At 38.9% G+C, this 72089-nt stretch overlaps 1 protein-coding gene across 1 annotated transcript; it reads right to left on the reverse strand.

Annotated features, from left to right (window-relative positions):
• Positions 1-15267: 15267 nt before the first annotated feature.
• On the reverse strand, positions 15268-54314 carry EFNB2 (ephrin B2). Its single transcript, XM_075199986.1, has 5 exons — positions 53571-54314; positions 35214-35494; positions 22566-22658; positions 20350-20463; positions 15268-18900 (listed from the first exon to the last, which is right to left on the reverse strand). Exons 1-5 carry the CDS (start codon positions 53690-53692, stop codon positions 18518-18520), a joined length of 993 nt encoding a protein of 330 aa, XP_075056087.1. The 5' UTR covers positions 53693-54314; the 3' UTR covers positions 15268-18517.
• Between the last annotated feature and the right edge of the window lie 17775 nt (positions 54315-72089).

A 72089-nucleotide genomic window follows, 5' to 3' on the forward strand; every position in this document is an offset into this window, starting at 1 on the left:
GGCAGTTACCACATAGCTTTACAACTCTAAGGGCTAGAATTACTAAGCTGCAGGTTTGAAAAAGTGGGGATGTTGCCTATAGCAACCAATCAGATTCTAGCTGTCATTTTGTAGAAGGTACTAAATAAATGAAAGCTAGAATCTGATTGGTTGCTATAGGCAACATCCCCACTTTTTCAAACCCGCAGCTTAGTAAATCTAGCCCTAAATCTTTAGGTATGTCATTAGTAACCATCAATGGACACAACATTCAATTGGAAACACAAGAGAGATAGATAGATAGATAGATAGATAGATAGATAGATAGATAGATAGATAGATAGATAGATAGATAGATATCTCTACAGACCACCTTTTCTACTTTTTATGTAACATTTTCCTAAGATACACTTTAAAATATTGAGAACCCCATTTATATGCTGGGCTCATGAAAAATGATTTTGCAATTAAATCCCACAAAGTTCAATTCCTGAGAAAGTTGGTGGAGGGAGAAGTAGGAGGAAAAAGCTGTGTTCAGAGACAGCCAAATGTGTGGAAAAGAGTGAAAATAACATGTTTGCAATGTACTGAGAGTGGTTCTCAGGATATGCATAATTGTGGGCAGATGGATATCATTTTGACAAGGGATGTCTCTACAAAGACCTCTTCATTCAGTTTTAATGCATTACTTAGCATGAAAGAAAGTCATAGGAAGCTGTAGTGATAGACTATATTTTAGGGGCAAATCCCACGTAGCTTTGAAATAAAAACAACAACCAGATGGTAAATATCTGAGTAATTTTATTGTTAACTGAACGTTTGTATAAATAAAACCACTTTGAAGCACACAATAACTAATGGCTATAAGCCACTAATATCTCATTTATAAATGTTAGTTGAGGACAAGGAACCTGATACAATTTATTTATACTCTTTTTCTTCTTTCATTATATTTTAGAAACTTAGTTTCATGGGAAAATCCTTTTGCTGTTGATGGTTATATTTGTTTTATAAATAGATTAGATTTTGAAGACTGCCGTAAACAAACAATTCCTAGGTGTCTTGAATGATTATGAGCTCGTCTTCCAAACAAGAGCATTATCTGTACCATCCCTCTGTGCAAAGGTGGCATAAACTTTTGTTAACCAATGACAGTTACTGCTGAAAAAGAGATGTTCACCAATGACCAACCAACTATAAGGACTTATGCTGTCAGAATTGTATTATTCTCAATTACCTTTTTATTGTAATACTACTGCTATGTGCCAATTGAACTGGGATGTGCAGTTTGTACTGTAATGACATTATATGTTATTAATTTGGATGATTATATTGCATATTTATGGCTTGTTGTTAGATTATTGCAAATAACACTGTACCCATGCAGTGTATAAGTATCCGAGGTCTGAAAGACTAATTTTGGGGTTATGCAACAAATATATATTTTTTACAGTACATATATACATAGTGGTTATGTTACTATGCATCTCAAATGATGATTGCAATTTATAATTATTAACATATTTACATGTTCTTTAACATATATGTTCAGACAAGCTTTGGCTATCATAACAGACATATATAATGTACAGAGTACAACTCATTTATTTAGATGTCGTAGGAAAAAATTTGTCGCGCCATATCAGTACTTTTGCCCAAATTTACTTCAATTTTCCTTGTCAGGCAGCAAACATTCAGGAAGATTGAGGTTCAGTAGGCCAGTAATCCTATGCATCTCTCCCAGGGTGTTGTAAGACCCTAAAAGATTCAGGATATAGGCTTATAACCAGGTAGAACACACTCCTGTTTATGTCATTTTCTGCTCTTCTTTTCTATATCCCTTCTTTTGACAATTGTCTGGTGCAGTGGATTCCAAACTTTTTCAGTTCAAGGCACCCTAAGGGTCTTCAAAATTCTTTCAAGGCACCCCTAAGCCAAAATTATGACCAATTCATCCTCTGCCTTGCTTACCACTGGTCCTGGCCGAGGCACCCCTGTGAGATCGCCGAGGCACCCCAGGGAGCCTAAGTGCACAGTTTGGGAACCACTGGTCTGGTGTATGATCCATCCTCTTCTCGTTTGCCCCTTTTCCTCTTTATGTCTTTATGACTTGTTTGTTCTCATTTCATATCTAATATATATAAGCCTAGCGGCGTGTGTTAGTGTGTGTGTGTGTGTGTGTGTGTGTGTGTGTGTGTGTAAAAAACTATTTTCTCAGAAAGGGCTCATCCAATTGACCTGAAATTTTGTATACTGACATTATTTGACAAAAAAATTATAATAGTGAAGTCAGTTAACTTCCATCATCCCCCTTTTCCCCCGTGAGAGGGGTAGTAAAGGTTAAATTTACGAGTTGAGGGCTCAAACTCTTGACTCCTTCCGGAATGCCAAGGCACAGATTAAGATTGAAAGTTGGAAGCATTATTATGCTATTGAGAAATCTGAATGTTAAGAGAGGACTGTGCAATGGCACTCGATTAGTAGTGACAGCACTGAAAACGAATGTGATACAAGCAGAAGTTTTGACTGGCTCTGCTGAAGGAGAGAAGATGATGATATCTCGGATTGACTTATGTCCATCCGAAACAGGACTGCCGTTTAAGCTAAGACAGCGGCAGTTCCCTTTGAAGGCGGCATTTGCTATGACCATTAACAAGTCACAGGGTCAAACACTTGACCGTGTGGGTATTTATTTACCAGAGCCTGTCTTTGGTCATGGACAATTGTATGTCGCATTTTCACGAGTACGGAGAAGCAGTGATGTGAAAGTGCAGGTTATGAATACTGCCCTTCAAGGAAGACTGATTGAGCACAGCGATAAGGTGTTTAGCAGAAACGTTGTGTATCGAGAAGTTTTAGAACAGTAAGACGATGGAGATAAGGATGTGGCGATGAAGATGAAGAATGAGGTGATGGAGAAGAATGATGAGGTGGTGACATGTGGACAAAACCATGTTAAAAAAGGGCGCTTACGTCGGGAAGTAATGCTCTTCCCCTGAGGAGGCCTGGCCTAGCCCCAAATGCATGACAAGAACCTTTTTAACACCTTAAGTAGCTTGATTTGACTAGAATGCATGAGTATCATGCACGGGTTATCTTAATCTCCCTGTCACCACTGAGGCTTTCCTATACCCCCTCCATTGTTTATGTTTTTTCTCTCTCCCTCTTCCTGTGGTTTGCCTGCAGTTTCCTCTCTTGATCTGTCTCGACTATAGTCCCTGGCTTTCTCTCCATGTGTCTTACCTGTGGTCCCATCTTCCACCCTGTGGCTTGCCTGTCAAACCATCTACCCCTTGCTGTGCCTTACCTGTGGTCCTTTCTCTCTCTCTACTTGGTTCCGGTCCCATTTTCCATTCCCTGTGTCTTTTCTGTGACCTCTTCCCTCCTTCTCAATTTTTTGCTTGTGGTCCCATCGCTCCCTTCAACTGCCTTTTGCCTATGGTCCCTCTCTCCCTCTACTTGGTTCTGGTCCCATTTTCCATTCCCTGTATCTTCCGTGTGTCCTTTCTCTACCTCTCAGTGTTTTGCTTGTGGTCCCATCTCTCCCTCCTCCATTGTTTTGTCTATGGTCCCCTCCCACCCTCTTACTGTCTTGCTTGTTTACCCAACTCCCCTTCCCTTAGTCTTTTCTGTGGTCCTCACTCTTCCCCTCCCTGTGTTTTGCCTGTGGTCCTCACTCCAGCTCTTCTTCTGTCTATCCAAAGGTTCTCTCTTGTGTCTTGTGTGTGGTCCTCTGTCTGCCTCTGTATATATACACCAAGCCAAAACATAATACTTGCATTATCTAATCCAAGCAAGTATTCCTAAATACTATACCAATCATTTGAGAAGCTTAGTAAGTGTATTGCTGTAAAATAACCTTTACATATTGAATAAGAAAGCTAAATATATTTATATGCATCTCTATATTTTCTTGACCTAAAAATACATAATACAATGTGAAATGTAAAGTGATAAATATATATATAAACTGCAATAAAACATGAAACAACCATATTCCTGTGTAATGCTAATGTATATCTCACAATGTTCAAATAGAGCACAATTGCTAGCACTAGCAGCATCACTTGGTAACGGTCACTGTTTGGATAACTGTTTCATGTGTCTGACATACTGAGCCTCTTAAGGAGAGATGTGCAGCACATTGATATTCCTTTCTTTGTGTATTTCATTTAACAGCTCCTATCGGCTCTTACAGATGACGTTCTATTCATAAATGTGGCAGTAAATTTACAGTTTGTTCATGTTAGATAATTAATAGTGTCATGTTAATAGCAATGACAAACATTCTAGTGCCTATTCTGCCTAAGATAGGCGTGGCTATAGCTATGATAAATTGCTTTATTTCAAGTGTTCTATCACTATGTATTTGAAACCTAATATTAACTTTTGACCCCTATGTCATATTTGGGACTTTCAACATATTTTACAATTAGGAGTTTAGACACCTACAGTCACATAGCGGGTGGGAAATGGTTTTAAAGTGGATATCAAGTTATGTCTGGCCTTTCGTGTCTACTCTGTATATTGCTGGCAATAGTTGCTTGGTTACAATGTCAACAAGACACATTTCAGCCATTTGACAGACTAAAAGCACCCAAAGTCAAGTTTTCAATAAAACAGTGATTTACTTATACATCCGTGCTTTAGAGGCATTATCTTGTCAATTACAAGTCACTAAAAGTTTAGTAATTTTGCGTTTGCAATCATAACACAATGTCAATCAGTAATTTACAATGTTAAAGAATACAAATGTGTCACATTGTTTGAAATCAATTATAACTCTTTAAGTATTGGGGATATAATCATATAGACTCCATATAAATGGATAAAGGCTTACATATTGCAAATATATACTAATCTTTTCAGAATTCTTCACGGCCAACACAGGAAAATGTGAAGTGACAGTTCAGTTTATGCCCTTTGCATAACAGTCATTGCCCTTTAACATAAGATAATAGGTATATATTAGAGATGCTCACTGACCCCAGTGAACTGGTTTTGGTTTTGGATCTGTAGTTTTTAGAAAAATTGCCTAAATATGCTAAAATCACATAATAATTTTGCTCCCTCAGCTACCTCCCTTCTCTCATCTAGATCCCAGCACCTGCAATGTACACCCCCAACACCTTCATCATCAATATCCTCACAAGTGATCGGAGTTAGTCCTCCATCCAAGTTGCTAATGTGAGATGACTCCTCCCCTATCCAGGACTCCTCAGAAGAATCCTTGTGCGTTAGGCCCACTGCTGCTGCTCCTGCTGCTGAGGGTGGATCTTCAACCCAGAAGCAGACCAAGAAGAAGACTACTAGTAGTTTACAACAATTGACTACTAAACAATCCTTAGCAAGATTGAAAGTTGTCACCCAGTCGCAAAGCGGATCACAGACGCCCCGTTACCAAATTCCATCACGACACCATTTTACTAGAAAAGCTATTCCTCACCTCTACAAGAAGGTTTGTAAAAATGTAATTATTGGGCTACAAAATGCCATACTACCTACTGTACACTTAACCACAGATATGTGGACAAGCGGAAATAGGCAAACTAAAGATTATATGACTGTGACAGCCCACTGGGTTGGCGATTTGCCTTCACCAGCAGGAACAGCAGCAGCATGTACCCAAGTATGTCACATTTTTCTGAGGCAGGCTACTCTGTGTATCATCTGCTTCACTAAGATGTATATTATTATTATTAGTAGTAGTAGTAGTAGTAGTATTATTATTATTATTATTATTATCGTAGATTTATAAGGCACCACAGTAGGGAAGACCGTACAGTAGGGAAGACAAGGACATACATAAAACAAGACATATGTAAAACAAGCACAGACAAGGCAGATAAAATGAATGAAGACATGAAAACAAAGGGTATGGAGTAACGTGCTCATTAGAGAGCTTACATTTTAAAGGGAAGAAGGCACAGCTGAAACAAGAGAAGCAAGTGTGGCTCAGAGTGGATATTGGGACAGGTGTGAGGGTGCAACCCATCTCTAAAAAAGAGATGGGTTTTCAAAGAGCATCTAAAGATTTGAAGGCTGTGGGGTAAGTCTGATTGAGCATGGTAGGGAATTCCATAAGTGGGGAGCAGCACGGGAGAAGTCTTAAAGGCGGGACTGAGAGATGGTTATCAGAGGCGAGTGTAACGCTCCGGTCCCACAGATAGTACCTGTCTCGTTTCCTGCAGTCCATTCATCAGACATTCTCCAGTTCATTCATTCAGCTATATTCAGATCTGTGCAGGTGCCAGCCTATTGCACTTCAGGACCTCCTCCCTCTTTTTCATTGGCTAAGCACTTCTGGAGCACTATTTAAACCTCCTGGATTTACCTGTCTGATGCCTATTCTTCAAGCTCACTTTCTGCAGCTTGTGGTTCTGGTTCCTGTTCTCCTTGTGGTTTGCCTGTGTTCCAGACTGCTCTTAGTTCATGGTCTGTGCTAAACATCGCTGTTCCAGTACCTCTCTTACCATCTCCAGTGTACTTCCTTGTGACAGCTCCAGCTCTCTCATCGCTACCACTCAGAGCCGCTATTACACCTGTGACTCCTCAGCTGCTATCACGAGTTACCTCCGCTACTCCAGCCTGCTATCAGTCTCTGGCCATGTTGAACCTTCGCTGCTCCAGTACCTCTATTACCATCTCCAGTGTACATCATCGTGACAGCTTCAGTTCTCTCATCACTACCACTCAGAGCCGCTACTACATCTGTGACTCATCAGCTGTTACCACGGGTTACCTCCGCTACTCCAGTGTGCTCTCAGTCTCTGGCCGTGTTGAACTATCGCTGTTCCAGTACCTCTATTACCATCTCCAGTGTACTTCATCGTGACAGCTTCAGTTATCACATCACTACCACTCAGAGCCGCTACTACATCTGTGACTCATCAGCTGTTACTACGAGTTACCTCCACAGCTCCAGTTTGCTCTCAGCCTGCAGCCATGTTGAACTATTGCTGTTCCAGTACCTCTATTACCATCTCCAGTGTCAGGGCCTGATTAAGGGTTGCAGCCGCACTAGGCTAATGCACCAGTTGCCCCCCCCCCCCCCAACTCACCACCAATTCATATATACAGTGGTCAAAGTGGAAATTTAGAATAGTTTTACAATGAAAACAGTAGAAGTGGCGTCATGACATACCACCATCTACCGGCCCACTTCCACCACTGTATATATATTATTATTATTTACATAAACACAAATCCTTCACTGCTGGTGTTCAGAGAATCCTAGCATACTTCTTAATGAGACAACTTAGTGTGACAATTAAATATATAGTTTATTAATTTATAACACACTTACACATACTTTAAAAGTACCTTCTTCTATGCGGCGCTGTAGCTTGTCTGCACTGGATCCTGCTTCCATCACACATACAGTAAGCGGAGGAGAGATGGGCGGCACACACAGCGGTGGAGGGAGAGAGATCAGAAGCCACCTTCTGTAATGGAAGAAAGTATGCTGTTCACGGGGCTTGGCTCCTCGAGCACCCTATTCAAGGGCTGGGAGGAGGGTTTTCGGGGAATGGAAACTTCCCCTCCAAAATGCGCATCTGATTTTAACTACTACACAAAGGGCTGTTAACATTCTCCTACTTATTTTCCAGGACTGATTACTGCAATTTGAAAATAATGATAAAAAATGGGAGGATAATACAAGAAAATTTATTGTTGTAATATCAGGGTATATTTTATTGTAATGTTTAATGTCATATTGGTTAAATCATCCCTCCTATCCCCTAAGTTCAACATGGATGTTCTGCTGAATTACAGGGTATTTATGCTAATGAATCCTTCCTTGCAATGCTAGATAATTCTAAAGTTAAGCATCACCTCACATTGTTTCCCTGGGGCTGGAGGGCAGGAGATCAGTGCTCCGATTCTCTGTGGCAAATAACTGTCATCTGGTCACTGTGGTGAGTACACAGTGTTCGTCGGCACTTTCAGGTATGGGTATGGGAGCTGCAATGGACCAAAATAAAAAAGCAAATCTCAGATCCACAGCCAGGCACATTTATCGTTTGTTCAGACAGGGAAGTGAGGACAAAGTGGCTATACTGCCTACACTCCGGTGAGGAGAGGAGGGGAGGGGCGCCCTGATTACTGAGATCACTGACGATCGCCGGCATTTAAAAAAAAAAATATAAACAATATAAAAAAACATGTTTGTTAAAGTGCCGGCGCTGCGCCCCCCCAGGACACAGCGCTCCAGGCTGCAGCCTGATCAGCCTATTGGTTGATCAGGCCCTGTCCAGTGTACTCTATTGTGACAGCTCCATTTCTCTCATCACTACTGTTCAGAGCTGCTATTTCATCTGGGACTCATCAGCTTTTACTACGAGTTACCTCCACCACTCCAGTCAGCCTTCAGCCTCTGGCTGTGTTGAACTATTGCTGCTCTGTCCTCTCGCTGTATATTAACAGAGCACCTATTCTCCTAGTGTCTCATTGGCTGCTGACCATCAGCCTATATTATTGTTGTGCCTGTATTTTTACCACTCATCTGTGGACTCCATTTTCTCCATCCACTTCACCTGGCTCCCCCACATTGTTCTGCTGTACACTCACTCACGGGACAGCGACCTGCAGACTTGGTGCAGCTAAGACCATACCTCCTTGCGGATTCCATCACATTCCCTGTTTTGCTCACACAATCAACTTGATTGTACAGAACTTTTTAAAAAATGACAATGACATGCAGGAGATGCTGTCTGTGTTCCAAAATATTTAGGGTCATTTTCGGGATTGTGCAACAGCATGTAGGAGAATGCAGCAGCTGCAAGAAGAATAGAATTTGAGGGGAAATGTACTTTAGTCCAGCGAAGTAGTCACCTGTAAAGAGAGTGCAGACACTGTTAGTTTGAGTCAAGTGATTGCCCTAATCAGGCCATTTGAGAAGCAGTTATAGAAATTGAAGGAGGAAATGAAACAAAGCAAATCTGCTAACTATATTGTAATTGTAGATTAAGTAGTTAATTTGCTTTGCCAGGATCCAAGAATTATCAACATCTTAAAATTGGATCACTACATTTTACCAACTGTGCTTGATCCTAGGTTTAAGAGCTATGTCTTTATTTCCCACTGTCCCAGATCACAAGAGATGCAATGAGCTCCTGGTCAGCAGGCTGACAGCTCAAGTGGTAAATGACACAACGACGTCTCCTCCTTTAGTTTCTCTGGAAACTGCTTCTAGGAAAAAACTAAGCTTTCCCAAGACACCCAGTGGTGATGCAGATGAATCAGCACAACATTTTGACATTGGGCTAGTCTCAAACATTTGCCCAAAAATTGTGACAGCTCTGCCATAAAATGAACTACAAATTCCATGAGGAAGGCCATTAGCGGCAATTACATCAAAGTACACAGACTTCTGTGATGGTGGATTCCAGCGGGGATGAATTAGTATTGTTTGAGAAACGTGCACAATGATGAGGGTGAATATGATGACAGTGTAGATTGCAGGTGCTGAAATCTAGCTAAGAGAAGGAAGCTACCTGATGCTGGTATGCTTGGTAATATTTTGGGTAGAACGGCATCTTGGCAATTTTATGTTTTTCTACAGTAAACTTTCACCTTTATTAGAGCGTTTTCTTTTTCTTTAAAAAGGTACAAGATTTTTATTTACATTTTTGTTTCCCTGACTTAAAACCAGGTGCGGGCTGGGAGAGGGATGGCCGGGGGGCACACAGGCGGCCGCATCATATTACAGGGGATGCGGCCGCGTCATTGATGATGCGACTGCATCCCCTGTCATGTGATGCGGCCGCCTGTGCGCTGACGCGGCCGCATCTGATGACATCGGATGCGGCCGCGGGGGGAGAAACTGTTTTTTGCATCCGGGGGGGGGGCGGCTGGCTGGCCTACCCCCCGGCCCTAATAGGCGTCTAACCCAGCGGCCCCCCTGCCCCCCGGGCCAGCCTGCCACTGCTTAAAACCCCTATGCACTTGAACATAGGATTTAGCACATGAGGTAGAGGGATTAGTATCATCATGACTGAGACTTGAGAGTGACAACAACAACAATGTCACCCCTCCTGTTTCTGTATGAGCTATGGCACTGAAGACTTTTAAGAACACTGACAAGAACCTATTATTACAATTTCGGTTTCAGCACTGAACCCTGCCATCTCTCCTGTTTCTGAGTGAGCTATGATACAGTAAAATGTAACTGTAGATTTAGACCAAGCCAGCCAATCCTATAATTTCTATTTCAGCAATGACAATTAGCAATGGAGCAATGTAGCACTCCTCTTTGTGTGTAACCTAGATAACACCGTACAATTTGACTGCAAATTCAGAAGAAAAGCCTGCCAGTCCGAGTATTTGTATTTCAGCAATGACATTTAGCAATGGAGCACTCCTCTTTGTGTGTAATCTATATAACACCGTACAATTTTTACTGCAAATTCAGAAGAAAAGCCTGACAGGCATAGTATTTGTATTTCAGCAATGACATTTAGCAATGGAGCACTCCTATTTGTTTGTGTGTAACCTATATAACACCGTACAATTTGACTGCAAATTCAGAAGAAGATCTGCCAGGCCGAGTATTTGTATTTCAGCAATGACACTTAGCAATGGAGCACTCCTCTTTGTGTGTAACCTATATAACACCGTACTCTTTGACTGCAAATTCAGAAGAGTAGCCTGCTAGCACTAGTATTTGTATTTCAGCAATGAGAAATAGCAATAGAGCAATGAAGCTGTCCTCTTTGTGTGTTACCTATATAACACAGTAGAATGTGACTGCAGAATTACATCAAGCCTGCCAGCACTAGGATTCGTATTTCAGCAATGACAATTAGCAATGGAGCTCTCCTCAATGTCACTGTAGACTTTGTTGAACACTGCTACCCCCTCCTCTTTCTATTCTATATATGTTGCTGCCCAACTGCTTTGCAGACTGTGCTACCCCTTCTGTGCCCCTCTGTGAAATTACGCTAGATCGCCGTGGAGGGCGGTACTTATAAATTTCAAAACTCTCGAGATCCGACTACGTAACGATGACGTTTTGGCTCGTTTTCAATTCCAAAAAAAGCGTGAAAGTACCGAGCCGGCTCAGCTCGGCTTGCTACTCGGATATGTTAAGTTCGGGTGTGTTCGATTCTCGGGGGACCGAGCCTGAGCATCTCTAGTATAGATGTTATTTATTTTCAGTTGGATGCATCATTTTTATTTTAGACTGTTAGGGCCCAATACATAGTACTATGCTGCACAAGTTGCAAAGACTTAAGCTTTATTTTATAGGTTGCAAAATCATATATTGATAGAGGATATTAAAAGCATCAATGAATGAAAGCAAAAGTTTCATTTACATTGAAAAGGAAACTCTACGTTCATGGTGTTTTCACTTTTAGGGGTTAACTGTGCAAAATCGGCCCTAAGAGTCTAGTTTGAAAATATAAGTCTTACCCTATCGGTAAGTGCTTGTTATATACACTCCCAAGTAGCGCATGTATATACCACTTAAATCACTCTGTTCCTGCCATCTATGGTGGGCCGGCCATAGTGATTCCCCTGTCTACTGGTCAGCCACCTCCGTTGTATTGTCTGGTTTGAACAGAGTAACACGAATATACATGAATAGTAGTGGACAAACTAGATGCAACATGTGCAGACAAGATGTGCCAGTCAGTCTACATCTGTCGTGAACTTTCAATATGTCTGTGTTTCTATGCTTAAATGTTTCCTTTGCATGGTAAACAAAAGCTTCCTATACTCAGGCATATCTGGTGAGCCAGTTTGGTTGTTTTTCAGAGAGTCCTAAAGCTAGGTACACACTACAAGAAAATTTTAACAATTAACGATTTACCAACGACAGGCAAAAAGAAAAAAGTCCAGATCAGCATGCCGATTGAAGTGTACACACTATTAACGATTTACCGTCAGGTCTGTGCTCTTCATCTGGTCCAAGAGCAGTGCAATCGTTTAGAAAATTGCATGAAACTGAGCCCGAGAGCTATCTGTCAATCGCCATATCATCCCTTTACTCCATTACAAGAACATATAGGAGTTTGTTTAAAAACCCAGCCTCCTATAAAACATTCATCAAACAGGCTGGAATTCCAATATACATGAATATTTTATTAACCCCTCTGTGACCACTCTCACTGCTCCCTCCATTCTCTCCTAACACCCCCCACCCCCGTAACTGTATTTCCATATCCCTCACTCTCACCTATGCCCTTTCTCTCACTGCTCCCTCCGTTCCCCCCCCCCCCCATAACTCCGCTCCAGTAATGCAACAGGTAAAAACAAAAATCAGGATTCCGAAGTTAAACAAAATATGTTTAATGTTTTATTTGCCAAATATACTTCAACGATTTTGAGCACCTGGCTTAACAAAACCAGCATGACCACTAATTCCAATGTATGCACATAGAGGGCAAATATCTGCATCGGAAATGCCCGTCTTTGTATTGCTCAAATATTGTATCCGGTGCGTATATTTGTTCTTTCAATATATTTGTTTATCTTATGCTAAAATGTCAATATTCTCTGCATTCTCATATTTTACATAATGAATATAGTATGTTTTAATCCTACCAAAAAATGGAAAGTGCCAAAAAATAATATAATGAATGCGATGATGACTAATCTACTCATTAGCAGCATGTTTTTATATGACATGATTTCAGTAAGTGAACTATGTATCCAAGACGAGTGTTCACAAGTATTATTCAGCCATATTAGCTCAAAACAAGAAGTTCGTTTCCAAATCACAATCAGAGCAGCAGAGCTTCAGTTTTTTGTAATATACAATGCACTCCTATGAGCCTTCCTAAATATTAGCATGCCTATGTACTGTATCCATACTATTTGCATTTAATAATTCATAAAAATAATAAAGTATGAATCATTCGTTATTATCGCATATAATTTTTTATCCACTTGGAACATATGACAGCCTGGTGAGGTTGGATGCTGAGGTGCCACTTTGTTTTCCTTCTCATATTGGGAATGGAAAATGACAGTCAGCTTTCTGTATGAGAGGACGAATCTGAGCGTCACCAGAGCCCCGTCTGAGTGCAGTGACAGGGCAAGTGCAGATGCTGAATGAATGAATAAAAGGACATGGGTGACGGCTGCTGTCACCCATGATGGCAGCTGGAGTGAGTGGAGAGGTCAGGACGTAACAGCTGCGCCTGCGTCTGAAGGACACACACTGAGATGACAATGGACCCCTGGACACCAGTGACAGGTGAGTGCTACTTCATACTTTTAGCCAAATTGTCGGTCCAATTCTGCGCAGAGTGCATACACACTGCAGAATTAGAATGACATTGTTTCGTCGTTGGACGAGATTTTCAAGCAAGTTTGAAAATCTCGATCAACGATTTCATGTGCTTTGGAACGATAATAGTTCATTGTTCCAGGGTACACACTACTATGATATTGGGAAAATCATTCGTTTATAGTCTGATTGGCCCAATAATCTGCTGAAAACAGTGTAGTGTGTACCCAGCTTAATATGTGATCAAAATCCGATATGACATCACCAGGCAGAAAGAATACAATGACCTCCCCTGGCATGTGTGTGATGTTCTTGGCCAACCAAAGTAATAAACACTAGTGACACATTGTGATCTTGACTTTCAGCTGAAATATCAGGGGCCACAATGAGGACCCAAATGGGGATGAATGATGTTAAACGCTGGGTTTGCATTTTCACTACAGCACTTACCATTAGGAGTTAACCTTTTTCACAGGAGCTTTAAAGTATCCAATAGAATTTTGCGGGGTGGAGTTAGGAAGTCTTTAAAAGCATAGGGTCAAGGAAAAGTTCCCTCTCTTTTTTCCGGATTGCCCTCCCTCCTTAAGTATATTGTAGATTGATTCAATCACCTCATGTGTTCTTTATTAACATGTTTTCTCTCCTAATATAAACGAGGCACAGTTTGCAGGAAATCAGTGCAGCCAGCGGTCTAATACATGGGGGCAAGTGTTATGTTGGCCACAGTAGTCTTCCTCCTTCGCTCCTGTCTCTTCAGGGTCACTTGTGCAGGTATGCCTCTGAGGCCAGAGGGGACGGAGTCTTTCTGACTCTTTAAAGTAGCGCTGGGGTTCCGGGCTGGCAGGCCACCCCAAATTCTTGTTTGGTATTGACTGGTAGCTGTTACTACATCTGCTTTTGTTGCCACCATTTTTGTTTATAGTAATTAAAACTGTGATCTTAGGGTGTTAAAAGTTTGTGTGTGTCATTATTTCAGATCGTCTGGTTTGAGCTGAAAAGAAATAGCTCAGATGAAACAGAGAATTTTGTCTGATGCTAGGGTGGGATGTCAGCAATACCTTGTTTTGCTTCATTTATGTAATATAGTGATCAAATATATTTTTTAGCAACAAACTATATAACCCATTCTGTCATGCAGTATGTGGACTTGTATTTATAGAACATCTTATACATAGGCAAACCGAGGTTTTTTTTTCTAGTGCCTGGAAACCCCCCTCCAAGCCTGGGGCACTATATAATTGAGGTGGTTTGACCCTGCTCCCACTTCTCACGGCTCTGCTTGAAAAGGGAGAGCTATGTGCACCTAACAGTAGTGCACGCAGCATTGCCCATGTATATTATAGGGATAGGAAAAGTTGAAGAGCAGCCAAGCACTGTCAAATATTATAACCATGCCCCCATGCATGCTGGCCACGCCCACTGGTGGCGTGGTGTGGCAACCCCCCTCTACAAATCCTGCGTTTACCCCTGTTATAGAGCATCAGGAGAGATAGAGAACAATCCTACACCAGAGTGACAGTTCACCAAAGTGACAGTTTCAGTGTCCAAATTGGCCAATCACACAGGTGGCCAAATTGGAGGAGATCAACCTGTGTGGCTGCTGCAGATGTGTGCAGGATCACTTGTGGCTTCATTGTTGAAACATACATCACTATCAAAACTAAAATAACAGGCAACAGATGTATCCATGCCAGGTTCTGTCATCATAGTCCAAGGGGTATATTTATTAAACTGTGGGTTTGAAAAAGTGGAGGTGTTGCCTATAGCAACCAATCAGATTCTAGCTGTCATTTTGTAGAATGTACTAAATAAATGATAACTAGAATCTGATTGGTTGCTATAGGCAACATCTCGACTTTTTCAAACCCGCAGTTTCGTAAATATACCTCCAAATCTGTAAATATTATTTTAACATAATACATAATAGGCAGTTGCATTTTTAGCATACCATAGTCGGTCATTATATACTGATATTCCATGTTACAACATGTGTGTCTGATAAATATAGCAACAAAGGAAAAATCTCAGAAAAAAACTCGAATCACAAGTACTTCCATAGGAAAAAATATTTTATTTTTTTAAGAACAAATTCAGTTTGAAACAGACGTGGAATGTGAAATTTCAGAGTTTTCTTGTCTGAGAGGGAACGGACTGAAGGGCTAAATACAATGTGAAACTAAAGCAAAAGTTGTAAACCTAGGAAAGGCTAGTTCGTTTCTTAAAAAAAGGAAACAAATATTTATAAACTCAGGCATAATACTGTGTTACTTACAAAATTGGACAAAAATTATTTTAAATAAATATTCATGGTACACAATTACGGCACATATATGCAGCAATTTGGCAACCTTTTTTACCTTTTCTTTTCTTATTACAGTGCAAAGGGAAATGACACTGCCTTTAAACAAGCGGTAGCTAAATACATAGCAAAAATTCAATTTTATACAAAACATTTTGCTTAGACTTTGTAAAAAAATCCAACATTGCTCTATGTACACAATCTGGTTAAGAAAATCCATTTTCTGTCTTTTTTTTTCCAAGTGTAATTTTTTTTTCTATATTAATATTTAAAAAGGTGAATAAGGCTACGGACACACCCCAAATCCAGATACATTTCTCAACATATTTACAGCATCTTCACTTTGACATATTGGTGCAAATTCCTAAGTCAGGTGAGGATCACATGACCTCACAAGCAAGGCATTTACAGAAAAAAAAATACGTTCCAAACCTGAACCAACTTCTAAACAAAAGGGAACAGTTTGAAGATTGTCATCCGGCGTCAGACACTAAATAGACACAAAAATAAAACGGTTTGACACTGCAGGTTGTTGCATTTGTTACCAAGATTTTCACAGCTTTAATCAGAAGAAGGACACTGCCTAGGATGGTAAAATCAAAACAAATCATTTAAGTCCCTTCCTATAGCACAGAGAATGGCAAAAAAACAAACAAGGTAATTCCAAGGAAAGGGTCCTATAAACTTAGTGCACCCAAGTATGTTACGTTAGGGTGCTAAACAATTACATGCATCACACTGGAGTCGTTAACCCAAAAAATATCATGTGTTGTAAATGCTAAGGAATAATTGCCATCTCTCATTTATTTAACTGAACGCACAACTATTCCTTCATGCCAACATCATTTTCAGGTTCGAGAAAAAAGGGAGAGCACTCAATCCTGTGACAGTTCATCGTTGCAGGTGCTCCACAGAGACTCCAGAACCTTAAAACGCTGTTACTAATTTTTTTTTCTTTCCAATTCAGAGAGCAAAGTGTTACCATAGAAACAGGACTGTGTTGATGATATCTGTTTTGCATAGCACATAAATGTAAGAAGAAGGAAAAAAAAATGACAGAAGGAACCAGGGAAGGAGGGATGGCAAGAAAAACAAAGGTAGGAGGGAAAAAATAGGTATTGCTCTCTGTAACCTGCTAAAGTCTAGTAACATTGTTGAATTAAGGCAAAAGGAAATTCTAACACAGAAAATGACTGACAAAACATCTTCTCATCTTTGTTACACGTATGATGTAGTAAGACTGATTTCCTGCTTTTTGGGCTGGAACTTCCTAGTCTGCTCTTGTGTAAGACGCCTTCAGAGGGCTTTGTTATTTTTCCTTTTTCTCATTATTGTTATTTTTGGAATCTAGTTGCTTTTCTTCCCCCCAGAAGCAGCGTCTGATTCTATTCCGTAATGTCAACAGTTAAGGCTATTTAACTGCTGCAAAATGGATTTCACATCTTCTGGCGGGGCAAGCTGTGCAATATTAAATTATATATTAGTAAAATCTTTTTACTATATATCCCCTGTGTGCTATACACCTATTAAATAAGTCATTTTTTTTTTATTCTTCCCTGCTCCTCATACTAATAATTTATTTTATACCTAAGAAGTGAAACATGTTTGCCATATGTGCTTTACTTTGAAACAGAGCACCGGAGAAATGTCGTGTCAGCTACGATACCGATGCTACGTGGCTCTGGACAGTGTGACCACAAAGAAAACGTGTCCAATGATTTATTTTATAAGGACCAGATAACATGGCTTCATCAAATACATGTCAATGAGAGAAGAGTAACAGTTACTATTTTCGCGAACTCGTGGCATATCTGCTCTTCTATGACCTCTGGTTCTAGATTCACAGGTCACGTGTGGCTTTCTGCTGTTATCTAGAAAGCTTTTCGTAGCTGAGGAATAATATGGTCAGTATAGCACCTGAGTCTGCTTATATATTAAGTCACGACAGACTAGGAGTTTCATACAACATTCTCTTATTGCCTTTATCGCCAACAGTCTTGCCTCATAATGACTTATTATTGTCCTTCTCTACCTGCTTATGAATTGGTCTGAAAATACTTCTTTGTTTTTACTCATAGTGAAGGTTTTCTGGAATTCCACACACTGCTACTAGATAGTGCTACTAGACAGAAAGCCTTCTATTGCGGTCTTACTCCACTGCATGTCATTCGCCGCACAAAACCTAATGTATCAAAGTGCTTTGCTGCCTATGTAGGTCTCTGTCCTAGGCTTGATCTCAGTGGCAGCAGCATTTAAATCAGCTCTTTATCCTATGGGCTCCTGGACTTGCTGACAGTCTAACTTCTGGCTGGAAGGATCTCTATTAGCAAATACAATTTCCATAATATATTACCCATTCGAGTGTGACTGCTGTAGAATGGATGGAGAAAGAGTCCACAAAGGTTAATGTTCCATTAGTGATAAAGGAGGTGGAGTGAGAGGAAATCTTATGTGAAGGATAGAGCCAACCTAGACAACAGACAAATATGAAACAGTGAAGGACTAAAAAAAGCAGGAAATGCAGTTTTGTGTTTTCTTTTCACTCTTAGACGCACACGCTTCTGACAAATCCAGTATGCATTGAAAAATCTAGTTGATATTAAATCAGGACATTGCATTTAAAGATAAATATTCTAAAGCATGTTTAAAATGCCTAAGATGAATAATGTCCTTGAATCTGTCTATATTAAACTGTTTTTTTTATATATGCTTGGATGCCTGGCAAACATGGCTTAGAGGAGGGTGAACATGACCAGGGTATAGCTATCAGAATGGGTACTTTGTTATAAAGTCTTCCAGCTTGCAGTGAACACTTTCAAAGGAACCATCAGATCCCATAAACTGTGCAGCTTAACAAGGCTTTCTCTGAAGGAAGGTTTTCTCTTGTGCCTGTTCCCCTATGCAAGTCCATGTTTATGCATAAGGGATCACCAAAAAACCCCATCAGGAAGCAACAGACCTTAACTTGTCCTTAGTATTGTCAAAAGGTACCACCACATTCCTCAAACCTTGTAGTAAATATTTGCTGGACTCTGTGGTGGCATTTCTTGCACAATGTAAACAGGATGTCCGTAATCTCCGCTGACCTTTTCATAATGGGGGCAGAAAACACTGTCTGCAGTCCTTAGAGGGATGATAATGTCACTTGGCTCTGAACCATTATTATTGCCACCGCGCTTTGGTGTGGCTAATGTACTAAGGGACAAAGTTGTCGTATGCTGAGGTGAATGCTTTCTGTGTCGTCTTCTGTATTTCAACAAAAGCACCACCAGAGTAATTATAATGACGATGAAGATGATGCACCCTGAAGCAATCCCAGCAAATAAGGCCACTTCGGATCCTATGATACTTGAATGTCCAGCATTTTTGCCATCTGTGCTAGAACCTTTAGGGAAGAAAAAAAAAAGCAAAATGTTACAAACCACGACAAAACCATAACACAAGTGTATTATTTTATTTGGCCAAGGTTAATATTCTGAATCCTCAGCAGTATATGTAGTATGAACTGGCTCATAGCTGAACTTTGACAACATAATTACCATCATAGGCAGCTAAATGCAAACCCAAGAGAGTAAATGATCAATATTAAACAAGACTCTGTGTCTCATAATCTTATTTCCATACTAATGTTCAACCACATTGTTTATGCTATGGACATCCATCAATAAAGACAGCTAAGCTTTAGATACGCCTTTTCTTATAGAAATTGCTGGATGTCCTGTGACTAGTGCAGAACAGCGTTTCCCAGAAGAATTCCCACTAACTGTACCAAGCATATCTTATTGTGTTTCTCAAAAAATGCTGATTAACCTTTATAGCGCCTGGGGGAACTGCAGCAACGTTCCCTTATTATGATACGAGTTATATCTTTTACTAGTGCAGATGTCTGCAATGTAATGTCATTTCATGTATGGTTCAGTGCAGAATAAGGATCTATCTACACTCATGAAATCTGAAGTTAATTTGGGCAACACGGTAGAAATATTAATGATTCAGCTTATGTATTACACAATTAACTAAACAAATGACTGCACATCTGGCAAGCAGTAAAACGTGTCACACTGAACAGTCTGATATTTTGTGCTCTCAGCACATTACGAATTAATTAGAATAATAAGCACATATAACATAATGAGCACACAATGGGGAACATTATGGATGAACACATGGCTGACGGCTCCTCCCATTTTCACATGTTATCGGATATGTTACAATTAGTCACAACAGTCTCACACACAAGGCATGCTCCAGAAGTTACAATTTATTACAATTTTCAGACTAGCAAATAGCAATGAGCCAGAAAATGTCATTATATAATAATGGTGCTCTAACGGTTAACCCATAAGGGTTAGCCTGTCTCCACAAATAAAGGTATCATGGATATGAATATTTATGGGGAAACCATTAATAATAATAATAATAATAATAATAATAATAATAATAATATTATTATTATTATTAAATTCATGACCCACAACCAACAAAAGAGGAATCTCTTATATTCCTAATTCAGCTATACAAAAATTCAACAGTTTCAGTGTTATCAAATATAGTAACTGTCACTCTCATTCTGGGGCCGTGTGACATTCCTGTCTCAAAAATTGACATTAAAAGGCTGCCCATCACAAAAGTGACCTCTTGCTGTGCCGATTGTTGAGTGCACAGTCGAGTGGTCCTGTGATATGAACAAGACACAGACATTCAGAATAATCTGACATTGTATCCAGAGTATGCCTCAGATATGTATTATCGATATATTAGTAGCAAACTAAATATCACACGGCCGGCAGACTAAAAAACTGCAGATATTAAAAACAAAGAGAATGATACCTACTTTTAGGGCCATTGACAAATGGACTAGTGGTTGAACTCTTCCCATTGGTACCAGACTCATGATCTGGACGCCTTGTTGGACTTGCATCCCAGTTGGTACCTGGAGAGTCAGGATCTACAAGGAAACATAATTAGCTTCATTATATTGTGTACGTAGAACACATATCAAAGTATGTAAAGGTCTTAAGTAAGACCACTGAGCTATAAGACAGTAACAGACAATCTTTTATGTATGTGCTTAGAGAAGAGTGAAGTTTTCCATTTAAGAAACCACATAAGTTATTTTAGAGATAAAAAATGGTAAGACCATGTGCAGAAACTATAGGGATTCTCGCAGTTGGCAAGCAAAGCTCTGCAGATGACATTTCAATTTAACAGAGTGAGTTGATTGACTACAACTACACGCTCTAATTAGAAATATTATTCATTCTTGACACATAAGTTATCTATATGTGAAAACACAAAGAAACCTGTACAGATTATATGATAGATAATATGTCTTTTAAAACAAGTTAGAGAAATTAATTTACACTGTTTACGCAAAACATTTTTTAAATTGTATCACTTCACGGTATTGTTAAGTATTACATGGAAAAAATGTGCCCTAAACACAACGGGTGAGTCCTGTAGGAGCCTCGCGCAAGGTTCCTCCATGGGATGTTTTGGGGTTAAAATATTTGCTTATTTTTGTTTGCATCTTATGAGAGATAAAAAAAAAAGGTAAAGATTTTTGTGTCATAAATGCCAGTACAGCATGCATTACCCTCTTGTGTTTAATTGAATCAGACCCTTAGGGCCTGAGTCATTAAGGAAAGTAAAGCATAAAATAAAGGAGTAACTTTGCACCTGGGCAAAACCATGGTGCATTGGAGGGGGAGGTAAACTTAAAATGTGGGAACAGATTTATAGTTAGGATAGGGCATGTCCTAGATCAACATTAAATGTTAGTGTAAAAATAAAGTTTTCAAGTATTTGTGTGCTACATGACAAAAAAAACTCAGTATTTTCTTTATGTGCAAAATAATAAACTAATTTGCACCCCTTGCATTGTAACATGTTTTTTTTGCCCAGGATCAAATTTACTCCTTTTTTGCCTTGCTCTCCTTAATCATTTAGGCCCTTCAAGTTTCTATCAATCTATGATTAGAAACCTAGACGGAGAGTAGAGGGTAAAATAGCTACACATACTACATAAATCAAATTTTGTGTCTAAACAGGACAGAGATATATTTTACCAGTTACACTTTTGCTGTGCCATTATTGTAATGTTTTTGCAAATTCACATTTTGTGGAATTTATAGTTTAGGAATTGATCTGGGGCGATGAAGGTCACAGCCCACTGTGTGCTATGGTTGGGTTAGGATTAGCAACACTGAAGGTCAAATTCAACACGTGCAAGATTTCACGTCTACACGCAGAATGAGGCAAGTATTCTGCGGAAGTTTTTAAAATTTAGTTCATCTCTATTGGAGAGATCTGAAAAATCAGTAAATAACATTGTTACCCGTTAGCCTTTTATATTTAGCAAATTAGCAGATACATTTTTGATATTATAAACAGTATATAACGAGAGGTCTTGCATTATAAGGGAACTTTATAAGAGAGGCAACAGTTCTTAAACAACAAAACTATGTATGTATTTTTATTATGTTACTTAATCAACACAACATTCCCACTGAGAAGCCAAAATTGGGCAAAGCTGTAGCAAGGTTTAATTATATCCTAATTAGGCTATTATGGGAGGAGTACACTGGAAATAATCATCATATCTTCTGTGTCAGAGACAAAACCATCTGCTGAGGTAGGTGGAAGATAGTTCACAACTAATGCTTGTATGTGTCATGAAGAATCCAATGGAGTCTACTTTTAAAAACGCTGATATTATTTCCACCACGAGACGCATTATAATTGTTACAGTGCAATTATGCAACATGTGTATTACATATGTGTCCAGTTTTACATGGCCAACATATCAACCAATATACTTTTGAGGTGCCAAAAAGCTCAAAGAACTTATGATGATAGATAGAAATGGTACCATATGGGAAACTTTCGTCCAATCAAAATAAAGGAATTTATTCCAATTGCCATCATTATGAAACAAAGAACACTATCATTTAAAGCTATGCTGCAACATAAATATTATTCAAAATTAATCCAGTATTATTTTTCTGTCATGGAGACAGATTAAGTGAAATTTAGCAGCGGTTTTCTTACCTTGCCCAACTTTCATGAGGATCTTCATGGCTTTAGTTACACAGACTCCTCCTTCTTGGTTATCCACACCCTCTACTGAGCCATTAGACGTAGCTGAGGAACAAGACCAGTCTTTAGAACACACTCTATATTCTATACAATACACAGACATACAGATTTTACAGTCCACTGGTAACTAATTACAATATTTGAGCCCAGAGCCACAAAACGCTCTAAATTTTAATCTGGGGGCTTTGAAGGCTTCCCCCTGGGGCTCTGCTGATTTAAAGTATTTTCCCACATCAATGCCATTTATTATGCTGTATAAATACGACCAGGAAATTACATGGACGGTGTAATGTATCAGTTAATTGTTGTCATTAACAATAGTTAGCTGCTTCTTGTCAAACCAATCTCACATTTCATCATATGATATTGTTTTCAAAATTCCTTATAGGATAGATGAGTATGAATGACAGCATGTGGTGGGTTTCTAAGCCTGCAAAGGAGTTTATTATACTTGAAAGGACTTTTAGAAAATTGAAGACTGTTTGCCAACATCCACATTTTTTTTTTTTTAAACTGAATTCTGTGCCAAGAGATCTTGGTCCAGGAGAAGGCCACCGGGATATTTGGGATATACACGTAAAATGTTTCTTTTTGTACCCATTTAAATATTAGGCTTCAGAAGGATTATGATATTCTATAAACTTGATATCACCACAAATTTATATCTGATAATTGTATTGTCTGTTTAAAAACTGTAACTTGCATTGTGTCTCAAACAATGTCCTAGTTCTGAAGGAAGAACCTATACTGCATCCACTAATTGTCCAGACACTTGGTTAATGTATTGTATGAGTCGAGAACCATGTTACCACCCATCCATCTATTGTACACAACCCACTGCCTCTCACAATACTGATAAATCTCTCTTTAACTTGTCCATATATGTGTAACATAGTATGCATTATAACCAGATTGCATAGGTTTCTCTTTATCCTACTTTATTTCATTTACACCCTGGCATTCCAATGCTCTCCTGCGGTGTTTCTTTGTAAAATCATGTCGCCAAACCTATTTTTATGCTGAAGGAGAAAAAAAATGCGATAGTAATCTAATCTATGAGTACATCTGACAGCGTGACACTAGAACACAAGGCTCACAAAATAATGGAGACATCGTTGTTTTTTTTTAGCGGAAGCAAAAATCAATAGCAAGCAGCAGTACTAGACATAAATCAAATGTGTCTGTGATAAAACTGTTTTTTTTTCCAACCTATTTGTCGACGCACAGGCCAGCAAGATAGAGGAAAAATAGGTACGGAGAAACTAAAAGCTGAGCTGTCGCTAGGCTGAAGCAGGTTTTTTTTTTGTTTTGTTTTTAATTGTAATGAAAGCTGCAGGGTGCCCTGTTCTTTGTCAGCCACAAAATGTATTTACTATTGAATAGATTCTTGCATCTTCTGCCAGTCTGTCACTCACGTCTAATATTTTAACAGCCTGTCAGGCTAAGAAATGTACGGTGGAGGAGGAGTTCATGTAACGCCACATTTTGCAACAAAATGGAACATACCTGTAGAATCGTTGATTATAGAAGCGTCAGGATCTAGTTCAAGCTAGAAGCTTCACATAATAGAATGCCAACATAAATCTGTCTCAAACCAGCTATTCTCTATAATAAGAACTATGGAGCTATAAAAACGTAGTTCACAAAAAACGGTTTCATAATCGTTATGCATAGTATATGCTATTGTTAATGTTATACTAAATTTGGGGGGGGGGGGGGGGGTTAGTTTAATATTACATTAGATGAAGGCCTTTGTGTCATGTAATTTTGCATGTCACAGTCTTTTTGCCTCATCTCTTCGAGGTTCCTAAAATAGCTTTGGGCACCGCAAAGCTCATCTACGAAATGAAGTGTTATCTGGTAGCATAGCAAAAGGCCAAAGCCACATTACATCCTTAATTAAAACTGACTGCTTGTAACAACCTCTATAGGGAAATTCAGAACACCAGCAATTTGGATGAATTCCTTTGCTTCCTATTCAAGGCACAAAAAAAAGGCTTTTTATTAAGCAAACACATGAAATGACTTGCAAGCCTTTCTGATATTGAAGGGGTATTCTCTGTGACCATTTTGTATTCTAAGCAGATGACAATGACATTTAAAGCAGACCCTCTACAACGAATAGCAAAATCACCATAGAAACTACCAAAGAGGACAACTATCATCTTTTAATATCATTAATATAAATTATCAAAAATTAAACAGAAACATTTTACAGGTTTTTTTTTATATGTTTGGGCAATGTGAAATTATAGTGTTTTTTATTGTGTTTATCAAAACTGTATATATATTTCGTATCCATATAAACAAGGTAAACGAAGCAATCACCATAAGGCTTAAGTGAAGGCCAGGTTCAGACTGGCTATTAAAATGACCAGTGTATAAAACAGTGGGGACCTCATTTAGAGTCGGACGCAAAGTCCCACTCTTAATACCCTATCAAGCTGGGACCAGTTCCTGTAGCTAGCTAACGCTTGCGCCACCTAATTCCTGCCGCACAGCTTTAGCCCTGTTTTGACGTGTGTTGCGTCTGCGCCTCACTGCGACTAGGATGTATTTACATGGCCACGCCTTCACAATTCTGTGTTCCTCCCATTCTCTCGTAGTGATCCGCAACCTGTCGCAAGTGTTAATTGCGTCCAAGATGCAGGCGGATTTGGTGCTTTCTGCACATGCGTGGTAGTGTTTTTTTGCTGGATGCGCCTAAAACGGACTTTGCGTCCGACTCTAAATGAGGTTCTAGGTCTCAATAATCAGTCTGGTCTTATAACATGTTTGACGTAAGAAACTCTTGGGAAACAGACCACATATTGTATATGTTGTGTAACTGTGCATTTGGAGTCAGATATTAATGGAACATTTAACGCTTTATCACTTCCATTAGTTCTTGGAAGACCAATGTTGGAGAAGCCTGGTAAATATTATCATATTTTGAAAGACTATAAAAGACAAGTCACATATGGTGATGTGGACGACATAGGGAGGGCCCTGAGGTTTGAAATCTGGTAGCAGTTATAAGTCAGTAGGTTTATTAAGTGTTTCAATTAAGGTAATGAGAGGTAATATGGTTTTGAGGGGTCCATTGAAGGAGTCAGGATATATGATGAGTATGTAGGAGAAAAATCCAATGTTCCCAGTATTTTATTATGCAGTGAGAATCCTTTAGAAGTATTACATGATCCTCTGCTGCAGTTAATGGGTTTTGTTTTCAATTCAGATGTTTGTTAAATGCTTAAAAAAAAATTGTCACAAAGCTCATTTAAAGCTAAAATGAACCAGTCATTTGTGCTACAGCAGATTACCCAGACACACAGCGATGATATACGTCAGAATGAAATGATTCTGGATAGCAACCACATTAATACACCAAAAGCAAATATTTCACAGTATTATTTTTTTTTTTCTCTCATTCAGAAAGGCTTTAATAGCATTGCCTCTTAAAAAGAAATTTGTGTTTAAGTTACAATGGATGGGTTTTTTTTGGCTCCATAATAAAATCACAACATTAATTTCCTGCTATTTAAAAAGGAATTAATATTCCAAATTCTTTGTTTTTACAAATTCTATAGCCAAAAAACGTAAAAAAGCTGAGGCAAAATGCTGGAAATGGAATGTGCAATTTATAACGCCTGGGGCTGAAAGCTGTTCCTACTTTAAGAGCATTTGCTCCAATTATTTTATCATTTGCTCTTGGCTTTTGTTGTCCTAGGAACAAAGTGCTACTGAATTTTTTATTTATAAAGCATGGTGCGAATGTTAACACAATCTCAAATTTGAATCCCTGTACTTTTTAATAAATGTAATATCTCCTAATGTTCTGATACAGATTACATTTTAAAAACCACATGATGACATTAATATGAAATAAGTGTGTTACTTTTGTACAAGATAGAATGTTTTCCGCTTTAGCTCACGGTTTGTGTCTGGATCACTATGTCCTATACAAAACCAGTGGAAAGAAAACCCTTGGCATACCGGCAGTTGCTGATCTTTGATGATGCCTGACCAGTAAAAGGCTTTGAAGTGTAGTTTATTAACAATTTTTACTCATTCCTGACCTACTTGTCCACCTCAGGCCAAAAACAAAAGTTAATCAAATATGCGATTGGACCTGATGTGTGAGCTGCTCATCTGTCTAATTAAATTGTGATTTGATTGGGCAGGACATAAACCTGGTTGGCCTTTGGCCACATCAGCTGACCAAACTGAATGAAGCACTTTTGTAATATTGTTGTTTGGTTCTTTGTTCAAATATGGCCAGATTTGAACTATTTTGTATGTGTCACAGTTCTGATTGTATGTGACATGTCCTGTGTAGATCCAAAACATTAAAATAAAGTAAAACTTGGGGGTATATTTACTAAACTGCGGGTTTGAAAAAGTGGAAAGGTTGCCTATAGCAACCACATTCTAGTTATCATTTATTTAGTACATACTACAAAATGGCAGCTAGAATTTGAAATACCCCTTGGTCATTGTAATAATGAAGTCCCAGGAGTTCTTTCTTTCACCTTTTCTTTCTCCACATTGATGCAAGCCTCTTAACATTTAGTATCCCGAAAGCAAGACAAAATAATCGCCGTCCTCATTCTGTTTAAACTCCACCCATCAATGGATTGATTTGGTTAAAACTCCACCCATTTTATGTTAAGCACCACCCCTTTTTCAGTCCGCAAAATCGGGAGTCTCGTCAAAAAATCAGCACAGTTGGGAGGTATGTTAATGGTTGTAACCACCTAAAAAGCAACCGGTCATTTTATCAGTGTGTATGTATTATGGTTTATTGGTGTCATTATACCTTAAAGCTTAGTTGTTTGGATATCATCTATATGTAGGTATGATAGGGCTGAGCGCTCTCTGTGGTTTAACAATGTGAATGGTCATACTTGGTCAATTATTGATTTATTAGAAATACGTACAAGGGCTCATTGACATAGCTCGAGGACAGGGCTGCAAAAATAGTGCGGCATGAATACCCATTGTTCTCTATGGCACAACACCTTTGCTGTCCACAAGAAAGAAATTGGAGCTGATATTTTCTTGAAGCAAGCACTGAGCATGTGTACAAGCCATAAGTTTCATCTGATATTGTCAGTTTATTTATCTGTCTTTCTTTCTATCTCTTCTGTGTAGTGTTTGAAATGCTAACTCAAAATGAAAAGATACTGAATCAGCAGCTAAAACAGAAGCAGCAGGCGCAATCTGTTTCTGGCTATGATTTTATATAGTCCCCATGGAAGGGAAGTAATATTACATTTTAATATGTCTTCATTTGATCGTTATTATGCTGCCTCCCAGGAGATTAAGCTGCTGCATAGATCTTGGCTGATTTTGGCCCATCAAGACAGTAACATTGCACTAATCATATAGAGCACTGAGCTGGCTGGATTTCTGCTTCTACATATACTTTCATTGATGAAGGTTGGAAAAAAAATAATAACAACTAAAATCCATCTCTTGAACTTGGTCGCTGCATTGTAGACAGTTTCAGATGAAGTATCTGTTTTCTAATTACTGTCTATAATGTAGTCTCTTATATTCTGTTCACGCTATGTGGTGATTTAATCATAATGTGAGATGAATTACCTGGGAGTTTTAAAGCCTAGTTAAACGAATATTCATTTCTCCAGTCATATCCGTTTGGGCTTTGCAAGAGACAAAGGCAGGCGTAATCAACATCCCTAGACTCAGTAAAAAAAAAAAATCTATTCTACTCAGTAAAACAGAAAAAAAGTAAAAGCCTTTAGAGTCAAGCATTAATAAGAAGCAATCCTTATTGCAAGCTGTACTTGATCTAATGTCCGCTTCACAGGATTATCAAGCTCACAGCTCTCTTATCAAAGAAAATCCTTTGGCGGCAAGACCATGCAAGCACGCTCTGGCTGTTTTCATTTGTCTGCCAGTCTCCTAGTGTATACTGCTGGATTTTCTTATTTTTTTTAATTAGTAACCTTTGTGGCTTGTCCAGTGCAGAATACATGCCTGATGTGACAAGCTAGCTTCATGAGTTAATGCAATGTCACTGTGTCATTAACTTGATGATCCACTGATAATCCCAGCTGCTATATTTGTGCACAGTTAACTCCTCTAATACCAAAGACCATGAAAACAAGAGACACGGAACATTGCCCATTGTTAGTAAAATGTTACTCTAAGTGACCGTAGCTAACGTAGAAGTCATGATGGACGAAAGCAATATTAGAATGCAGGTTTTAGACAAAGACATACAGGGCCTCATTTAGAGTCGGACGCAAGGTCCGTTTTAGGAGCATCGACCACAAAACCACTATCATGCATGTGCAGCAAGCACCATATCCACCTGCATCTTGGACGCAATTTACACTTGCGACAGCTTGCAGCTTAGTACGAGGGAAAGGTCGGAACGCGGAATTGTGAAGGCATGAACTTGAATAATATAGACACAGGGGGTGTGACCCCGCAGGTAAATCCTGGATGCAGGCGCAACACATGTCAAAGAAGGGCTAAAACTAAGCAGCAAAAATTAGGTGGCGCAAGTAGTTAGCTAGCTGCAGGAACTGCTCGCCGTTCGGTAGGAACGCAACTGGGGCTGCATGCCACTCGTAATACCCTACCCTGCGGCACACTCCCACTCCTCCACGTCTTACACGCACATTGCGACCGACTCTAAATGAGGTCCACAAAGTGCTGGGAGTACAGGGAGCAAGATCTTTAGGTCCGCAGGTTACACAGTGCTAAACAAACTGAACAGCCACAGAGAGCTGCAGAGATGGAGGAAAACATAAACGTAAAGGGTGGTGCTGTATAAATAATAATATAGCCAAACCATCTAAAAATATTACAGTGTAGATGTAATAACACACTATGAAGCATATTTGGTTTGCAAATTGGGTTTGTAATAGCCACTAAAAAATCTTCACAGCCAAATACTGCTAATTAAAATTTCATCTCATGAAACCAGACCACTAGGTTGCCTTATTGAGACATTTTATTTACATATATATATATATATAAAAATAAAATATAATGTGTTTAACATGAACAATCAATGTAATGTCTAGATGATGAAAGGTAAATTGCAGAGGTAAAGGACTAATGACATGAGGAAAACAAATGCATTTATTTTCCATCAGTTCTAAAAGAAATGAAAGAAGGCCATCAATTTACAATCAAACAAATATCTGTAGGTTATAATCTAAAGACCAGGAATACATTAGCGTTTGTTAGCTTTACTCAAGAGAAATTTCCCTTTTAAAGTAAGGCAGACTAAAATCCCATTCAATTAGGCAAATGTAATACTACAAAATCATAAAGTGAAAGCCTGTTTTGGTTTTCCAGCACAGGGAATGTACTACTCTTCCAATGTAGACATTGGGCTGGTCATCATGCAGTGATATATGTATATAGCTTGTATGATATAAAAAGTTACTTATGTCACCTGTGGCTGGTTACAAGGATATGTAAAGTCTCTTCAACTATTTAAATATTTTGACCAGTGTGTGATTGTATGGACAGGAAACCTTAGCAATACAACTTATAACCTCATATTATTATTTACGGCCTAGAGACAAACTTTTATTTTGCATTTCATTCTTTTATTTTAATTTTACTTTTATTTTAGAATGCCAAAGATTTTAAATAGTAATACAATGACATTTTGAACACAATTATACTCAGGGCTAGATTTACATAGCTGCAGGTTTGAAAAAGTGGGGATGTTGCTTATAGCAACCAATCAGATTGTAGCTGTCATTTTGTAGAAAGTACTAAATAAATGAAAGCTAGAATCTGATTGGTTGCTATAGGCAACATCCCCACTTTTTCAAACCTGCAGCTTAGTAAATCTAGCCCTCAGTCTTCTATTTTGACATGGAAGGGGGAAATACCCCTTTCTTTAATGCTTTTAAAAAAAGGAAAAAAAAAGTCAAGTCTCTTCACATCAAGTATGATTCTTGTGTCAAGACAAAGCATAGTAGGAATCTTATGCATATTCCATAGTGAAACCTTACATTCACTCTCATTAGTTGTAATTTGAGCTAATTTAGACCATTTTTGGAGAGTAAAGCAAAAACAAAAAAGTTAAGAGAAACAAAAGAAAACACGAGCAACATTATAATTTTTTCTCCTGCACTGGCCTCTCAGTAGCTATCAGGAACACTTTAAACCTGAGTGTCTTGATTTAATGAGCACAGATTTCACAGACCACAGCTGTCTTTGTAAAGAACAGTTCATTGCCATCCTTGCCGATAGCAAAGAAAGAGAAAGAGTGACAAGGACACAAGTACCTTCCCAGGCCAGAGCCCAGTATGCCTGCATTTTCTCAAGAAGATCAAATAGTGCTTGCAGTAATAAATTGTCTCTCTCCTGCTCTAATGACATTGGAGGGAGGTGTTTCCCTATTTAACAGCAAAAAATATTCAGCAGAGATTGGAGGTTTAGGAAGGAGTGTCCTGTTGCCATAGTAATCTAATGGTTTACTCCGTTGAAATCTAAGTGGTTCCTCAGTTCATAATATATAATTAAATGTGTCTGCTCTAAGTATCCTTAATAATAAAGTAAAATAGATTTTTTTTAAAAAAAAAAACTAAAAAACATGAGAATGCAAAATATATAATAACTAAATAGGCATACTACATAAATAAAAAAAACTGTTTAGATGTAGACCTTGAAACCCAACTAAATTATTGTTAAAAAAAATATGACTTTATTGCCCAACTATGGCTATGATAAGACCTGATAAGACTCCACAGAGCATTCTAAGCAATTTCAGATTGGCAAAACTAATTTAGAATGTATATTTACTTTTATGTGCTTGGCCTTTCTAGAGTAAGATTGGAGAGCTTGTATTAAAATGATGGGAATAACATTAAAAAGGAGCAATTAGCAGTGATTTGTAAAAGAGTAAAACTAGAGGACTGTGAAAGAAGCAGACAACAACTGTAAGGCACAAAGGTTTGAAAAGACTGAAAAATAATTAACAGGTTTACATACTGTATGTAACAGGCAACATGGTGTCAGTGTTTTGTAATGCATACAGGACTGCAGGGTAAATGCTTTAACCCATTCCCTGCCATAGTGGACCACACAGCACTGCAATTACTGTAATTAAACCATTAAAATATTTTGGCATAAAAACCATGCTCTCCACAAATCAGTTTCAATTGATCAGCTGAATTCCCTGGCTAACAAAGGGTCATGGTACAGGGAAGACACACACACTTGCTCTACTGGCACTAATTGCATGCAATGATATTAATGACCCAGTAATTGCGTTACAAGTGGCACTGAAGTGGAAAACATCATTTTGAGGCAGAGTTCATCTCTTAGTGGTGAGATTTTACCACTGACTGAGTTAATGCCAACTGACAGTTTGGAATATAACACTGCCGTTTAGAAAACATTCCACTCTCATTGTATAATAGCTCCGATGGACGCGATGCCATTTACTTTGACGGAGGACAGCCTAGTGGTAAACCCAATAAATGCCACTATTAGACTTTGCCCTGATGATGAACCTCATTCCTTCATGGTGAGCTGCTTCATAAAACAGACAATCTACTGCAATTTCCTACATGCTTGGGCTAATTAAAAATAACTTTACCTCATGGTTTTACATCAAAGCAGTTGAAAATGTGAATTACAGAGTAACATAAAACAGTCCTATCTAGGATAGGCAAAACAACAACTGGTAAGCTCTAGTAAAAAATTCACATCAGAAAACTATACTGCAGCTGTAGTGCTACCATCTAAAGTGGTTTGCATATACTGAAGAATGAACATAGGTCTCTTACATTTATTGTTTTAGAAGTACAACTTTAATGTCTCCTGCTGTAGTAAGTCTGATTTTTAACGTGTATCTGCAACCTACACACAATGGTTGCAGGCATTTTATTGGTAGAACTAATATGCCAGACAGTGCAGCCTAGTTTTAAGAACCGGTGACATTCCTGAGGCACAAGGCACTATGGGATTCATGCCTAATTGAGGTCATTAGTTCCTAGTCAATTGATAGGCTGAATTTTGGTGCATCCAACAAGATGGCCGCTTCCACAGTATGTAAGTGACAGGTACAGGTTAATATGATAATCTGTCAGTATTGCAAAAGTAATTTCATTGAATATGAATAAAAGACATTATGTTAGCAGCTCAAAACCCTATTAAAAGATTTGGGTGGTATGCGATGGTAAATCCCAACAGACCGTGACTCCATTAAAACCCGTAAGGCTACCAAGACTTTAATTTCTATCAAAGTGAATAATGCATCAATGTTAAACTCCAGTCTCACTGAAAGAAAATGGACATGATAAAATACTCTATTAGAGTAGTACATTCCTTCTAAAGCAGTAATTCTGGCTTTTATGTAAACCATTTAATGGAAAAGATTCCTGGCTATGTGAAATCACTTAGTGTTATACCCACACATTTCTTTTTTTCCCTTGCTATACAGACCTTACAGTATGTATGGGATGGTTATAGATCAGTGTTGGCTAACCTGTGACACTCCAGGTGTTGTGAAACTACAAGTCCCAGCATGCTTCGCCAATATAAAGCAGCTTATTGCTGGAAGAGTATGCTAGTTCCAGCATACCCTTACTGTACCCAGATTACAGTAATGATTGGACGAAGCCAGCATATTATCACAGTAGTTTAAAATAATAGCATTACTGTAAATATCTGGCAAAAGGCAAGCATTATGCAAAGGTACAATTTCCCTAGTCACATGTTCAATGTTTCTCCAAATAAAAAATATTTCAAATTTCATTTTTACCAGCGTTTCAAATGTTTCCAGTGGTTTTCTACTTGAGCTATCAACGGCTGTAAATTATATGTCACTTTTCTAAGGAGCTCTAAAAAGAATAGTTACAATTGTGTGTTCTGTATGAGCTGATTTTTTGACTCAGGAGTGATCATTTTCACATGGGAGCAGCAGCACCAGCTTCCATTCTGTGTTAGCCCTTAAGACATTGTTTTGGATACCTGTAATTGTGTCAGCAAACTATGCGAACTGATCTGAAAACTACATTGTAGTCTGGGGATGCCTAGTGTGAGAAACTCTTTGTCTATGTTCCCCCATTCATTACATGCTAAGAATTCTCAGAAATGTGTGCTACTTAATGATGAGGTTTATTACCTCTCTGTAAATTAAATACACATTTAGGACCTTATTTAGAGTCGGATGCAAAGTCGGTTTTAGGCGCATCGACCACAAAAAACACTATCACGCATGTGCAACAAACACCATATCCGCCTGCATCTTGGATGCAATTTACACTTGTGACAGCTTGCGGTTTACGACGAGGGAAAGGGCGGAATGTGGAATTGTGAAGTTGTGACCCTGTAAGTAAATCCTAGACGCAACAAGGCGCAGACGCAACACATGTCAAAAAAGGGCTAAGGGTGTGCAGCAGGAATTAGGTGGCGCAAGTATTTAGCTAGCTGCAGGAACTGCTCGCAGCTCAATGGGGTATTAAGAGTGGGACGCAACTGGGGTTGCTTGCCACTCGTAGTACCCTACCAAGCTTTGGCACACTCCCACTCCTACACTTCTTAAACTGACTTTGTGTCCGACTGTAAATGAGGTCCTTAGTGTATTCAGCAAAGTTCGTAAGATAGTAGCAAGTTTCAGCATTTATTCAAATGAAGTACTAGTTTCTGTAATAAGGCCACCACACATTGACTAACAGAGCTCATCTGAGTTGTAGTCGTACAAAGATGATATCCCACCATAGAGCATAAGCAGCTTCTCAGGACAAAGGTGGTGTAATAAAATATTTAGTAGCCTGTATCCAGCCTACAAGCACAAGATGTACACTTATGTGATGTTGTATGAATAAAATGTACCCAAGATGACTGCATTCCACATTAGGTCAACTCATGCAACTGGTTAAGGAATTAGATTGTTTGCACTGAGGCAAGAGGGCAATTAATTAAGAGGGTTAGCTGAAATTGGAAGAAAGAAAAGATAGGACAAAACATTTAGGCAAAGCTACATATTTGAGTTTATCCCTGTCAGAATAAATGATCATCTCAGTGTAAGCTGAACTAATGAGGTCCGCATGCAAGCCGGAGATTTTTAGTCGAATGTTTCCCAAGGCACTTCTTTACCCACTTCACAGGTCATAAAAGATGTTAGAAAGCCGAAAAATGATTATATTTCATGATAGTCTGGGCAGTACTTTCAGAAAGGTTAGCAACTGGGCTTTGAGGTCTGAGGTAATGAAAGTGTGTTTCTTGGTTTTCAGGCTTTGATCAGTTCTCAACCTGCAACCCATTTAATACAGCTAAAAAGCAGGGGACATTAGACGCTTTTCATTCCTACTCTAATTCAAGCTCCTGAAGGAGATTTTGATACCCCACCTATTTAAGTAGACCTATATATCAGCTCCAGTAGCTTTTATTCTCTGTATCTGCCACAATGTTAATCTATTTTCAATATGACAACACTTTGATTTCTAGAAAGGGGATTTAGCTGATATATTCCAATACTTATTGTCTGTCTCAGATCAGGTTACCAGTGGACATTAAAAGACATTTAACCAGTAAAAGATACATCTAATGCTGCACATAGCAACTATTCATACAGTACAATTTGACATAAGAAATAAATAAAAAAATACGTACATATGATGTAGTAGTCCTTGTTTCTCTGGAATTCCAGTCCCCAGAGATTCGGACTGAACTCTTGAAACTTGATGGTGAATTTCACGTCTTGGTCCGGCTTAGCGCAATTCAGCAAAGGTGTTTTGTTTTTTATTGTACAGCTATCTGCTTGCTCCTTTTCCACCAGGTAGACTTTATAATATTCGTATTGGGCAGTAGATTTGGAGTCCACTTTGGGGCATATAATATCAAGTTTATCTCCTATTTGTGGATACAGTATCAGCCCTTGTCCAGGAAGGAATCTAAAATAAAAAAAAAAGTGAAATAAAAGTAAGTAAACCAGAAAGCACTACTACGAAAAAATAGCCAGCAAAGTATTTATAAGGTAGCTTGTGATTGGACCCCCTGCACACAAGTCACTCTCACCACAATTTAAAGGCGGTGAGCTTAAAAGGACACTGGGAAGTAAGGCTGTATGTAGCAGTCACCAGGACTCCGTCTAGGAGTTGGGGAACTTTAGTAAAACCTTTTTTTGTAGGTGGTAATGCAGCTTTAAAGAGAAAAATTCACGCATTTAACATGTGTCACCTTCACGGCTCTATTAATAAACAGGCTGAGGATGAAGTCTCTGAATTCATGTATCTATTTCAAAGCTGTAGATTCATCTCCTTAACGCACGGACTGCCATTATCAGCAAAACTGTACATGACTCAAGAGTGCTCCAAGAAAAGCATAAGACTTTATATAGCATCCAAACCAAAATAGAAAATATATTGGTATGTCTAGTGGCTATAAACTGCTATTTCTGATGTTATAAACATGTTTCTGTTGACATGATAAAGTAGCTAAAATAACCATAACAAAACAACCAGCCCCAAAACAGAACAGAAACCTGAATATAAGCCTAGTTCAAGCTGGTTTTACAATACTGCAGGCCTGGCCAACCTGTGGATCTCCAGGTGTTGTGAAACTACATGTCCCAGCATGCTTTGCCAGTAGATAGCCAGCTGATAGGCTGCTGACATGCTGTGGCTCACAACACTTGGAGGGCCACAGGTTGACCAGGCCTGCAATATTGGAATACTGCTTTCCCTTTAAATAGAGAGCCTGTATGTTAATGTTACATAATAGGCAGACCTTACCCAAGTAAAGGAAGCCTAAACGAACACTTAAGTATTTTGGTCACGGTATGCCATACTACGGTATCTACATATCTAGCTTAACCTCTCCGTTTATTGCTTGCGGCAGAATGCCTGTGGGAAATTGAAACAAGAGCTTTCTAATCAACATCCTTTGCGGAGTAGAAACATTAAACACCACACTTAGAAATCCCAACTCATTTGTAAGCAGCTAAGCCTGAAGGCTCATTAAAATATTAAAGACGAAGAACAAAGACTTTAGCCAGCAATCCCTTCCTAGTAAGACTCAAGAAGGCCACCAGGTAAGTTTATTAATTGCTAAATCAATTCTCATGTCTGCCGAAAGGCATCACATTTGGCCTAGCAACTGAATGTCAAGCTCCAGATTATTTGATCTTCTAACTTCATACTAGCTGCTTTTGTTGGTTAACATTATGGATAATCAAAGCCATGGAAGAGCATTGCTTATTTCCCTGCAGCTATTACCTCTATCACACAGCTATCGTAACATTTATCTTGGTGCCAGAGTTAACAAGGATGCTGCAGCCCCTGTCAACTTACCAATGCCCACATGAAAGTTGTGCAGGGTGCCAACAATTAAACTAACATTAAATAAAGAGCCAGACATCATCGTGTGTCATCGGGTACTGGCACATTCTTCTATACACTCATATCTAACTTGGATTTAATACAGCTATAACGTATCATTCACAATGTACAGCTAATGACGTCTGACAGTGTCGCTTTGAAAAATATACCAGCTTCATCATACCTATTCAGTTTGCCAGGCCAATACGAAACGTTTGTAAGAAATTTAAAGAGATGAACACAAGATGCAATAAATGTACTGTATATGGGATGTAAACTATTCCAATATCAAATATACAGCAATTTAATGAGTCAAACCAGCACAACTGAAACCAATGTTCAAAGTATAAACCCAATTCTTCAAACAGCGGGATGATTTACAAAATACATTTAGAAATCTACTGGGCCAGTGTGATATCTGTCACAGTACAAGTAATCAGTGCACAGTAATTAGTTGCTTTTGCTCGTTATTCTTGATAAATGATGCTTTCTACACTGGATGAGGGCCAGCTCTTGACCTATGACACTGCTACACACTTTAGTACTTCAAATCGGCAACCCTCAATTCTTAAGAGGCTGGCGATGGCTTTGCAAAGAGGGGTTTTCTACACTATGGGGATCCTTTTTTGTTCCGTTCAGCATTTCCACATTTGTCATCTTTTATTTTCACGGCATGCTGCGGGAGAAAATAACTCAGCGTTGCTTATTCATAAAATGACAACAAACGAAACATGGGTGGGGTTAGGGCACTCCTGTCTGGTGACAAATGTTACACATTTTACAGGGAGCAGATTCACAATTGTTTATACGCTAAAACAATAGAAGCATTAGATGACAACAACTATGACTATGAAAATAAAATAAAAAAAATAGAAATATATTAAAAACAAACATTTTGATTTTATTTGCACTCTGACCTCAAACAATATGCACATTCTAATCTAGATACATTAATGTAAATGTTCTTATTCGAACACAGTGCATGTAAAACAGAGCATTGCATTTGTCATGACAACAAATCTGTTTTTATGAAATAAGCTGGTAATTAAATACATGCAAAAAAATTCTTGCTCGTTTCAGTTGCAGCGATTCTCCACATGTGAATAGTTCCACTGGCTTGCTATCACAGATGGCTCGTACATATTTTACACGCACAATGACCACCCAATGTTATATGTAGTTTGGAAAGAATATGTTTTTAAGTTAACAACATTTTATCTATAGGTTTATTTTTTTTGTAGGTGGTGGTGTTTTGCCATTTAAAACTACCGGTACTTTCATGAAATATTTTACTCTGACGAAGCAGGAGAGCTCAAAGTACAAAGTTAGAAAGCAAACCAGTTGAGCGAGTATTTCTATTGCATGTCCCAGCACAGTTTTGTGTAGTCTGGAGGTAGTACAGTACAATTGAATACTTTTTTATTTGCTGAATAGCAGTTCATACCGACATAGTTCTTACCCTTGGTGATCCAATGTTCAGTTTTACAAGGAAACTGCTCAGCTGTGTGTAGTTTTACTCAATTCTTAATCAATTCCCCACCTCTGTCCCACAAATACTATCAATGGAACAATACTGACATTTCATACCACACTGCTAATGTCATTTCTTTATTATACTGTTTTGAGTTTAAAAATATTGGTGAGAGATCTATACTTTACAAATATATTTGAATAATATTCTGAGAATCCTAGTAGACTGTTTCCAGCAATGAGCAATGTACCTGTCGTCTCCACTGTTGATGCAGCATTTTGTGGTTTTAATCGATACTCAGCCAATGGTTGCAATAGAAGCCTATCCCAACATATAGTCTACAAGTGATTACAGGTTCTGACCTGGCCTTTGCTCAATTTGCCAAAGGAGGGAGGGAAGGAACACAAAGCCTGTTAGTCTCCTGCAATGCTCTTCCCACAGGACAGAATGGCTAATGACATCTTCAGATAGCTTTAATTGTTGGGGTCAAGCTCTGAAACTCAGAGCATTATATATAGTGCATTTTTGCAGTCCCCAAAAACTTCTATGTGGACTGCTACTGCTATCGAATATGCTGTGAACTGGGATCCTCTAATAATAAATAGGCACGGAACTTTAATATGTGGCAAAAAATGCAGTTTTCGGTTGGGGGATTTACAGGGGGAAAAAAGCTCTTCGGAAGTTCATAAAAAGGCCCCTGAGTGAGTAAAGGACCTCACCCAGCACTGCTTCTTATAGAACATGCTTGAATATTCCCTATAGATTTCAAAGTTGAGCTGGCACCTGTTAAACAACTGGCTTTACAATGAAGCAACAGATACAGTAAGTCTGAGTGACAGAAGGACAGAGCAGAACACTGAGTTTAGCTTAACTGATTATGCAGCTGGGTGAAGCCAATCATTTGTCCACATCAAAACACAGTTTGCAGAGTCCTATCAATGTAATCTGCAGGTAATTTACACCTGTATGGTTAGATTCCCAGCAACAACACTCCAAACCACAGACTGTAAAATAGGGTGAGGTCTGTCTTGCTATGTGCAGGCGAGGCATTAGACAAACAATGACAGATGCCTGTAAAATAATTCATGCCAAATGCAGATTTCAAGTGATGTCACTTTTTTTGGGGGAAAATTAGTTTTAAAAATGCAAATGACTTATTTGCATTACACAAGTGAATAAAAGAATATTTCTCTTTCATTTGCTGCTTTTGACAGATGATAAGATAGTCAATCACAAATGCATACGAGAGGCACAATTAGCAAGTTGAATGACAACCATTTTTTGTTTTATTTTGTACATTAGTGCTTAGTTGTATTTCTGTTAATCTGTCATAGCTCCTGCTGCTGTTATATGTATATGCACAATGACTTCACAGTGTGTGAATAGGGTTCGATCACTATTCAGGATCCAGTTAAGGTTTGAAGTAGTGGTGGTTGGGGGTGTGAATATGAATTCCCTTCATAGTACAAGTCCACATGTGTCCCTTCTACACTGGAGGCCTGGTGTATAGTTGGACGCAAGTCCATCTCACCAGTGCAAAAAGCACTTTTAGGCAAGGATCCGTCTCAGTTTGCACTCTGACTGAGTCGGATCTCCCTCTTGCACCTGTCTACGCTTAGAGTAATGGAACGGGGAAGGTAGTGGGTGAGCCTAGCAATGTAAAGGTGTGTTCAGGCTTCTCACATGCTATATTGAGTTAAACACAGCCGCAGATACGTCTCCTAGAGACCTATCTTCTGCGGGTGCGTTCTACTGGTGCAACAGACCTTTCTGTGTTAACAAAAAGGAGAACCATTAATACATTTTTAAAAAAGGTGAGCACCCCCTCCCAAGCCGCTTAAGTGACCCTTGTCCTCTGGGAAGAGGGCGTAATGGGAGGACGGGAGAGGGTAGGTCATGGCAATTCACGTCATTTTGGCCCCACCCCCTGCGACGGAAGACTATTTTGTTGCGGGGGTTGGCGGACCAAAATGACGCAATTTACCACAAATCGTGTCATTGAGGCTCCCATCTTACCCACAGGATGTGAGAGAATTGGCTGCTCTCCCAGGAGTCCGGGAGACCAACCCGGAATTCGGGAGTCTCCTGGACATTCCGGGAGAGTGGGCAAGTATTCTCTAGCATAGTATATATTACTATATAGTATCCTGTGATACTATATGCTGCTCTGCAATCCCTTGCACTCATTGACTAATATTGGTTTGTTTTTTTTAATAAAGAAATTATATTACAAATAAACTGAATGGAGGTTACTATTGTTCAATTTTTCAGGTCTTCCCCCTTCTTTACTCTTCCACATATATGTGTCTGGAGCCAGTGTGGTTTTACAATAAAAACCTAGAATTCTGTTGAGTCCTGTTTTTGCACCACCGCTTGCTGTTGTTGGTTGTGCTCCAGCTTTGCAGAATGTGCCTTCAGGATACAAGGTGTTAATATGCACTATATAAAAGAATATGCAATTTAAGCAGTAATGTGTGTAAGCCTCAAGGACGCAGTGAAATATTTACAGTTGTGACCATACCTTCAATTTAGCTGGTAGGGCGATACAACTATAACATACATGTAACATATACCGTTCCATTTATTTTTAATATCATATTTTTTATATTTCGTAAAAAGAATGTATTAAGTGTGTCACCTCTTTCCCAGTAATCCACATTTCTGCTTTTGGAAATGATGTGGAAAATCTGAGCCGCCCAAATGTAAGTTACTGAAGGAGCCATGATTTTAAAATAGCTATATTGCTTTATTTTGTGTCTTATTATACAGAGAACAAGCCTTCATTGTTAGGCTGCAGCTTTTACAGGCCACGGAGAGAGAGGATGACCTCTTTGAAGCCCCAGGATCTGAAACAAAATGAATGTCTTTTAAAATATGTATTGCTCTGCCCTGCAATTTCCACTCTGCATGATAACATGTTTTCCTCAAAGCACATAATAAAAACAAAGATGGGTCCAAGCATAAAAAGGTGTGTTTACATATTCATATTGAGGCAGACAAATAGATAATACTATTTTTTAGGTTTTGTTTTTTATTATTTTAAATAAAACTGCTCTGTGTGCCTAGGTAGAGCAAAGAGCGCTTGCAGCATAGGTATCATCATCATCACCATTCATTTATATAGCGCCACTAATTCCACAGCGCTGTACAGCGAACTCACTCACATCAGTCCCTGCCCCATTGGGGCTTACAGTCTAAATTCCCTAACATACATACACACACACACACCCACAGACAGATGCACACACACACACTAAGGTCAATTTGTCAGTAGCCAATTAACCTACCAGTATGTTTTTGGAGTGTGGGAGGAAACCGGAGCATCCGGAGGAAACCCACGCAAACATGGGGAGAACATACAAACTCCACACAGATAAGGCCATGGCTGGGAATTGAACTCATGACCCCAGTGCTGTAAGGCAGAAGTGCTAACCACTATGCCATCGTGCTGCCCAGGTATAGATGATATGTACTAATCTATAGTTCTATACTAATCTATGTTCGTGATTGGCAACTTTCCTAACCCTGAAAAGCTGTAAATTGGCAAACTTCCCGAAAAACAAAATGACGTTTAATTGGGACTAGTCGTAAGAAAAATAAGTCATCATTTCTCGATAGCTCTGTTCTGCTCCTCAGCTTAACCCAGACTGACTGCTGACACCATTCCCTCAGCTATCTGGAATTGTAGCTCTCAGTGAGAGACTAAAACCTCACAGAAACATCCTAAATCCACCGCTATTACATATTCAATCTCCAAGCCTTTAAAAATCTACATTGGTTGCAACATCGTCTGCCAAGAATCGGCACTTTTTTTTCCATCCTTACTTAGTGTCACTTTCAATAAAATGTATTTTTCCAATAAGCACGTTTACAGTGTTCCTCTATCCCCTTGAATTTTCCAATGCTGCTCTCTAGCCGGCCTGTTAGATTTGTTTGAATACCTGTCTCCTTCATAATATCCCCTCCAGACTGTGCCGTGAGCTGTCTGGCCTACCATTCTGTGTCTGACATCATTTAGGACAACATAGATGGACTTTGTTGATGCTTCTCAAAATGAAAAAGGCTTTCGCACAGAAAATACTCTTATTCAGGTCACATATTAAAAATATATGAGTTGGTAGCCTGGGAACTTGGTTAAAAGCTAGAAAGGGAACCTAATATTTATATCATGCTTCAAATCAGCTACTTTGTAATTAACAGCCATATCCCTCAATGAAGTACTGGGTGTTGGCCAGTCACAGCTGCCAAAGAGAAGGGGAAAAACATATTGCACTTTGAAACCGATTCTATAAGTGCTTGAGAAAGAAGGCACGGCAATGATTTGCATGTATAATAATGATAATATTATCTAAAGATTACGTGCTTTCAGTTTACACAGTATGTTTCAAACCAATGATAAGGGAGAAGAAGAATGAGTTTGGGATGGTCATAAACTGGGTGAATGTGTGACTCACGTTGTCCTATCAGGTAACGCATACTTCCACCTTTTACTGCATAGCAGATGTTGCCACACGATTGAGAAAAATGTTAGCATCACAAAAAATCTCAATAGCTAAGCAAATGTTCTCCTTTTAGCTGTGCCGTCTGTAATCTACTCATTAGGTCAGCAAAACGCATGGTCATTAATTAAAGCTTCATTATGATTATCAATCTTTAATTTAGTCATAGGCTGATTGCCATTATGTATTTTAGCTACCCGTTGTTAATGATTTTTTAATGCTTGAAAAACATTAGAATTCTGTTTTTTTACCAACTGACAAACCTTGTGGATTGTAAGTGTCTATAAATGAATGCAGACAAGTGAATAGCATTGTAACGGCCTGCTTCCTATTTTCTGTAGGGAAGACAGAAATAGGATTACCAGGCACCCAATGGCTGAAATATAATTCACCTTCCTGGTCCAGTGCTTATGTTCTGCAGTGTTCAGGTATTTGTGTGGTTGTAACAACATTTCAGTTATGGTCGCCACCAGATGTGGAAAGCAAAATATCCAGTAGTTGAAGGAAATGCGAGACAGACAGACAGGCACTGCTACATATCCGTTATTACCTTTCTTTTGTACAAATAAGCATGTAGGCCACAGCCATTTACTTTACTTCTTTTGCTATTTGAATGCTTTACAAAAAGCCAGTATAGGCAATAAGTCTGGCTGAATGACACCTTGCCAAACACTATCAGGCAGCAAGCTGGATTGTTAGTGGCTTGTAAATTAACCCCTTTACTTTAAGAAAGCCTTGGCATTGCTGCTGTGCGGCATTGGGGCCTTGAGGTTGAATCGGAACAGTATGTTATCTGAATGGAGTTTCTATGTTCTCTCCCTGCTCGGGTGGGTTTCATCCCATGGACTAAAAGACATACTGTATAATGGCTCCTAACTAAACATGACATAGTGTGAGTGCCATCTGTGTGCCTATAGTAGGGAACTTAGATTGTTAGTTCCACTGGGGCAGGCCTGATGTGAATGAATAAACATTCTCTGTACGGCACTGTGAGATATATTTGCACTATATAAATAAAGAGTGGTAGTAAGACCACCATTATTGTTTAATGTTTGGTGCAGTAAAAACATACTGTACAATAATTACATTCTGGGAATGACCGAATGTCACTATGCTTTTCGTTTTGCCATTTTTTTAAATTATTTTTACTGCTTTGTACCTAAACAAGCAGTAGATCTGTTTTTGAAGAAAATATACATGTTGTAAAATGCTTTTTTGTTGTAATACAGAATGGACCTCATTTAGAGCTGGACGCAAAGTCCGTTTTAGGCGCATCCAACAAAAAAACACTACTACACATGTGCAGAAAGCACCATATCCGCCTGCATCTTGGACGCAACTAACACTTGCGACAGCTTGCGGATCACTACGAGAGGAGGAACACGGATTTGTGAAGGCGTGACCATGTAAATACATCCTAGTCGCAGTGAGGCACAGACGCAACACACGTCAAAACAGAGCTAAAGCTGTGCGGCAGGAATTAGGTGGCGCAAGCGTTAGCTAGCTGCAGGAACTGCTCGCAGCTCAATGGGGTATTAAGAGTGGGACGCAACTGATGTTGCTTGCCACTCGTAGTACCCTACCAAGCTGCGGCACACTCCCACTTGTACACTTCTTAAACTGACTTTGTGTCCGACTCTAAATGAGGTCCAATATGTGAACTCAAAGAATCTAATCAGGTCAGCAGAGTGTTCACAGGAAACAGAGTATTTCAGGAGATGAATGCAGGGCAGTGATGTTTACCTCCTGTCAAAGTCTTTAAAGTCTGTGGTATCAGACGCACTTCTGTATGAAACAAAGTTGATCTCACAAATGACTTTTTATTTGACGCTGTCATATAGCTGACACCATCTTAAATTAAAATGTTATGGTATCTGCTCTCGAATTTCAAGCAACAAAGAAAGATGTAAAGAGCTGGAAACTTATCCAAGCCAACCTGCCAAGAAACATGGTTTAATGAAATCATCTGAGACACACTTAATCAAAAAAGTGTGTTTAGGATTATTTGTGCAGACAGAACAGTTACTGTTAGCTTCTGTGTTTCTGTCCCAGTCTGTGCTATTCTTCCATCATAAAGAATTCATTTCTACCAGCACACAGCCATTCAGGCTATAAAACAAATATTCTCCGTCTCCTGCACCTGTACTGCCACATCTCAGCATGGAGTTTAAAGCCCTTCTAAGTGTCATTCTTCGGTGTATCTTGTGTCTGTAAGGACAAAGTGCAGAGAGAAACAAAAGCGAAAGAGTCTTTTTTTTCTTCCTTGCTTTTTACAGGGCTGTTTTCAGCTGGAGAGCAGAAGTCAGGAAATCATCCTTCGTTTTACTGCTTTACTGCATAACAAAACCAATGGCTTTAAACAAAGAAGTGTCTGATGCATTTAATGTGACATTCTGCACTGCTCTTAAGCAAGTACATCCCTTCCCCCTTTTTTATTTCAGCAACCAAAAGATCTACTTAAACGGGAAGATGATTTTTTTCTTCCTAGAGAAGGAATCTGATTTTTGATAAATGTGTATGAAAGATGCAATGTGACATGTTTGTTTAAACTCCTTTGAGTGTAATGCTCACATGCAGACCTAATTTCGAATAAGGAGTGTATTCCAGTACTTACACTCTCTGCTGCTCCTCAGGATGAGCATGCCTAAAGCCACTATATATATATATATATATATATATATATAGGCACTGAGCACTGTATAATACTGCAAAACAGTCACTACTGTTTTCTGGAGTCAAAAAGAAAACAATGTCATATAGAAAATAGGATAAACAAATTATATTAAAAAAGCAACCACAAAAATGTTGTGACACCCTAGACGTAGGCTTTTTTTAATCTGTCGACTTTTGGGTTTATTAAATAGCAAGGCACAATGTGCATACGTGAACTGTAATCCACAGCGACCAATCAGACTAACTCATTTTTCCAGTGTACAGTAGAAAATGAAAGCAAAGGTCTGATTGGTTGCTATGGGTTACATTATTAATTACCCCCTCCCTCTCAGAGTGTCTATCACCTAGCCACAAGCAAGCAAGACCTTTTTTCCATGCTGTTTAATTCTTGCTTCCAAGTTTTGTGCACTCCTCACACAATACCCAACAGCCCAAGCAATGCCTTTAGTTCCAACAACCCTTTCAGATACGTGTCAGTTGTAACATCAAGCTAATCTATGTGTTGCCATGGTTGCACCCTTCATCTGCCTTTACATTTTTTTGTAACTGCATGAATTTGTGGAAGACGGGAAAATGGTGGTTTTATTGCCATACAATCAGATTACCGCTGTTCGTTTCACTATGCCTTTTTTCTACATTTCAATCAAAAGGGATCAGTTTCTTTAGAGTGTACTTAATTTAAATCACTTCTGTATAGATCTTGCCCGGGTTGTAATCCCTTTATTAACTATGACCAAGGGTTGATTTGCTTAAAAATAAAAGCAAATTGTGTTCGTTTTGTTTTTAAATCAATTCTACAAAATGAATTACTAAAGAAATCAGCAGATTTCACACAGCTTGCACGGTACTGAATTTAAAATGAGAATTAAACAAATCAAACAGGAAAGCTGTGTGAATGGTTTACATTTTTCTTTATAAGACAAGGCCTGGACTGCTCATATCTTTTGTCTTCTTGGGCTCTGAGCAAACAATAAAGCTGCAGGAGCTTTTCCAAGCTTTTTTTTTTTTTTTTTTTTAATACTGACCGGTTGCTTCCATATACTATTGGGATAAAAATATTTCTAAGAGGTGAAATCTGGATAGAAGCCTATGGCTCGGAATCTCTGAATACAAATATTCTAAGCACTCGATCACACCCATTTTAATCACCAGTACATGACACAAAGAATTGAACACATCAGAAAATCTATGAAAACGGATGATAGGTGACCTGAAAAACAAGTTTTTCTTATGTCAGCCGGCACGGAAGGAAAAGATTAGGCCCACATGAACAGTATAATCACTGGCTTTCATTGCAACAACTTTCTTCTCATTTACAAATAGGCCTCTACTGCTAACTATATAAAAATATTAACAATGCTTTTGTAAAGCGCTACGGAATTTGCTGGCGCTATATAAATAAATGATGATGATGAATGCTTTTAATTGGTGGTCAAGGTGTGGAGTACCACTTGCCTTACATACTGTGAAAGTGAAGCAGTCATTTCTGAGGCTAAACCAATATTCTTGAGAATATTGCCTATCAATTCACTAGGACTAGCAACATCACTGAGGGATGAAACATTTGCAAGTATAAATTGCATCCCTTAATTTACACAGTATTCCAAGTCAAATGGCTCTTTAGATCCGTGCAACTCAGAATACTATGCAAATTGCACAAACACATCTCTTTATCTGCCTTATGGGACGGTGTGCATGATACTCCTGAGTGTATCAGTCATAGAGGCCCTGTAAAGCAGATTACTGAATAAATGAAAAAAAAGTGTGTCCCCCCCCCCCCCCCCCCAAACAGCAGAAGGGTTGGTTATGCTGCTTGGAAGGAGTTGCACACCTTTTTTTAAAAAAAAAAATGTAATATTTTTTTTTTTTCATTCTTTTTTTAATACTGCAAGGTCTGTTGCACCAGCAGAAAGCACCCGCACAAGATACATCTCCAAGAGATCTATCTGCGGCTGCACTAAACTCAGCACATCATGTAAAGAGCATGAACACGTGTTACATTGCTAGGCTCTTCCCCGTTCCACCTCTCTAAGTGCAGAGAGGTGCAAGAGGGAGATCCGTCTCAGTCTGAATGCAAACGGAGACGGATCCTTGGCTAAAAGTGCTTTTTGCACTGATCAGTTGGACTTGTGTCTGACTTTACATTAGGCCCTTAATGTTAAACCACCATTCTCAAAAATATTGGTTTCACCCACAAAATGTATGCATCCACTGTGTGTAGCCGATTGGTTCTCTTTAAAAGTGATGCCTTTTATCCCATTTTCTTATATGTAAAACATATGCTTGGCTAAAACACTACTGCATTTATCACATACGCCTTTGCTGCAAAGCTATTTTATAGGCCAAGTGCAACAGGGTAACTTAAAGGCAAATACAATGCTATCAAACTAAATTATGCTATGAATGCACAAGTTTGAATCATTTTCTGCATTACTCTATTTTCTTATGAAAAATAACAAGGCTGCTCTTTGCTTGTTTGCAGAGTAACCATGACGTAATGTGTACTGAAATAGAAAAGAATAGGCAGTTTATAGGCCTGTGATCAAAGCTTGCAATAAAATGCAAATCAATGTATCAGGGATACACATAGTTAAAGTACATCTGAGCTGTAACTTTCCTTTCAGCTTCCTATCCTGTTAGAAAACATGTGTCCCATTATATATGATACAAATAAATAGTTTGTAACTAGACAATGTGATTGAATGATAGAACCGATACATATATATGTTGGAGATATGTTTATAGTATTTACCAATAACATTTATTGAGACATTTAATATTATTTCCCATCATGTTCTCAGGCCTTATTTAAAATATTGATACAGCACATTGAATGTCATTCAACTGTCTGTTTCACCACTTACAAAGGCATTCCTCTATAGTTTTCTGAAGTTCTGAAAGAATGTTTCTGGGAGTTATAAGATCAATCCATATTTATGACTAAAACATGAGGGGAAAAAATGGTGGCAACAGCATCAAAGTGACAAAGTGCATAATTCTGCTTTGTCCAATTGGCAGATGCATGCAATAGCTGGGAGAGTTTTGACATTGCAGGTCTTTAGGGAAGATGGATGAGCTGACAGTAATACCTTCAATGAATTGGTTCAACAAACAGATTAACAAGTAAAATGGGACTTGTATGCAGAATACCAATTACCTGCTCTGGATACATATATGTTACAATTACATGAGTAAATGTTCTCCGGGACAAACCATGTTACAGTGCAAGGGGTGCAGAATAGTTTATTATTTTGCTCATAAGTTAAATACTGGCTGTTTTTTCATGTAGCACACAAATACTTGATAGCTTTATTTTTACAATGAAATCTTAAATTTTTGTAGGACATACCCTATCCCCACATTTTAAATTTACCTCCCCCTCCAATGCAACATGGTTTTGTCCAGGTGCAAAGTTACTCCTTTTTTATGCTTTGCTCTCCTTAATGACTCCGGCCCATAGAGTTTGTCCATAGGCCATGTGTCATACACATCTTAGTGTAATTACTAAGGTAAGTGATAACAGTGCATGAAATGAGACAGAAATGCATTTCACTGCACAGAAGTTTCTCTTATAACACAAAGGATGTATGCCCTGTGTAAATGACGATATATTAAAATTGGCGATTTTAATGTTAAATCACACTTCACTGTGCATCTTTTATAGGGCAATACATTGATGAAATAGTGTACATGATTTATATGCACCCAATATCTAATTGAAGAATCAACATACCATTCTGCTTAGAGATACAAGCTAATAAGAAGCAAAAGAAGCCAATAAGAATAGGTGACCTAAAATAAATACATTGCATTGTTCCCTGTCTTGCAGTCACAATCTTAAGACAATTACTGAGCTAAACAAAGTGCTTTACCTGAGCGGGTTTACAGATAAGAGGCTTGGAGATAATTACAACAGATAATGTAACAATTAAACCCCAGCTGAACCATGTAAGGAAGATAAAAGGGAATCAGTATATCTAAATTTCAGCCTCTTCTTGGTGTTCTGAATGTCAGTCTGTTACCTGAGCTAATATGGTGGGCAGGTGTCAAAGAAATAGTAAAGGATTATAATACAAAAGATGTTTGCATTAGTCCTCAAAGTGTCATCACCAAAACTTTGTGTGACTGGGATTTAGAGGTAAGTACTTAGCAAACCGTTTTTATCCTGAGCTTTTGTTTCTTCAGCTTGAAACCGTAAATGGGACGGTTAAAAGGATCTTCCCAGGGGAAAGGATTCCTAAATAAATGATTGTCTACAGCAGTTTACCAGAGACTGAGATATGGTTTCAGTAGGTACTTTGTTCAAGGGCCGGATCAGTTGTCCCTGGCAATAAGGGCCATTACCTTCCGTTTATCATCCTGACAAAATGTGAGGAATGTGCATGTAAAAACAGCAACAATTCCACCCCTGGTGCTTTCTCCTTTCTTTCCTTTCTATATTAAAACTGACAAGATTAACCTAAATACAAACTGAGGAGCAAGAGTTCAAGGGGGTATTCACATCGCACTGAATGATCATTTGTCTGATTTTGTTTACCTACAAAAATCAGATTCACCCATACAATAGATGGCTACCAAGTACATGCACCAAACCGAGAAATCTGATTTCAATAGACCTTGCCAACATACTGATTATTAATCACACTATTACGCTTTCCTTGACTGAAGTCACTAACAGTGAAAATACATTTTTTAAGGGCAGAAACAAAAAAAATATTTTGTCTATTATAGTTAAGCAAACTAAACATTTCGGTAGTCCTAATCTATATGTTGTGCAGTTATTGTTATCAAATGTGCATCAGGATGTTAGCCAAGCGTAAACAACATGAAGACAGGGGCATATGCATGAGATTGTGATGCAAGTGCTGTGTTTTCTCTAGTGCATAGTTTTATTTAGATTCTATGTCTAGCATGAGAAAGATGTGTTTTTTTTCATAACTGTATCAGTAGTGACAGCCGACAAACAATGAAAAATGTATTTATATCTTGTGCGGTTAATCAAGCGCAGCCCTTGTTTAGCCATGAGAATAATGCCTATCCATAATATTGGTTTTGAGGGCCAGGACATAAAAGCAGTGGTGAGAAGGCCCTCAATCCTCTAATTATATGGAAGAGTGACGATACATTTTTATAACTAGAAATGAAAGTTATTATCCTAGTAGATCCCCATAGTCAGATTTATAAATTTAATGTGCTTCTAGAAATCAGCAGCCTGAATTAACTTCTCATCTGAAAAGCGGTGACATTCATATTTAATCACTGATCCCCAAAGTGGAAAATTACATTTATTATTAAATGGTACATTCTACTAATGTCCACCTCTTGCAAATAAATGACTGCATGTTTTAATTCTCTAACCTACATGACTCTACAGTAGTACAAGAACATTGATTCTCTGGGGTTTCTGCAAAATAAAAGCAAATAAGTAGACTACTAACTAGAGCATAATTCTGCCTCAGGAGCAATAGGTGGCAATCTTAATGTCAGTTCTATATCAACTGACACATAAAGTCTCCTTAAACGCTCTAGAATAAAGACAAAAAGAAACTATAATGCCTGCAATCACTCTGGAGTAATTTAGAAACCAAAACAAAGTACTAGTGGAAGGGCACAGGGATAACATGACGAAAAGGTCTAAAATTTAGGAAGCGGCGGTGTTGCTAATCAGATGGAAAGTCTTAGCATGATCACATGGTATTCTTCAATGTGCAAGAATCAAACTATTGATAAACACAATACTAAATAGTAAAAGGGATTTTCAATATGATGAACTGATCAAATGGTTTTACTTACAATGAACATTGAAACATTGGTATACTATGTGAGCAGGATTTGCCAATGTGCATTGGAAGAGTGACCTCTGTAGGACTGAATTGATCACTGTTTTTGAAATGTTCTCTTTAATACAAGAGACCCTTTTGAAAACCAGTGGATTTGGAAGATGAAAAAGCTTAGGGTAGCCAGTCCATTAATATACTTAGTATCTATAAAATTAAATGATACACATAACTGGCCTAGTAGAAGAAGGCTTACAGTTGACTCAACAGATTTGTTGTCAACCCCCCCCCCCCCCCCACACAACAAGACCCCTACCAGACTATCACACTTCAGTAGACTGCAAGGACTATTGGCAATCTGCAATTTAAACCTAAAAGTATTTTACAGCATGTACTACTTACTAACTTATTGTGACATTCAAATGAATATGTGAACGACATTCATACTAGCTTGACTGTGAAGTGCCAGTACCCTACTAATACCAGAACCCTTGGGGCAGGAAAGAGAATGGACATCATTGCTTGTTTAGAAGACAACTAAATACTGTAACCGAGTCTCATGAATGGTGTATGATATTTTTCTATTAGATTATAGATATCAATATCAGGTGTATGTGCGTTACATTAATATTTAAAGTGATATGGGGGATCATGGAAGGTCACCCACACACTCTTCTCCAGCCTCCCCAGGCACACTATCAATAGAGTGTAAATGTTAAAGATCCCTGCCGCTGGTATGCAGATAGTTCCTCCGTAGTCCTAAGGGGAGCAGTGCAAGTTTAGCTACAAAGCAGACTCCTAACCTTTTGACTTTCTGATGTCTCCAAAATCTGTACTGAGCAACCACGTAAGAGAGACTTCAGCCGACAGGAATAAATTCGAATTAAATTCTCTTGTAAATCGAATCTACAGGCGTTCTATTTGTTTTGCCTGGTCTACAGCAGCTATACATATAAATGCATTTTGATGTGCTGGATAACCCTTCATGATTCATGTTTTATAAGCTAGGTGAGCAAGTACGTAATACAATATGCTCTCCGAATAGGAATCACATAGAGACTATATATATATATATATATATATATATATATATATATATATATATATATATATATATGTATATATATATATATATATATATATATATATATATATATATATATATAAATGAGTGTATGTATGTAATTGAGTCATGTATTCCCTATTTCTATTTTGATAAGCATTATAATAGTCAGAATAATGAATTCGGTAAGTCATTATTAATGATATAAATAATATTTTTAGGATAGGGAGGTCTCGAATACAGACTTCTGCAGAGTAGCCGGGTCAGGAGACCCCATAGAGCCTGTATTGTGTGGTTATGGAAATAAGCCACTGCGTGAATCTTAAGCCGTCACAGCCGCCCGCTGAATGTCAACTGGAGTCCCAGCACGGGACTGATTAATGGCCTGAGCTAGCTTGCTTTGAGTGTTCAAAGTGGAGAGCAGAAACCTATTTTAGGACGTGCACTGGCTGCTGCAAGAGGGCAAATGGTCACTTTTAAGAAAAGATAACTAAGTTAAATATCATCTATGGCTTAGAGATGTTACCAAATTCGACTAAACTGACCCTTGCCAACGGTGACACTGCGGATTCATCTGATAAGGTTGTGTTACACAGGGTGCAAAACTGAGACACTCTGCACTTGGGTGCGCCTGGTTCCAAGACACTGGCCGGGTGCTGTGGGGACTTCTAAGTGGTCGGGTCCTTGCTAAAGGGTGAGTAGGTCCAGGTGCACTGCGGCTCCTTCAACATACTACTGACGTTATGTCCCAGGCCCTTCTGGACTAAGAGGTGCATAGCACGCACTCTGATATCAGACTTCAGAAGGGCGCACAAGTGCATTCAGTACTGGTTACCGAGGAGTGCAGACTACCATCTGCCCCTATGCCGCAGCTCCCCATGTATAACCCGAGTACCTGCTCTTGTCCCCGGTCGCTCCGGGCATATCAGGGAGTTCTGCGCGTTTCTGTATACAGCGCAAACTAGTGGCACCCACCAGAGGACGCATCCCTTAGCGGGACTTAATACATTGCTATTAATAAACGTAATACACGCTGATCAGAGTGTTTGGGGGGCTCTGATTATATGCTTCACTATGACTTATACAATACACAACAGGTCACACACAGAACCAGTCAACGATCATTAATATGACATGAACGATAAACGCTAAAAAATAAAAGACTTACTTGGGGTTTGAAGAATTCCAGTATATAGGATCTAAAACTAAGGATCTGGAGATAGCAGTCCTAATCAACAGGATCCAAAATCCCAAGCTGTACTTCCACAACGAGTCCCTGCTGAATGCCATCGTGTGGAGTCACCCAGATCCAATTCGGGATCCTCTGTCCAGCGAGACCACTTGCACAAGCTCCCTCTGCTAGCTCCAGTCACAATATGTAATGTGAAATAGCGGGAGGATAGCGAGTCCAGCACTACAAGTGAATGTGCTGCTGAAATAATATGCTCTGTATCCAACCAGCTCCTCCAGGGGATCAGTCCTCACTCCGAATTATTAGCGTACTCCCGGTGGAAGAAAACAACTCCAAAACTGACAACTCCTGCTTGGATGCACTGTTATCCTAAGGCATCGCATACGACAACATTATTACAACGAGATCCGTCACCTGCCAGCCCTTATTGCGCTCTGTGTGCCCGCTTGGCACTAATGATCCTCAGGGAACCAGCCCAGAAAGGGAACGTGTGGATTAAATTGGTGCTGAATTAATCCAGCTCTATGCAGGTAGTCCATGAATTCCAGTCTCCAGGGAGAAACACTGGAGGTAAATCCCACGGGTGGTCCTGTGCTGCTTGTGCCCTGGCAGTGGCTCTATATGGCTCTCTGCCTGTGTGTGTGCCAGTGACTTGCAGGACATGTACACAGCTCCACTGCTATGTGTGTGTGAGATCTGAACCAAAGTAACCGCGGCTAGCACGGTGCTGTATGCCTATAAACTCAGCCCACCCCCTCTCTGTCCCGCCCCGCTCATAGGCTGATAAGAATTGGGGAGAGCACGATTGGCTGCGCTCCACGTCAATCAAAAAGAATCCAGGCTAAGATTGTCTGTTGCAAAGCTGCGTATTGTGTCTGACAGGTATAGACCTCCCATACAATATTGCATGAACTCATCAGCATCCTGAATGCTCTTCATTAATATTCATTACGTGACCCACTAACACCCTCTACTCTTACACATACCCCTACCGTCTAAGCAGACAAGCCTCACTTTGTTTCTTCTCCTCTGATTCAATATACGTTGATTAGAATAACAAGAGTTACGATGATAAGTTCAGGAGGCATTAAATGGGTAAACAAGCCTGCACCTTCCGTTTATACCTCTGACAGTTCAGACTGCTGATCAAATAACCTTTAAAATGAAAATGTGTTATTAATACAATGCCTGCTCAGTGATTTGAAATCGCTCTTGATGAAGGGATTGTAAGCAAACGAAGTTATAGTGACTGTATCAAATCAAATGCATTTGTTACATTGCTAAGTTATTTAAAGAAAATTATTGATAATAATGTAGGGAGTTAATGTTCTTAACGTCCATAATTAAGAGATTATTTTTAACAATGACTGGATTACGCTATCTGGAATTAAATTAGCATTCTGGACAAAAAATAAAATTTATGCACAAGTACTGTTGTACTAGTGTATGTGTAATGTGCGTTCATATATGTACAAACGCGTGCGTTTATAATATATATATATATATATATATATATATATATATATATATATATATATATATATATATATATATAAATAAACTCCAGTGGCCAGACCCATTGTCTAGCTTTACATGTATTGACATTTTTAAATTACTTTATAAGTTTGGTACCTTGCAAAAGTTGATTACTAGCATCTATCAAGAACATTTTCTATGTACACACAGTTAAGTTGCTAGTTAGATGCTGTAATCTCTGCAATAAACAGATTCTTCCCTAGAAAGGGAGCTGCCCGCAAGGTTTCCCACGTTGAGCTATAAACTTTATTTTTTGTCAGAAAATACCCATCCCCCGGGAAAGCGCAGAGTGAATACGTGTTGAGCAAGTTAAGGTAATTTAAAAAGAGATTAAGATACTCTGCAAGGCTGGGAAAGTTTGAATAGAAGTAAATGTAAAATATATATGAACACTGTACAATATTCATCTCCAACTATAAATGTGTAATATATATACTGTATGATAGGTGCTTGATCGTAATACGGAACTTTCCTCTATATAAACAAATTTGTACTGATCACAGTACACTGCCGCTCTATGAAATGTCAGCCTTTGTAAATTATTATATGTTTTTATTTAACTTATACCAAAGCTAGATTTGAAATATTTGCTATTTGGAGTGGATCGGAAAGTTTATAGCCTGCTGACATGTCTATACCTATACCTAATACTACAGTTAAAGCTGTCAGTAAAGAAAATTGTGGTCAAAATCTGTGGGAAATTGACTATTTTGCAGAAGGTTGGAGGGTGTTAAAACAAATTCAGTAGAGCAGTAGGTCTGCAAATAAGGGCACAACTATGTGTACAGTTTGTTATAGATCTTATTATTTGTGTTTTAGTAGCTCTATTAAGAGCGCTACCATCTGAGGCCCAAATCCCTCTGTCTTTAACCTTCCTTCTCAGGTTAGACAAGGCAATATTCACTGGAATGAAAGGATAAAAGAACTGCAAGATTGAGCAGACCAATGTGTTACAATGTTTGTGACCTGTTACTATAAATGGATACTAATATTGGCAGTAGTCTAGCTGTTCTACAATAATAATATTGTAACGTCAGTCTGAAGTTTAGGGATAATCTAAATGGCAAAATAAATAAATAAGGAAGTGCTACAATCTATAAGGTGGTCTGTATTTTGCAATGGAAAGCTGAGACTGTCTGTCTCCTCTCTATGCCTCCCTCAAATCCCTACACATCCCCTTGGGGCCTGTTTAATTTACACACTACAGTGGCACACGGGTCTGCATATTGTCACACATAGCAGTGTGACTTTTTGCGACAAGCTAAGAGGCGATAAAAGAAAATGTATGGCTGGTCCCATGAAGTGCTTTGCACTACGTCTGGGAAATAATCTAACTTAGTTAAGAGGTAGCTTATTGTATGGGCGATAACAGGGATAATCATATTTTTCACCAAGATGTGGCAGAAGCTACGTCCAGATGGGATAATGAATTCTGAACACTTTTATTAATTTGCTTTATGTAAAAACGACTGCTAAGGCATATATGGACAGTGACACTCCATGACCTGCTGATTGCTACGTTACTCCCAGTTCATGTTCTGGGATACAGAGCGTCAGTGATCCTTGTAGATGTCGCTTTCTCAGGCCCAGCGAGTGCAATGGGGGAGGTTTTCATAATGTATGCAGCTGCAGGTCTGGTTTAACAGCCAGAGCCAGCATTGAAGAAGATGTTGTCTTTTCAGCTGTATTTTCCATGGTGCCATAGCGCCCACTAGCGGTCATGATTTACGCTGAATACCCGACCTTACCAAGACTATTCTTAGGTCCTACAATCCACCCGTTTAACCTTTTCATTGTCTCAGCTGCTTTGTGACAAACTCACTGGTCTATGTATGCCAGCCTCTACAGCAGGCATGAGGAACTGGTTGCTCTTCAGCTGACGTGGAACCACAATTTCCATCATGGATGGCAGAGCATTCTGAGACCTTTAGTTCCACATCATGCCTACTCCTCCTTTAAACTATTAGGTCCACTCCTGGCAGACTTCATCACAACCGTTTACCAACATCTAAATGTATCAATGCAAACCAGAGATCAAATGATATTTATTTGTTTTATAAATGATGTAAAATAAATGCTTGTATATTTTCATATGCACAGTGAAAGTAAGATTGTACGTTAGCAGACAACAGGGAGTCACTTTGATACTATGTTCTATCAGTCAACACATGGTTCCTTTGACAATGGGAGAGCAGTGTCCAGTCTACTTCTATTAATGAGTACTGGGGTCCAGTGCACACAGCCTATACCATCTTTTTGATGTATCTGAGTTTGAGTGACAGCTGCTGAGGACAAAGTGTTTGGTAACTTAGCAGAAATCTAGACTAAACAGTGAAAAGCGGCATTACTTAACAACACACTACAGTAAAGAGGAAAAGAAACTCTGACCAAATTACTTCCCAGACATGTAAGTGTGGATTTTTAAAAAATATATATTGTTAAGTAGATTGCACATTTACCCCACCTATTAAATCATAAATGAGACTAAAAAATACTGTCCCCCTTAATCTGCGAGAGACTCTTGTCTTGCTCACATTTCCAGCCTCCTGAGTGAATGTGGATTCTTATCTCAGAAATGTGTTTTGCACCATCAAAGACAGGGAGCAGTTTGTCTCCGACACTCCATTCTCAAAAGGTCTCTTTTGTAGCAAACTATTAATTTAATTTGCAGCTTCACAAAGGTCGTGGATCCGGTTTTCATCAGGATAAAGCGTCTGGCTCTCAGGATGGTCTCAAATCACATTTAGTTGGAGACAGGGCTTTTGCTGGACAGATATCCATCAACTAGTGTACACAAAACAACGAATATCCAAACACAGGTCCCTTCTCTGAAAACCATGAGATATGAGTAATTACATGTTTTTACATAAGCAACTCATGTGTCCAGCCCTATACTTGTGTGTGAATGGGAGTCATTCAAATAGGGGCAATGCCGAGGTCCGTCTCTGGGACCGGCAATATATCCTGGGCAATAATATATATTTTTTTCTAAGGTTCCTGTATTTTTTTCTTGTTTGTTTTCTTTTTTGTTTTAAATAGCACACGTTGTGATATATGTGTCGGGGGTGGGTAAATTGTGACCTCTATCTGCTGCATCCTTGTTCTAAATAAACCAAAGGAAGTGGGATCTTACACGATTCCAAATATAACATTTATTGCTAAAAATATAACAGCAAAACAATTGCTCCGGTAAGCATTACCTTGGGAAGTGCATCTTCACTATTTATGTGATATATATATATATATATATATATATATATATATATATATATATACACACACACACACACACACACACACATATATATGTAGACAAATAAACTCCAGTGGCCAGACCAATTGTCTGGGATCATTATTGTATTATATATATATATATATATATATATATATATATATATATATATATATATGTATATATATATATATATATATATATATATATATATATATATTTTATACTGTAGCTCTTTTTGCTAAATGGATTTAATATTTTAGTTACATCTTATATGTTAAAAGTGGGCACGCCTGGAAGTTTAAAGTGTAGACACGAAGTACAATAAGTCATATGGAAATAGTGATGTGTCTGAAGATTTAAGATGTGTATTGTAGAACATGTCGTGGGTGTTGGAGCTGTCACTTTCTCCCCCATTAGTTACATTATTTCCTGGACTCAAGGTAAACGTTCTGCCTGCTGATCGTGTACAGCAGAGCAGTCTCTTCTCTAAACACACTTATATTAACTTACTGCTGCCTGGTCTCCAAGCCCTGACACACAGCACCTAGAAACATTTCGTCTCCGCTTATTATTACAAATAAGCGCTGTCTGCAACATAATGATCCCTGTGATTCTGAAAAGACGGCTCTTTAAAAGTCGTTAAAACACATAAGTGTCGACACAGAACTTTTCAACCAAATTATCTCTGTGGCTAATTCCTATTTCTGATGTTCTCTGTGCGTGATCCGCTCGGAAAATATAGTTACATAATATATATGTGTAAATGAAACTAATAACTGTAATACATGTGACCATGTGTTTAGTAAATTACAACACACGTATATCAATAAAAAAAATTGTTTGTGTTAGATCACTTGTTTTTTTGTGCAATTTTAATTTGATGGCAGAAAGAAAAACAAGACCAGATTTGCAGACACTACACAGGAAATATTTCCGGGAAAACTTGTCAGACTGGCAATAATCAAAATAAAACCAACACTAGTTTTAAACAAAATACATCCCCCATCATCAGTGCAGCGAGCATACCTCACAAGAGCTGGGGTTTCACATCAAAGGCTTCTGAATCACTGATAAGATCCTAAACAAAGCAATGTAATAATACAAAAAGAAAACTCCAAAGTCAGCAACTTCCGCCAGTGTGCAGTGAAACTATACACTTCTGTCTTTCAAATAAGACTAGATATAGAATATTATGTCTAGATTTGTACGACTTAAATATTTTTAGAGTATTATTAGGCTTGATTGGCATGGGCTCTGGTTACACAACTGTCTGTGTCTCAGTAAATATCAAGTAGAAAAGTACTAGCTGTGTAATGGGAGGATTGGGTGCCTAAGTGTCAGCATCCAGTCATGAGGTCAGTTTCATTAGTTTTTATTTATAGAAGCCAGTATTCCGTGTAATTATTCCGATTTGTATTCACTGTTGCTGGGAGTGGGGTTGTGTGTTCTTCAGCTTCTTCCCACCAGTATTGGAAACTGAGCTGAGAACTGGTTATCAAGAGGGTTAAAACAACTATAGCAGTAACAGTATTGGGATTAAAAGTTCCCAGCACCGTGAACAGTCTAAAAATCCCACGTAAAATGTGAGATATTTATGTGCTTCCAGAGATGTGAGACTTCACAGTAGCTGGCTCCCTGACACATGAAACACAGGGTCTCATTTCACTCCTAGCACCCAATCACATGTGAATGGCAAAGGTCACTTTAAGATTTATACTGATTTAAGCGGCAAACTGTATACATATTTCCATCACATACCGACCATATTCCATATTAAGGGTCAGTGCAACCTGAGATTAAGAGATTCTGGCAGGCATTAATGTATAGGCTGAGTATGAGCTTCCAAGTAAAAGAGCTTCTAGATGGTACACTTGTGCAGTTACTGTAAGCACTAAAAAGAAAGAAACAGAGTTTATGCTGATCAGCCACAACATTAAAACCACCTGTCTAATATGTAGGTCCCACTCGTGACGCCAAAACAGCTCTGACCTGTCGAAGCATGGACTCCACATGACCTCTGAAGGTGTCCTGTGGTATCTGGCACCAAGACATTGGCAGGAGATACTTTAAGTCTTGTAAGTTACAAGGTGTGGCCTCCTTGGCTCAGGCTTGTTTATCCAGCACATCCCAGAGATGCTGGACAACATTGAGATCTGGGGAATTTAGATGACAAATTTCAGGAACTCTTTGTCATGCTCCTCAAACCATTCCTGAACAATTTTGTAGTGTGGCAGTGCGCATTCTCCTGATGAATGAGGCCGCATCCATCATGGAATACCGTTGCCATGAAGGGGTGTACAATGTTTACGTAGGTGGAACTTGTCAAAGTAACAACCACATGAATGCCAGGACCCAAGGTTTCTCAGCAAAACATTGTCCAGAGCATCACACTGCCTCTGCCAACTTGCCTTCTTCCCATAGTGCATCCTGGTGCCATCTCTTCCCCAGGTAAATGATGCACACGCACCCGGCCGTCCACATGATATAGAAGAAAATGTGATTCATTAGTCCAGGCCATGTTCTTCCATTGCTCCATAGTACAGTTCTGGAGGTCACATGCTCATTGTAGGTGCTTTTGGTGGTGGACAGGTGGTGGCATGCTGAACAGTCTGCGGGTACCCAATCCTATATGCAGCAAGCTATGATGTACTCTGTGGTTTGACATCTTTTTATCATAGCCAGCATTATCTTTTTCAGAAATTTATGCTACAGTAGCTCTTCTATCAGATTGGACCAGACAGGCTAGCCTTCGCTCCCCATGCAGATCAATGAGCCTTGGGTGCCAATGAACCTGTCGCCGATTGGACCATTTTTGGTAGGTACTAACCACTGCATACCGGGAAAACCCCACAAGACCTGTCGTTTTGGAGATGCTCTGTCTGGCCAGTCATCTAGCCATCACAATACAACCCTTGTCAAAGTTGCTCAGCGTCTTACGTTTGCCCATTTTTTCTGATTCCAATAAATAAACTTCCAAGAACAGACTGTTCACTTGATGCCTGGTATCCCACCCCCTTGACAGGTGCCATTGTAGCAAGTCAATCAATGATATTGTCAGTGGTTTTAATGTTGTTGCTGACCGGTATGTATGAGTGTTTGTGCGTATATATATATATCTATATATATATATATATATATATATATATATATATATACTATATGCTCCAATGAAATATATGTAAAAATAAGCTGTGGCAATGAAGTACAACACAAGCACATCACATCATGTACAACCAAATATATCGCCTTCTCCAACCAGTTTCCCTGTGTCTTGTTTCCAGCAAGACATATGTATCTTAGTACATGTACTAATTGTGTAACCATTGTTTTTCTTTTGTATGATGACAGGTGATTCATATATGTTTTTCTTCCACTTCCCTGTTCCCTCTGATAAACAGGAGATAATCTTGGATGTTATAAGTGTTCAAATAGCGTGTAATTAGAAGATAGGATGTGTCAAGAATGACTGAAGAGGAGGCAGGCAATCTGGGGATTCATGTGGGTATAAGTACAGGAAGGGTCATAGGGGCTGAGACCAGAAGACATTAATTTCTTCCCAAAACAATCTGATTGTGTCTTTCTCCAAGCTAAGACCTTATCTGTAAATGACTTCTATTGTTTTATCCCCTACAGGGGCTAGCAAATGCTGCTCTAATTAACTCTTACTTTATACAACACTAGTTACATTAAAGAGAACCTGTCACCAGTTTCTCTGATGTTATTATGTTGCCATGTGCACTATGGAGTCTGCAAAAAAGGCATTTCCCCTTAATCCTGTTTGCTCAGGGCAGAGCATTTTATTTAAAGTGCTGTTTATACTCTGCACGCTCTCCTGGGCAGGCTTTCTTCAACCCACAGTGCAGAGGAGCTGTGAGACATAGAGGAAGCTGCTAGGAGTGAGCACTCAATTCTGACAACTGACTTGTCTTCTGAAGCCTGTAGACAGCATAGTACGAAGAGCTCTGGCTCAGGCCGTTCTTGTTTTCATTAGCATCATCAGTTATTTATATAGCGCCACTAATTCCGCAGCGCTGTACAGAGAACTCATTCACATCAGTCCCTGCCCCATTGGGGCTTACAGTCTAAATTCCCTAACATAGACACACACACACACACACACTTAACCTACTGGTATATTTTGGAGTGTGGGAGGCAACTGGAGCACCCGGAGGAAACCCACGCAAATACAGGGAAAACATACAAACACCACACAGATAAGACCATGGTCGTGAAGGTCAGTGCTGTGAGGTAGAAGTGCTAACCACTAGGCCACTGTGCTGCCCAATGTTTTTTTAAGTTGTATATCAAATTTAATATACAAATGAAACATCTGAGTTCCATGACCTTATTTGTGGCCACAGAATTGTTTGTTCACTTCTTATTAACGTTAGTTTGAAAAGGGTCAGAGCAGTTTTTCCTTTCCACTCATGTGATTATATTAGTAAGACCAGGGCTACATGCCATGTGATACTGCCATTGTGTGAAGTGAAGAATTAACAATTAAGTAAGGAGGGAAATGAACAGTAGAAACCAAGTTAATATAACAACTGCAGTTGTGAGAAACAAAGGCACAACTCTAAATTACGTTTTAGGACTATTAATGTAATCTCTGGGCCTACTCCCTGTCAATGAATTAACATCTGTGACCAGGTGTTAATGGATCTGGTGTCAGAGGAGTCCAGATTCCAGAATGGAAGGAATCAGGCACAAGCTAAAGTCATTGCAAGCAGAAGTAGAGCATAGTAAGGAAGCCAAAGTCAGTACACGGATAATCAAGCGGACATGGTGGCCAATCAGCTTCCTGTTTCTCTTGTCTAAGTATTGTGGTTGGTACATGTGAGAGTGTGGACCTTGTTACGTCTGCTGTTGATCTTCAATCGTAGAAGCAGGATTCTGAGATTATTTACTGAATAGAAATCCCTGGGAACAGTCTCCTGAGAACTGCAGTTCGAAAATAGCTGACTCTGTGGCAAAAAAGCAAAAGAAAGGACCAACAACAACAAAGGATTCATGGTAAAGGTTCAGTTATTTATACCAGGCTGGTATGAGTGTCACCTATAGCAGAATAGCAGTTCTTTTTTCCTTAAAGTTACTTTTGCTTACCAGGATTTATTTTGTCTCAATGCCGTGTTGTGAGTTATGTAACAATAATGAAAGCAAAATGAAATAAGGAGACACTAAAGTAAGTCTATTGACATTATGGGGCATATACAATTAGGCTTCCGGTTCGCGGGAACGCGCAGGAACGGGCCGCAAAGTCAATCCACGTTACCGCAATACCGTGGATTTTCATGCGCACCCCATAGGGTTGCATAGGAAAATCTGCATTATTGCGGTACCGTATTACCGGCAACACTGCGCAGGTTCCTTGGTAACGCGCGTTACCGCGGACCGGAAACCTAATTGAATATGCCCCTATGAATTATAGATTGAATTTTGTCATAAAAAAACATGACCCCTATCAATTATAACAATTTAAGTTTTGTATGAATGTATGGCTCAGTAGTAGATCTCTTTGATCCTTGTGTCTCGTATACAGCAATACTTTTTATTTTTTTAAACCATTTTTGTTATGTTTGTCCAGTGTTATGCTGCAATTCTGTTCCAGAACTCAACAAAGCTTTCATAACTTGTGGAATTTCATTTTGCATGCCTCCTGTTTACAGTTTTGAAGGCAAGACAATATAACCAGTTACAGATCTATTTAGCTGCCATTGCTAAATCAAATCAGACGATTCCTGATCTCATTATGTCTTCAAGGTTTGGTTGACTATGCTTATTTCACGTATAACTTTGTAGCAGCTTAGACAGGGGGCCAAATAAGTTAATGAAATCAGATGAAAGGAAGAAATCTTCCATTCATGAAATGCGAAACAAATATCTATGAAACACCTAAGATATATATATATTTTACACTACTTTCCTCAGAAACATCATGTAGGAGAGTAATGTATTGAAAAGTTGTAATGGATTAAATACACCATTTTTCTACAACTAGAGCCTGACTTAAATCCTTGAGTGCCGCCTCACCTGGAATATATGTATATATATATATATATATATATATATATATATATATATATAGAGCAAGATTTCTTGGTAAGTGAAATATGCCAGTACCATATGTCTCGTGGTGAACACAGGGACTATGTTGATGAAAAAGAAATTTACTGAGTGTGTAAAGTGACTACTGTTGTTTAAATAGATTATATGGGTACATACTCACAGGAAGTAGTGACAATGGTGCCCTGTGCTGTGTTTAAAAGCATACTGATAAGTTAAGTGACTTCCAATAATAATGGACCCTAGTGTGTGCGTGCATGTAGTAGGGAATTAGACTGTAAGCATTCATGGGGCAAGGACTGATATGAATGATTTCATAGAATAGCTGCAGATCATGCCCAAGATGGCTGCCTCACCGTCTGTAACTTGATTGTCCAACCCGGGGCCCGCGGGCCGCATGCGGCCCAGCATGCCTGTAAATGTGGCCCAGCAGGAGTTTTGGTTGTGGCAAGGGGGCAGCGCTGAAAAAAAAAAAAATCCTGCAAAAAAAAATACTTACCTTGCGGTCACGTCAGCTGGCGCTCCGGCTCCCTCCCCGGTCTCCTCCTCCATGTGGCGCTTGCAGTGAATGTCAGGGGTGACGTCATCACACCTGACATCCATTGCGTAGCGCAGCACAGAGGAGTCACCCGCGTGAACTATCAGCAGCAGTGAAAGATTATCCAGTATCTTATTGTTGTAACTCTGAATTTGGACTTTCTGCACCATGCAATTATGAACTAGCTGTGTTCTCTGTATGTATCTAATATAAATATTAAGAGATAATTGTATTATTAATATTTTAAACCATTTTAAATGTGCAGTGCAGAGTAGGGTGAAAATATCACCCACTGTTACCCTCATCGGAGGCTGCTCCATGAGCCATTTTTCTAGCCACCCTATCTTTAAATCTCTGTAGATTTCTATTAGTCCTCCTGATGCTACCTATATTGGTGACCATTTCAAACTGGTCAATAAAAAAAATGATTCATGGGTGCAGAAAGAGAGAAAAAAAAGTTTTTTTTGCATTTAATTCCCCGAACCCCACTAAGGGACAGATGCAGGTAAGTTAAATTGTAGCTGGTAATGGGACTACTGCTTTAATAATAATTCTGCAACAGGTTTCCTAACTCTTACTAACTTCATTCCCAAGTAAGTTTAATTTGTTAACTATGTTTTCTATGGTTTTTTCGATGGATCAGCTATCGTTAGTGTTAGTGTATTTTATGTGCGGCCCAAACCAACTCGTCGTCTTCCAATGTGGCCCAGGGAAGCTAAAAGGTTGGACACCCCTGGTCTATAACTATGTAAAGTGCTTTGATTCCTATTGGGAGAACTGCACTATGTAAATAAAAAACTATTATTATTTATATGCTGAACAAACCTGCTCCGCAGACCATAATAAATTGACAACATCACAGTCCAATCTCTATTTATAGACAATAACCTCAGAGGAATGCGGACTTTACACCGTATGGAATGACTATTCCACTGAATGGTAAAGCAAAAGTGAAACTATAAAATTATATCGCCAGAACTTCACACCTCTGAAAAACAGCCTTTTCTGTTACAAAATTCACTTAATACAAAATTCCACTGCAACATTGTGAAACCATAATACATGTCGGTACAAAATCAAGCAGTAGTATGAGTCTATTTTTTACTACAATCACTAAATTAACTAGGTAACTTAAGCTAGGTACACACTACACAGTTTTCATCCAATAATCGGCTAAATCAGCCGACATACGACCGCTCGTTTCAAAAGTCGGGTCAGTGTGTGCAGTGACACGATGGTCGAAATTCTGCCCAAATGGACAATTATCGCCTCATTTGGTTGGTCGTACTGTTTAATATTTTCGTTCCAATCTCGTTTCCGCTGTGTAGTGTGTATAAACTTCCGGCCGATCCACAACAGTGAGTACGAAATTACAGTCATTGCTCACGACAACATGGCTGTAAAAAGTTGCTAAAGGGACGTCCGCTCTTCCCTTTATCATCCTAAACAAGGCTAGTGTGTATGCAGTCCATGGACCGAGCGATCGGAACATCGATCGCATGTAAAATCGATCGGCATAAAAAGTTGGTGGAAAATTCTGTAGTGTGTACCCAGCTTAACACACTGCTCAAGGAGCAGATCATTGTTGCCACTACAGATTAAAAGCTGTGCCCCTATATAAAAAGTTAGCTATTTAAGCAGACACTATCTGGAATTTAAAAATGTTAAGTCATTCTTCACCTTATCATTCTCAGACTGATCAATGATATACATTTAATTTAGATTTAAGTCTCAAGGGTCATATCTCTGATCATTGTCTTCATAGTCAACATCTAAAGAATTTTACAATTCCATTGTATTCCCTTAAGAGGTATAACCATAATTAGGCAAATACCTGACTGGTATTGTTTATTTGTAAATCAATTGTTTCATTTCATGTCTGCAGGCCACTGTGTGATGAATACTGTCAATCAAAATATGTTTGTCACAGACAAGGAATAACAATGTTATCAGATTTATTGATGCTCATGTATTCAAACATGTAACACAATCTCTTCTCATAACAAAACAGTGTACTTAGTTGTTATTTCTGTCCAGTGTTTTCACTAGAGCTCATGTGATCTTTTCTGTCACACTGTAAATAAGTTCAACATCTTCCTAGCAAAATAGAAAATACAGGGCTACTGCCATTAATAAACTCATATAATATGTTTTTAATCCAGTGAGTTTCTTACTGTCATTATGGAACCAGGAAGGATTTCTCTTCACCGCTTAACACAAATTGGAGTATGTTTTATTGTTTTATGTGTTCTTTTCTCAGGATGAACTGTGGTTTTTAGGATGTAAGGTTGAATTCAGTGGACATTTGTCTTTTTGAAATATATATAGCTAAATTACTGTTTAAATCACCTGACCACCACATAGGGAGTCTTAACTAGGCATCAAAATAAGTAGGGTGCAGGATTCCTGACATTATTTGCTTAGATGTCATGTGGGAAGTCCTACTGAAGTATAAGTGTGTAAGCAGATCTATAGTTCTACCATATGTCTGTTTCCCTTTGCTATATCTCATGGCTTATGCATTACCTTCATCTATACATGCATTCATTTTGATAAATGACTTCATTCACAGAGGTTGTGAGATGGTGTGCCAGTATGACACTTTCCCTACTATACCAGATAAACATTGCTTCTGTGTAAATCTAAGCACTTGAATTTCTTGGTTTCCAGAGTAAAATTTTCGAGGCTTCCCCATAACTCCACAGACTAACATGTAATGGCAAAAAATGAGAGAACAACAATCAGGGATGGGAAGGGTCCTCTAAAGAAGATGAACCCCATAGCAGTCCAGCCCATGCATCAAAAACATTTAAGCTGTTAATGGATTCTGTAAGAAACAAATGGATACAATATGGAGTCTTCCCTTATTGGCTTGATTTTATTCTCCTATGGATGTGTGCGCAGTTTGGTATTTACATTGAAGTAACATGTGCAGAGGAATGTTGTCCTGTATGGTGCTCATGGCTGTACTTTTTACTCTGTCTCTGACTACTCCCCCAGTCTCCAGATCTCTCCAGTACCTCCGGTCATCACACAAGGAAAAGAGAGAGGGATCCGGACAGTAGACAGACATAAGATAATAGGTAGAGAGATCCCTGCCCATTAGAGTTTATATTCTAGAGGGAGGGGTGGTGAGAGACAGTAGGGCCAACTGGGATATAATGGAGTTGGCGGGTGAAGAAGAGGTGATGGATAGATGGTCAGGAGGTAGTAGGATAGGTGAACATAAAAAGGTGAGTTTTGTGTGAGTGTTTGAAGGATTGTAGGTTGGGGGGAGAGCAAAATGAGGCTGGGAGTTCCAAAGATGGAGATCAGCACGGCAGAAGTCTTGTAAGCGAGCATGGGAGGAGGTAATGAGACGGGAATTGAGGCAGAGATCAGAGGCATAGCGGAGTATCTGGGTGGGATGTACCTCGAGACAATCACAGTTGTTAGCATAAAATTGGGCTACAAGTGACAAATGCACTTTGTTACCATCATTTATAAATCTACAATTTGCCATTTATATTCCAACCTCAACAACCAAATGCTTGGTGCATTGCTATAAAGAAGTTAAAAGAAAATGTCATGAAGTGGGGCTCTCTTGAATAAAACATATTGCTTTTAATAATACACAGATGAAGTATATTTGGCAGCTGTATTAGGTAGATTTTTGTGAGAAGCTTGGCCTCAGCACTAAGGAACCAGCTGTGGTTTCAATACATAGTAGAAGAAAAACTATAATCATAACTAATTAAACATTTTTGGAAATTTCCTAGTTCTGTAAGGTTTGTGATTTGACATACGTATAAAAACCCCTTTAAATGTTGTTGGAAACTATTAACGTGTAATACTAACCTGGTGCCAGCTTTTCATATAGCTTAAATGTCCCCAAACCAATCCTGAAGAAACTCACAATGCGTCTTTCATAAGGGTGTAATGTTGAGAAGCCATCCTGCTATGCAAAAGTATACTACAATGGTGATATAGCCTATAACAGAGACAATACAAAGAAAATTCAGCTACTGCCTACTAATCTAAAGATGCAGGAATCTAGGAGTAGCTGCTGATTAATTTTACTTTGTTCAAGGCAGCAGGAATATAATAAAGTCTTGACATGTTAAGTGCTTCCTAAGGACAGGTTTTAGATGTATTAATATACCGTAGGTATGTTATGGGTAAGAACATTAAAATGAATAATCTGGTAAATTAGAAGATATATGTACATGAATGTAGCTTTAAAGGTTTTTTGTGTCTTTAAATATATCTCTAAATTGGGTTTAGTTGGCATCCATTTTGAATCAAAAACATTTTCCACAAAAGTATAGCTTTTATTCCCTTATTTCTGAAATAAATGTAGATTGTGAATTTTCTTTTCTTTAATCCTTATTTTTTTATTCCTTTACTGGTAATGACTGTCTACTAGACAACAATCAGCAGATTGACTAGCACTTAGCAGAAAGCAAAAGCATCAAAAAGATACCTAGGAGAAGTTACAGATGACTTTTTAAAAAGAAAGGCTTTTTTTTATTCTGTATCTACGGCCATAATTATGGAAAATAATGCATTCATCATTTTCCACACCGGATGAGGTATTGTCGAAAAATAAAAATAAATGTGTTTTATGAGCTCCTTTCTTTAGATTTCAATAGAAGAGATGTTGCCAAAAGGTACTTTGTTGGGCATTCATTTATATTATTATTATTATTGATAAGTAAGGCTCCATAGTGTTCTACAGCGCCAGAAGTTTGGAGTCTGCAAGCCAATCAGGAGCACTTCCCCTCTTTGCATGCTTTGGAGAGCAGACGAGCGATCTGTGTTACCTGTATATTTCATTCTATATGTGAAAGCTGTGCATGTAATTATGTTAGTTGCGTATTGAATTATGTGTATTAGCTGCATGTTTAAATATGTAAATAAGCTATATCTTTAATTAAATACGAGTATGGTTGATTGTATTAGCTACATATTTAGATATGGACATGTGCATGAACTGTTTATTGGCGAGGCCTATGTGTGTTTATTAACTGTCTACCTGAGTGGTGTATGTGTGTATTTTGACCATGTATTGGTGACCTATGTGTGTTTATATTAACTGTCTATTGGCATATTAATCTGTATTAACAGTGTATTGGCATGTGGGTGTGTAGTATTAATTCTGTAATGTTGAGGCATAGAGGTTCTTTTAGGGCTGTTTCACTGTAGAGTAGCGGTTCCCAAAGTGTGCGCCGCGGCGCTGTCACAGGGATGCCGCGATCACCCTCGGAAGGAAAAAAGAGAAGAACTTACCTATCCAGTGCCGGATCCACCTCACTGTTCTTACTGACTGCCGGGTGTGATGTCATCATGTCCGACAGTGTCAGTGAGGAGCAGAGGCTGAGAGAAGACAGCAGAAAAGAAGACAGCAGAAAATGAGGAAGAAGGTAAGTAAAGGAACGGAGAGTGAAGGGGGACACACAGAGAAAGAGACGCTGAAGGAGGGACAGAGAAAGACGCTGATGGAGGGGAGGCAGTGGCGCACGCAGGGGGGGTTTCTGGTTCCCCAGAAATCCCTCCCCTCCGGGAACCAACGGTACTCCACAGCAGCCGCGGCGCTGTCAAAGAAGAGTCCGCGGCAGTGCTGTATTGTAGTATTATACAGCACTGCGGCGGATGCTTCTTGACAGCGCCGCGGCTGCTGTAGAATTCAGACTCGCTGAAATGGAGCTGCTGCGCATGCGCAGCAGCTCTCTCTCGCTCTATTTTTTTTTCCCGGGGGGGCGGAAACCCCCCCTTCTAAATCCTGCGTTCGCCTCTGGGAGGGGGACACAGAGACACGCTGAAGGAGGGGAGGACACAGAGAAAGACGCTGAAGGAGGGGAGGGGGGCACAGAGAGAGCTGGCAAAGAGGGGGGCACAGAGTGAGCTGGCAAAGAGGGGGGGCACAGAGTGAGCTGACAGTGTGTGAGCTGGCAAAGAGGGGGTCACAGTGTGTGAGATGGCAAAGAAGAGGATACAGAGTGATATGGTGAAGGGGCGCAGTAATATGATGAAAGGGCACAATGTGATGGCGAAGGGGTCTAAATACATCTTACGTCATTTTGACCCAACTATTTAAAAAACGGGACTACCCGGTAATTATTTTGGCTTAGGGGTGCCTTGGAAAAATTATGGTGACCCTAAGGGTGCCATAATTTTTGGTAGAGTGAGTGAACGAAAAGGTAAATCCCATGACACTAAAATCTACCCACCATGGAAGTAAGTGAAGACTTGAAGAATGTCTTTGGAAAAAACAAACATCCTGTGAAAAAAAACCAAATAGCCTGTAAAACTCTTGCAGGGAGACAGTGGATTTGCACATACATGAATACCTCATCAATAATACATTTTGTTTGTGATTTGTAACACTGCTTCCATGATGGGACTATTTATGTAATAGCATAAAGTCTACTAGATAAATATTCCTTTTATGTACCTAAAGTTTTTGAATGATGAGAGGAAGGCAAAAACCATCAATTGTAGCTATCATATAGAGAGTTACATTCTATGTAAAATAAGGTCATTTATACCAGTGACCTAATAGTATTTATTTTAGAATTGCAAATGAACAGAAAGAAACAACATATCTGCAGACTATTCAACATGTTTTATGTCATTCTACAAAATGCATATTAAGTGACACAAACTAATGTGACCTTTTACAGTAGAATGGCCTTTTATAGCGATAGTATACTATCAATGTGCATTCATTATTATCTGTAACTAAACATCTTTAGTGGCAATTTTGTGAATTCACTCTCTGTAGGTTAGACAGTAAAGAAGATACTTACATGCCCTCAGCTTGTACAAGACCAACATTTACTCAAAAAAGACGTACAGGATTAAATACCTGCATTAAGAAATTGTGGTTAAAGATATGTAAGAACATAACTATTAGAATACAGGCCCTGACCACTTTATAATGACTAGGCCAACGTGGCACCTCTCTGCAGGTAATCACTAGGGCAGGAGCTACTATACATGACAGGTGGGGTGGGAGATTATAAAGAGAGGGTTTATGAGTTATGGGCATAGCAAAACAGATACAGTGACCAAAAGTCACACCAAGACGACTGACACAACAAAGAATATTGGGCAAGACTGAGTAGGCATAATTAAAGAATGG

This window comes from Mixophyes fleayi, chromosome 2, assembly GCF_038048845.1.
Source record: "Mixophyes fleayi isolate aMixFle1 chromosome 2, aMixFle1.hap1, whole genome shotgun sequence".
In the NCBI taxonomy this organism is placed as follows: Eukaryota; Metazoa; Chordata; class Amphibia; order Anura; family Limnodynastidae; genus Mixophyes; species Mixophyes fleayi.

Coding starts and splice junctions, on each gene's coding strand:
- EFNB2 (XM_075199986.1), bottom strand. CDS start 53,692: ATGGCATTCAGCAGGGACTCGTTGTGGAAGTACAGCTTGGGATTTTGG. Junction 35,495..53,570: donor TGGAATTCTTCAAACCCCAA/GTAAGTCTTTTA, acceptor TTTTTATTTTAG/ATTCCTTCCTGGACAAGGGC. Junction 20,464..22,565: donor CCTCATGAAAGTTGGGCAAG/GTAAGAAAACCG, acceptor GTTTCCTTGTAG/ATCCTGACTCTCCAGGTACC.